Raw genomic sequence first — 72,089 nt, 5'->3', positions numbered from 1 at the left:
CCCCTCCCCCTTGTAAGGCTTTATTCCCCTTAAAACAAAAAAAAAAAAACCAATGAGTAAGATGATTTTAACCAGCCTTGAGCTGCAATATCCTCCAAGAAAACTAATGTTGGGAAAAATCATAAAAGCATATAGCCCATGCAAGAAATGACAAATTCCTGTCAGTACTCTGATAAGGATTATAAAACTTAAAATGATAATTTTCAATTCATCATTGGCTTCCTCTCATTGTTTTAAATTTTTCAATCAATATTGTTACCAAAGTGCAAGTAAATCTGTTAATTTAAAATATGACACAATCATACGATACCAAAAAAAAAATACGAAAGTGATAATTTAAAATTTTAGTAAAAATTATTCGTATCAACATGAATTATAACATCAAATTTTATAAAAATTGACACATACAAAAATTACTAATTTTTACATAATACAAATATACGAATTGTAAAATCTAGATGCAAGTTAAATTTACATTTGATTGATGAAATTGATGATGAAGAGGCAAAACATTAATCTGCATCCAGTCATGATTGAAGAAATTGGAATATTGTGAGATGGGCAGTCAAGAACACCATACCTTAAAAGAGAGTAGTGAGGAGGCTGCAGCAGAAGGTACGAGTCCAGTGAATCCAATATCATAGGCTATGCTTCCATCAGGCTTGAACAATCCATCGCCTAAAGGGTGTTCCCTTCTTTTAGCCAGCCGTTTACGCAGATTTTGATTGTAGGTCCTTGCATTCTTCACTGTTGCACCTGCTTCATCTGGATCCCCACGAGAAGCCCAACCAGTTTCAGAAACAACGACTTCCATCTTGGTATAACCAACTTTTTCCAGTGCTGCATAAGCTGCGTCAACCTGAGCTTCAAACATATTATCATAATGTAGCTTGGTCTTTGCATCATAAATTCCAGGGTTATCTTTGAATAGAGCATAGTTAATGTCAATATGCTCGGGATCATTCTTATAGGCTAGAAATGGATATGCATTTATATAAAATGGAGAACCTATCTGAGAGAAAAACTGCAAAAGTGGCCGCATGAATGGAAGAACATCAGGTTTGAAGATGCAGGCAGATGGAAGGAAGGAAGGCAAATACAGCCTCTGAATGTGGACTTGAAACCTGAACAGTCTCATTTAAACCCAATCTGTAAAGAGCACCATAAACATTCTTTGCTGCTGGCAGTAAAACCTCCCAGAGTTCCAAATCAGCAGCACCCAATATCTCATTCCCCACAGCAATTCCTCGGATACGAGCTCCAGGAAGAAATGGCTGTACGTTTTCTTTTATCCAATTCATGGCGCGATCCTCCCCAACACTTATGTCTTTCAAATACTCATTGGGAAGTCCAACTATAATTTCTATACCAGAACCTTTAAAGGCCTTGAGAACTGCATGATCGTCGTCATAGATTCGAATGTGATTTATCTTTGCGGCTCTTAGGAGTGTCACTACACTTTCGGGCGATGGTAGATTGTTTGCTATTCTGCCATAATTTACTCCATAGGTCCATGTGACAGAATGTGCTGCTGAAACTGCACGTATAATAATTTCATGAACTCAGCATGCCAATACTTGAAAGCCAGAGTAATTCATCAACTCAGCAGGCAACCTAACTTACAATGAAAAAGAGATTAGAATACATTTTCCAACCAGATAATGGAATAAATCAAGCCAACCATATTGCTGAACAAAGAGACTTTTAATGGTCTACTCAATTCAATAGTATTCAACATTAATTCATTTCTTCTGTGACTATACATGATACTTAGAGCAATTATCTTACATATTCAATAAGAATTAACAAAAAAAGAAAAAAAAAAGATTAAAAGGAAGGGTACGTACCCGGAGAGCATTTGACGGAGACGATGAGGAAGAGCAAGAGAAAATGAGAAGAACCCATATGAGATATAGGAAGATAATCAAAGAAAGTGCATTCCATTTGTAGAAAAGAGGTGGGGATGTTCCGGTCTTTTGTGACTTAAAAGCAGTAGCAAAAAGAATGCAATACTTGTTCCACAGGCATGTCATAGTGTCACATACCTAAGGAAAAATCCTAATCCCACATCAAATATAATAAGAAGATCATTGGGATATGTAAGGGTTCACACCATCTCTTTCTTGTGAGACGCCTTTTAGAGGACAAAACCGTTAGGTCAGAAGGAGTCAGAGCGAACAATATCTTACAAGGGTGTGAACCGTGACAGGATGAGTGCATACCCTATCCCAGAGCCATGCGAGTTCGAAACTTAAATCTCGACCCGTGACAATAGAACACCCAAGAATATATTCTTAACCTTGGTTTAAAGATGATGTGCCAAAAAGACCATAGAAATGAAAAAGATGATTCTTAACCTTAACCCAAAGATTAAAAAAAAAAAAAGCTGAAAGATTCTTACTTTACACTCAATGTATGCCATTTTTTGCAACTTTCTATTCTTGGGTGTTAGTCTGTTTACAAGAATGTTCCTTCCACTTTGGAGACACTGTTGCTCTTTTCAAAAAAATTTGAGCTCAATATCTTGCAGGTGGATGGTTGAATATTTATTTTTATATACCTTTCTTTCGAAAGGAGGAGAATTGAATCATGATTGATGATATGATAGAAATAAGTTTGGCTTTTGTTTGTATCTTTTGCATTACAGAGGAGTCGTCATGATTAAGAAGCTGTTTAAGCTTGGAGAGGAAATCGCTTTGAAGTGCAGAAGATTCTATTCCACACACGAGGACTGATGAAATGATTCCCACAAGTCATCACAGCTACAAAGACGATGTCACCTTCTTACCACTGCCCATCTTTCCATCCACCTTTGTCCATTCTTCACAGTGATCAAACTAACTACGCAAACCAAATATATGCATTGCCTAAACAACAATATTAAAGAATACACAATGCAGTTAATCTATGCCACATAACATGTTATGCCCAATTTGAAACTTGAGCCACCAACCGTAAGTCATGAGTTCCAAGTGCCTACAATCCAAGTTCTGCACAAAGTAACAAAAGCTGCAATGTTTGAAACCTACTTCTAACAGGGATACAGGTTGATTTCCCTACTTACAATCAAATCTAGCATCAACAGCATAAATGTTACAGTCATCCATAGAATCATAGAGGTTACAAGGGCAAATACAAAAAAGACAGTACCACAGGATAGCTAGGATATTAGATGGTATATTTAGCAGCTTACAGGAGCAGGTCCAGGAGGTTGTGGGGCATCAGTTTGCCCAATTGGTTTAACCTTACCATTTTCAATCACCTCCGCATCTACTGCCTTGCCTTTCTCCTCTAACTGAACATTACACTTGCCAGCAACCTCCTGTACACCTTTCTGTCTGGCCTCTCCCTCAGATATGGGGATTGCTCCCTTTGGCTTCTCTTTCTCCACTCCCCCATTAGCTTCCAATGTTGCAGTTTCTGGCTTTTCTGATTGTTTCTCACACGTACCATTCTCTTGCTCAGCCTGAGTTTCAGGAACCTTTTCAATAGGGGCTTCCTCTTCTTTTTCAGTTTGAATTGCATCAATGCAACTAGCTTCTGCAGGTTTCTCTTGAACTTCCATAGGATTTGGGGTTTCTTCAGCACCAGCAGCCTCTTCTTTTTTATCATCCTCTGCAGTTTCTGGTATCTTACCATCTTTGCCAGCTTCTTCTTGCCCAGCATCCTCCATCTTGGCATCCAAGTTTGCAGTGTGATCAGCTGCTAGCGTTTTACCTCCATTTTCAATGGAAGTATCTCTTTCTTTTTCACCTTCTGCAGTTTCCTTCTCAGTGGCTTGTGTATCTTCCTTTTCACTCTCTTTCTCACCCTCAGATTTTTCAGGAACAGCTGCTGTTTCTTTGTCTTCCTTCTTTCCACTCAATGATTTTCGGCCTCGCTTCTTTGGGGGTTCCTTCTCTGGTGTTGGAGTAGCCTTGGCCTTTTCACTGATCCTCGCTGATCTTCTAGGGGTCTCACCAGTACCCCAATCAAATTCTGTTATTGAAGGATTACCAGGATGCGATTTCAGATACTGCTCCAATTGTTTTCTGTTATTAATCTCCTCTCCGGTTGGTGCAATGAACATGATCTCAGTCTTCCTTGGTGAACCAACTTTCTTGGGAAAAAACTGTAACAATAAACAGTAAATACATGTTATACAAGTAGCAGTACAGCCATCAAATCAAGTAAGATAAGAAGCACAATAACTTGAACACTGAAATATTCAAATCAAAATGTGCCATAAGCCATCTGTGTTTCAAATCATGTGAAGCAAGTGGAAGGCACAAATTTAGTAGAATACAGTTATAGTCTATCTATGTGTCATCAAAGCCTGATTTGTTAAAGAAATATTTTGAAGGAGGCTGCATATACATGTCCTGCCAGATCTTCTATCTGAGTGCAGTACAAAACTATTTCCCCACCTTAAATCATAGAATAAGATCAAATCACCACAAACTTCTAATAGCTTTCATTATTTTTCTGAAATTTCATGGGTGCTTCAAGGTTCTTGTCTAAACTCATGCTCCTATAACATCTAAAACTAATTGTACTTATGCTGCATTTTACTTGGATTATCAAAACTGCCCAGTAAGTGATTATTCCTTCAATTAGTATTTCATAATCCTACTTGCAAATGGCAGAATCCATTCCAATAAAACTGCTCTACTGTCAGTTCAATCTTGCACAATCAGCCATGAGAACCCGTAAAGGAAATTTCAATGAAGTCATCCTAATTTGCAGCAATGACTAACATCGAACCAAATACAACGAAAAGAGAATAATGTGCATCTTACTAGCTTCCAACCTAGCATGATCACCAGCTGCAGCAGTGAGCAAGGTCTCCTTAGTTCTGTTTTCTTTCTTCATTATTCTAATTTTGCCTCTTCTTTTTTCTCCCCTTGTTTGGGTGAACATCCAAACTCCAATGGCAACAAGCACCAGACATATGATACGCATATGGATAAACTCTCCTAGAGTACATATCAAAAACATTTTGCATATGCAACCCTTGAATGAAAACAATTTTGCAGTCCAGCCAATTTAAGTAAATACTATGGTCTTAGCTGTCCAGGTATTGAAAATGCAAATCCACCCTAATCCAATCTGCTAGTGTTACTACAAGGACCTTCCAATTGGTATAGGGTCCTTTATAAATGACAACTGAAAAAAAACAAACACATCGGTTATAACATCAAATAATCACAAACCAGGCATAGACATTAAAACAGTAAATGTAAAACCCACATATATGTACATAAGCTTTTGCCAACAATAATAGAATATAACTATCAAGAAATGCAGCAAAAAGCCAAAACACCAAAAAAAATTTTACACTCAGAAGGATAATTTCTCTAAAACCAATTGTCAATCTGATCCAATACCTGTTTTAAAATCCATGTTGAAAATATATCTTAATTTTTAGAAGAGGGACATGCTAAATGGCTCAATGGATATTTGCAAAAGTAAATAAGTAAAAAACACAAGATACTAAAATTGCAATCACCATGAACCAATTCAAAGCAGGTGAAGCAGAGGACCATATACAAGTATAACAGACAAGGGTGAGTTATTTTGTGTCTACACAAAGACACACGCACAGAAGTCAAAATATTACATCAACTAACATCCTCAACCCTTGCCAAAAGTAGAAACCACTGAATTGCTAATAAGTAACAGTATTACATTACATTTATAACATTAATCAATTGCATTCAATCTAAATAAACACATGTAAAACATTGGAAATTCACATTTAACAGATAGGAAGTTAACAAACTATACATTATAGCTAATAGTTTGATTACGTACTCAGTGCACAGCTATGTGATCGAGCATTCTTGCCATCTGAATAGTAACAGAATCAAAATTGATTGGATATCAACAAAATTGCTACCACTACAACAATGGGCTCTAAAATAGCAGAAAAAATAGAGAATTGTAGATATAGAGTCCGCTTCTTGATTTTTATACCACAAATTTACATTAAAAATAAATTTTAAAGCTCAAAGAACAAGTAAAGGCCCCCCTGTTTATTATTCTGTAAATTTTTCTTAAAGCTCAAAACTTAAGTTGTGGAAAAACAAACTAAAACTCAGAATCAAAGACTGCTGACACGGGTCAAAATGATGAAGATAAAGAGGATCTCCATACTCCATTGTATGCCAAGTGCAACAGGTCAGAAAACAATTAACATAGATGCACCGGCACTACACATAATCATTCCCATTTAATACATTGATGAACGGTAAAAATGTTAAACTTAAAATCAGCCATTAGTGCAAGTAAAGAAGGTCATAGCAGGGGCCAATAGGTGGACTCTAATTTCAGTAAATTTGAATACACGATAACATAGATAACGTATGCTGTAAAGAAACCAACGAATTGGCTAACAGAATTCTCTTACTTCTTCACTAATCAACTAACATTCATTTTCATGGACCATTAATAGATGAAACACACATCCAGCAACTTGAAAGCCCATGATATAGCCACAATCCTCTTTGTAGAAAAATGATGAAAAGTTCAATTCATAAATAAAGCTGTTTCAAAACTTAAAATCAAGATCTCTAAACCATGAAACAGCAATTCGTCATATTCTCATAAGGACTCATGGTTATCTCTGGCATTCAACTACAATAGTACATCATGGCGTATGCTTCCCACTGAGATTGAACAGGAGAACACGTTTTGATAGATTGACTATTCAATCATCAAAACCTAACATTTAACCCTCAGTAACATGATGAGAAACCTTTTCTTGCTTATGACTACACCTAATGGCCACTTAACCATACCATATCTTGATTCAGCAAACAGATTTTGCATAAGAAGCACAGTGTAACCAAATAACCACTGTCAAGTCCAACTGAAACAAGATTCCTAACCACAAGCTGTAAAAGACTGGTGCTGAAGAATCAACATAGCAAAATTTACGTCATTTTTCCTTTAGGCATTAGGTACAACAACATCCTACTTTAACTGACAAGAAACAGCATAACCAGATTTGCATTGATAGTTCAACCACCCCTCACCCCCCTAAATATCTATAAATCAGAGTCCACACATCCAATTTTTTTTTGTCCTAAAAGTTTGCTCTCCTAATACTTGTAAAAGTCTATCTCACAACATCCACATCAATTTGGCAATTTCATAATAAAAGTTTAACATCAAATTTTTTTTCAAATTTTAGAGATTTTTCCCTTGAGTTTTCTCAACCACTACTCAGAAAAGACAGTGTTAGGGAATGCAGACAGTTAAGCTGGGAAAACTAGCACAATTGCCAGTAAAACTCTCATGAAGTTCATAATATAATGCAAAATAGAAGTCCCCCTTTCTTCTAAGAAAAAATTACTTCGGGAAAAACGTGTCAAGCAAAATTTTATTTTCCTGGTTCTGTTTTGGAAGACTTACTCACCATGTCAGAACTAAACTTAAACATGGTTGAAAAGATTAAAACTTCCATAAAGGGAGCACAAAACCCTAACTTCAACTATCACCACCAACAGAAATGTAAAACCTTCAAAAGTAACCCTAATGATAAAAATTAATACCATAACCAAACAAAATTACAACTCAATACCTATAAAAAAAAAATCAGTAAATTCCCAAATTTACACAAAAAATAGCCCAAATTTTCCAAGAAAAAAAAAAACAGATATGAACAACAAAAACAAGATACAAAATTCAAAGGAACAAACAAATTAATAAATAAACACACAACCAAATTAATAACAATTAAAACTTTAAAAAAAAGTACCATTTTCTTCCAAGAAGCAGGTGCTGGAAGCTCAACAGAAATAACTTCTTCTTTACTCTCCATTTTTTCACCTGCAAAAACAACAAATTTTTCTCTCAAAAAAAAAAACCAAAAAATACCAACAAACCTTCCCTCTCTAAATTCCCTCTTTCCTTAGACAGGGTTTGCTTTTTTTACTGTTCTGTTCTGTCTCTCTCTCTGTCTCTCTCTATCTCTCTGTTTGTGAAATTTTGTGTTGTGTGGTAAGACGAGAGGCTGGAAAACCGTTGAGACTTCAGGTGGTTTTTTTTTTTTTTTTTTCCTCTTTCTTGAAAAATTAATGAGAAAGTGATGCAGCTACAACTCGAGGAACAGAGAATTCAATGGAGAGTTGAAATAATATCCAATGAGAAGGTGCCACTTGGTCATTTAAAGCTAGTTTTGCCTCGTTTCGATTCTCTGTTTAGTCTGGCTTATAAATTTTACTTCTGATTTGAGGTTGACACGCGTCTTGCTTTTAGACTTGGCGTTTCAAAATATCCAGAGAGTACTGTTCGGTCCCTTCATCCCTACTTGTTAATTTGATCCACGCCGTAACATTGCGCGTGGATTGTACGTAAATGTTGAGAAATTTATTTTAATAATGATATTGATTTTAGTCCATAAAAATCTATTTTTTATTTGTTAATGAAAGTAGAACATTTCTAAAATTTGAATAAAATTCTTATTATCACTTTCCTATACACTTTTTCCATTGGACTTTGTAATTCTAAAATGTTGTTAATAGGAATAAACTTGTATAAATTTTACATTTTTTATCTTTGATTCAAAATTAAATAATATAAAATAATATTTTGTCTTAACTATTTGATTCAAAAATAAAAAATATAAAACTTAAACTAATATAATCGGATTTTTCAAAAATATATATAAGTTATTTTTTCTATATGTTAAGTGATAAATCCCGTCGCTTTAATCACTATTAATTGTTATATAAATAATATTTAATTTTTTTATAATTTTGTCAAATAATAAAGCATTATATTAATATATCTATTTATCTGATTTAAATGTTTGAACCCGTAATATTTAAATAAAATTATATTAAAATTTAATTTAATTTATTTATACAATCACACTCAATAAATAATTTAAGTTTCAAATTTCAATAATCATTTTTTCTATTTTTAGGTAAGATATTTTATATTAAAAAATAAAATAAAATTAGTATTTTGTTAAAAAAAATTTAATAATTTATTTTAAAAATCTATAAATTTTATTTATTTATGTCCTTATGCAAATTCAATCAATAATAATATTTTTCATGTTATTTTTTAAAGAAAAAATCTTATTAAAGAACACAAAAAAAAAGGTGGGTTGTCGTTGCACGCTTTAATATGAGAGTGAGTATGAGACGGCGAAACAAAGATAGGGTGCCCCCATCTCCGAAAACGTGGAAAGTTGAGGATAACGCTTTATATTAAACTGAATTGGAATGTAAATTTGGGGTCCGAACTCGAACGTGATGGCTTTTATTTCTTGCGCTGCGCTGGTTTAATTACAGTTATTACTACCAGAAAAATAACCCTGCTATGACCGGGTTTTAAAGTTTTTTTATTTTGATAAAATATATTTTTTATTTTTAATCTAATAATAAATTAAAAAATTAAATACTTTTTAGTATTTTGTTGGTTTTATTTTTATTTTTATTTTTATTTTTAGAAAACATAATTTCTTGAAAAAAATAAAAAAAAATCGATAATTCTAATTATATCACTCAAAAGCAATTAAGCAAGTGTTGACTTCTATTTTAAATAAAAAGATTACTTTAAAAAATTTTATAAATTAAATTCAAATCCAATAATACATACATAACAATCCAATTTATCAATACAATATTTATTTATTATCAATATTGATCAATTATCAAATTTAAATCTATTTACCTATGAAATTAAAGGCCACTAATACCATCACCCTTTCAGTTTAATTAAAAAAAAAAAAAAAAACCTATAATTTTACTATGATATGAGAGATATTATAATAATTTTAACTAATGATAGCATGAGAGTATTTTCATAATTAGGGCTAGATAAATATTATAGTAACTTTAACCAATTATAATAGAAGGATATTTTAGTAATTATAATAAGAAGGACATTATAATAATTTTAATTGATTATAGAAGGGGTATTACATTCAATTTGAGCATGTGTTGTTCAATTGTTAAGTAATTAGAAAGGCATTATGATCATTTCCAAGCAAATTACATTCATATTATTATATAGATGTTAAAATTTAATGTGTAATTATTAAATAATTAAAAAAGCATTTTTGTCATTATAGTAAGAAGATATTATAGTAAATTTGATCAATTATAATATTAAGGGCATTTTCATAATTATGGTAGGAGAGGTATTATAATAATTTTGAGAAATTATGATATTAGAGGTATTTTTGTAATTATGATAGTAAGAGTGTCATAGTAATTTTGCCAAATTATGCTAGGAGGGCATTATCATAATTTTAACTAATTTATTATAAGAGGAATATTTTTATAATTATGGTACAAGAATATTACAATCATTTAGAACACGAGTCAACACTTAATCAAAGAACCATAGGATATTTTGAGAATTTCAATAAAATTAGTAATTTAATATGTAGTTGATTTTATATTATGTTAAATTTTAATATATGTAATTTAATAAAAGTATTATAGTAATTTTCAAATAAAATTTCACACGTCAAATTTCTATAAAATGATGATAAAAGTATTTTAATAATTTTATATTTGATTAATTTTATATTATTATGTTAAAATTTAATACATAAATTAAAAAAGATATTATAGTAATTTTCAAATAAAATAGTATATGTCAATTTCTTATAAAGTAATCATAGAAATATTTTTGTAATTATGTTAGGAGTATTATAGTTATTTTAACCAATTTTGGTAGAAAAATATTTTCCTAATTATGATGGAGGATATTATAATAATTTTGGTTGATCATGATAATAGGAACATTTCCATAATTATAATAGGAGGGCTTTTACATTAATTTTAGTCAATTATAAGATGCACAGTATTTTCATAATTATGAGCTAAGTGATTATAACAAGTCATCATTTATAAGAGGGATATTTCTGTCATTTAAGATATAAGGGGCATTATAATAATTTGACATTTATAAAAGGAGAATTTTTGTCATTTAAGAAAAAGAAAAGTGCATTATAATAGTTTATCAAATAAAAAAAAGATATTTTTGTCATTTAATACAATAAGGGCATTGTGATACTTTTGGACAAGTGTCAAGTAATTGGTACAAATTTGAAAAGACAAAATGAGCATTTCATGGGAGATTACTATCTATATATACTCTAGATATGCTTCTTTTTAAATTACTTTTCTTTTTATGCTTTAAATTTTAAAAAAAATCACTTAATTAAGTTTAGATTTGACAAAACTATTACAATTTAGATTTTTTGTTAAGAATATTTCATCATAAGTCCATTAATGTTTGAATTAATTGACATAAAAGGTTTTATTGACATTTGAAAGTTACACGAACTCATGTGCATAATTTTTTTAATTAAATAAATATAAAAATCAGAGATAATTTTAAATTAAAAAAAATATAATTTAAATTTTTTATCTTAAAATTTATCTTTTTATCATTTTTGTAATTCACCATAAGATAAAATATAACTTTAGATTTCGTACTAGTTAATAATACTATATTAAAAAAATCTCTCGTGATTCGCTTTGGGATTTATATAATATTTTGTTAATAGATGTTTTTATATAACAATAACAAATTAGGTTTTATATCTTATAACTTTGAGATCAGCTATATGAAAAGGAAAAAAAAAAACATGTTAGATTATAATTTTGAATTTTCTTATATCACTCATTTCTATCAAAAACAACATTTTTATCTATTTTTTTAACCCTCATCTAATTTTTTTTTATTACTTGCATCAATATCTTTTATGGTCTACCTCTAATAAAAGTTTATATATGATACAACAGTTTAATTTAGTTAACAATCTTGAAAAATTAAAAGCACTTAACATTTGTCAAGAGTTTTTAATAATACAATCTTATTAATAACTTTGAAAAGTTACAAAAAAAAAAAGAAAAAAATATTTATTAGTATCAAATTATTCACTTCAATTTGATAATTATTTAATGTTAAAAATTTTAATAGAAGTTTATATATAGTGAAATAGTTCAATCTAACTAACAATTTTGAAAAATTAAAATCTTTTAGTAATATTAAAAGTTTTTAAATAATTCAATCCCATTAACAACTTAGAAAATTATAAAAAAAAATGTATTTACTCTTATCAAAATATCAAAATTGTTCAATTAAATTTAATAATTATTGAATATTAATTAAGACATTTTATAGAAGTTAGTATATAATGCAATAGTTCAATCATATTGACAATATTAAAAATTAAAAGCCCTTAATAATATTAAAAGATTTTAATAATGGGTAAATTACATATATATATATATATATACCTTGTGGTTAAACGCAATTTGAATTTGTTTCCTAAAATTTAAAATGTGACACTTAACTATTTTATGATTTGTTTTATTATATTTTTACCCAAAATTGTTACTTTTTTTTCGTTTATTTTTATTTTTTTTATTTTTTATTTTTCATTTTTAATTCATTCTCTCTTTCTCTAAAATCAAATGAATTCTCTCTCTACAAAAGTCATCTTCAATAAAACTTATTTCCTTTAGTTCTCCTCTTTCTAATGCTTTAATTTTTTTTTTTTTGTGCAACAGCTTTTTCTCTACAAGTTCTTTACATTCTTTTTTAAATTGAAGAAAACAAGATCCCAGATTTCATTGAAGCTCACTTTCATCGTCCACTATGCTACCATCACTGCCTGCTATTATTGTCCTTTTTTATCAGGGACCACCACCATAAACTAGAAAAGAAAACTCTAACAAAGTGCCAAAGTAAGAGAACCCACTATGCTACCACATTTTCTTTCTCTAATAGCAACTCTTTTCTTTTTAATCTGCAATAAAACCCTCAAAGCCAACCAAACCCAAAATCACTGAAATTACTCTTCTTTACAAACCCAAAAAAGCAATCTCAAGCCAAGACCCAAACTTTTAATTTTGCTGTTAGATGTTCCTACTAATGGTATTCTTTGCTTGTGTTGATTTTCTTAGTTAAAACATTTAATTCTTTTGCTTATTTGCTTGTATGCAAATTATGGATTTTATGTCTTTTTGGAAATGAAATTTTTTATGTGGGGAATTGTATCTTAAGGATGCTTATTCTTGAACTGGTCAAGTGTAAAGTTTAGGTTTGCTTCTAGGTTTAATAAGTTGAAGCTTTCAGTTTGGAGATTTTAGTTTGTTGGCTTTCAACTTCTGTGACTATGGTAGCTGGGTATGACTTTGTGATGCTGACTATGCTTCTATTGAATTTCTGCTTCTATAAACTATTTATTTGATTGATGATTGATTCCTTAATTGCAGGCTATTTAATTATTGATGTCTTTACTACCAATTCCTTTATTATGACTTTGTTTGTTTTGAGCTGAATGATCTTGCTGAAAATGACTAATTGCTTTTTCTAGTTTGCACAACTGGTTGTTGATCTTAATTACTTTTTCTTTCATTCTTTCTTTGATCAAGGTTGATTGTTGTGCAAACTTTTCTCTTTACCTCATGTTGAATGCTTATCTGGTTACCTACCAAAAACTTCTCAGAACAGTTGCCTTGTTGTTTAATGTTTTTTTTATTATTTTTTTACTTATGTATTACTGATTACTTGTTCTCCTTTGGTTCTCTTATTTCTTTAAAAGTCATTTTCAATAAAAATTTATTCCCAAACCTAGGTTTTTGAATTCCCACTAGCCTCAGTTAATGTTGCTACCGTGCGTCATCACCAATAACGTGGGTCACAATCACCACTACTTGCTGCTTATCATGCCGAAAAACCCACTAAAAGTCATCTCTCTCTTTAAAAAGTTTTAGAGAGAGAATCAACTAGTTTTAGAGATATAAAATGAAATGAAGATGAAAATGAAAGCAAAAAGATAAAAAAATGAAAAAAATAACGATTTGGGGTAAAAATACAATAAAACAAATCATGGGGTAGTTAAGTGTCGCATTTTAAATATCAGTGAACAAACTCAAATCGCTTTTAACTACAAAGTATATATATGTAATTTATCCTTTAATAATTTATTCTAATAACTTAAGAAATTACAAAAAAAAATTATTTACGCTTATCAAAATACTAAATTATTCACAAACTCATATATATCTCAAGACAATTTCAAAAAATGAAAGTTGTAATTAAGTTTCATTTATAAGATATATATATTTAGTATTTAATATTCCAAGATTTTCAAAATTTTCTCTAATTTTATTTTATATTGCATGTCTATCTTTATTAACATTTTTTTTAATTCAATTTCTAACAAACAAACTCTTTTAAAACTCTTCATAATCAAAAGATTTCTTTTATTGTCCAAGAGAAAATATATCGAGTAAAGAATCTTTGCAAATTCTTTTAATAGTAAGTTATAAATCCACATGAGTGATTTTTATAATAAGTTAAATTTTAGCAGCAAAGATCAATAATTTAAGCATATCTTAATCCTTTCTTATTGTATATATGCTAGAAGATTGCCCATACTATGCTGCGGGATTGCTTTCTTCTTCTTTGTATCAGGGTAATAGTAATATAAAAGTTAAAAATATTATAGCAACAAATGTTATAAGCTAGAAGATTATAGAAAATTAAAAGGCATTGTTCAACCAAAAGTTGATAAGAATGGGGTAGCATTTTTCAATTATAAAGGATGTCTACAATAACATAAAGAAAAAAGCATTCATAATTCCATGATTGGATGGAATCTTATGTTTGATAAACATATCATTTTTTAAAGTCACAAAAAAATCAATGTTTTTTTTTTATATTGGTATATTCACTGGATAGGTGAGAACATATATAAAAAAAATGAAAAGCTATGTCTATAAATTGTAAATAATAAAATAGCTAATAAAAAACACAATCAGTTGTGCATAGAAATAGTGTCAATCAACATAAAAATAATGGCATTAACATTGGATTTCAATAGGTTTAACATATAATAATGTTAGTAGTTGCAACCATTGTTAGAATTCACAGCTTTGCTATTTTTTTCATCATATATGTCAAAAAAAGACAAGAGAATAAAAAAATGACAAAAGCAAATTGTGATGGCAAGTTCAAACTTTTTTTGTGTAACTTTTAAAAAATGTTTAGTCTACTTCACAATAACGATGGAGACAAAATGTAAAAATTATTTTTCTTTTGGTACATTATGGCAAATGTAGTGGTTTTAAGCTTTCATGATACCTTTGCCTTTGTCCTTATTATGCAAAACCATTGCATTTTAAGAAAAAAGAGTTGATCGCAAAAATAAAAAAGTAATATGTGAAAATAAATTATGGGTGGAGTAGTTTTACTTGATCTTTGGCTTGTGAAAATAGATCTGTTGGGACTTAGCTGTTTGTAGGGGATGATGGTTCTTTAATTCTAGATTCTTGACCAATGTTGAGGATGATGTAGTTGGAAACCTCATTGTCAGTATCATAGTTATAAAGCTAAGAAAATTTTGGACCACAACCTTAAAAAGGAGTAATAATCCTATTCTATGATGGTTTTGACCGTTAATCTTAAATATATAATATTATTGTCCACTTTGGCTCCCATAAATAAAAACTGAAGCATGGAATTATATACCCTAATATTCTTTCTCAAGTGAGCAAACCTTTAACATCCTTTAAAGTATAGAAGTTGATCCAAAAAAAGAGGCGTAGACCTTAACATTGGTAGTATAATAATTTCTTATTGACAGCAAAGTGTAAAGGTAGAAAAACATGTATTTTAAATTATCTACCCTTCTTTGATGCATCAAAACATTACAAAAAATACATACTGTGGATGACCTATGCTAAATGACAAATAGTACCATTAAGTAAGAAAACAAAATTTATAGGTATGATCAAAGCTAAATGTAGCTACATGACATTAAAATTATGTTGAAAACATTATTTATTTACTGATATGACCATCACCACTTGATTCATAAATTGTGTCACTTATATGTTATTATTAATGAGACTCATCACATGCATCACCAATAACCCCTTTATGGTTAATGACATAGTAGAGTGACAATTAAAAAAATAATTAATGGCAAATTGGCAAATGTTATAAAAAAAGATAAAAAGAAAAGAAATTTATTATAGGTTACCAATCTTTACCATTACGTTTTTTATGATTTGTTTTTGCCAAATGAGTTGTCCTAGTATTTTTTTCAAAAGCAACATCTAGCAAGACAAACACATCATATAAGTTTTGGTATCTATTATGTAGGAAATTTTCACTAAGTTATCTTTGTAGAATACAATAAAACTCATTCAATGGGTGAGACAAATATCGATCTCTATTTGACATCCTAAAAGTAGCAATTGTGTGAAAAAGAATGCCAATTCTGATGTCTACAACTATAGGTACATCAAACAAATTATGCCAACCATTACAATAGCTTGTGAACCACCGAGGACAAAATGGAAGCTAATTCCTTTTTGTTGACCTCCTACACAATAGTTATGTGTTCTAAAAGTAACATATTCAATGGACTTGATATTTAATTCTCTACTTTTTCCTACAACAGAATGAGCTAGTATATTTATATTTAATGAATCCTTTACTAACCTAAGTGGCTTACAAAATTGCTTTCAAACATAATAATTGCCTCACTAATACTGATATCATTATGTACAATGTTAGTATCAATGACATGATAAAAAGACTCTTGCATGCAAAAAAATGTTTATGCTTGTGTGACTTATGTAAAACACAAGTTGAGCAAAGCTGTTTTGAGGCTCAGTTGAATGGTTTGTCTAATTCAACAATACATAAGGATTGGTATCTATCATTAGATTTAAACACCTTTTTAATCTATTTGCCATTAATCTCTTCATTCTCCTAAATCTATTTTGTCTTAAATGCTCATTAGCATCTATAGAAGATGAAGGCAAAATACAAAAAGCTTCAAACAATAAGTGTCGATAAATGCATGTAAACAATAACTAGACTTGTAGTGATTCAAACTAAGAGTGACAGAAATAAAATAAAAAAAATCCTTAGTCAAAGGAAAACCATGCAATAAAAACATATCTAAATTGACAACTCACAACTAAATTTGTCAAATAATAATAATAATAATAATAATAATACATAGATAAAATAAACAAATAAAACTTTAAAAAACCATGAATGATAACAACTATAATCATAAAGTAAAACTATCACCTATTTGAACATTGATGGTTAAATAGATAACAAAAAAGAGCTATAAAAAGAAAAAGAAAAACATGAAAAGTAAGGTGTCAAAAAACAAAGAGTTAACAACATAGGAACAAAATCTGCTCAATTTTTTTTTCTAAAGCCACATGTAATGTAATATGTGTGAAAGTAATCTTTTCCAAACAAATTGAAAGTTTTCAATAAAAAAGAAATAAAAAAAAGAAAATTTTACTCATCTATTATTGAATCTTGAAAAATTGGATTGTATTGCTTGAAGGGTTTATGCTTCCTAGAACATATTAAAGTGGGTTATCTCATATTTAATAAATATCCAATTTCTTATAGTCTTATATTCAAGTTGGGTTCCTCTACCTACTGTCAATTAATTTTAAGTTTGATGCTTAACATGATATCAGAGTTAAGATTTTCTTTCATTGCCCTTTTTCTAATATGTCACGTGATAGGCTTTTTTCATTTTTATCTATACGTGATAAAGGGCAGTTAAAGTGGGTTATCCCACACTACTAAATACATAATTTTTTATAGTCTTATATTTAGGTTGGGCTCCTTCACTCACTACCAATTGATTTTAAATTGGATGCTTAACATAACAGAGAAGAAAACACAACTTCTCACTTTTATACATACCAGTAATTCATTTAAAAATTTTTTAAAAAAGTGGCTATGGCTATCAAAAGAATATCTAAAAGAAGATCCAAGTAATCACAGTCAATTTAAATATCAAAAAGCACAAGAAAGATAAAAAAATAAAATAAAACATAATGAATATTTTCATCATTAAACCCCATAAACCTTTTTTATTTTCTCATGCTCTCCAATTCTTTTTAGAAACTAAACCAAATATCCAATACGTAAATCAAAAGCATCAGTCACTATTGTGACTTAAAAGATTTAGTCATTTTTTAAAACATTAACGTTCTTCTTTGTAAAAAAAAAAAAAAAAAACACCTTTTCTTGATATCCAAACAATGGAGCATTGTTATTAGAAAGAATGATGGCAAAAAATAAAATAAAGTGATCTTATAATAAAAAAAAAAGCAAAAGAAACAATCATCTTGATAACAAACTTTGCTAACATCCAAATAAACACTAATAGTAATAAATAAAAGATAAGAACATCATAGACATTCATCTACAAAAGCAAAATAAAAATGGTGCCATACAACTTTCTTTTGCCAAAGAAAAGAAAAAATGATAAGTAACAAATTATTACAAGAATATAATTGTTCAAATCATCAAAAACAATCTCCATAGATATAGTTAAAACCTAGTGTCTTGCATCTTCTTGTTTGATTATGACATATATTAAACTTAAAGAATGAAAGATCCACATCAAAATAGTTTAAAAGAAATATATTATGAAAAATACATGTAAATGCATGCCTATCTTCATTGTGTAGATTCTAAAAAAGATTGCTCAAAACAAAACAAATAGCTACAATAAAAATTGAAAGAGTAAGTTTAATGTCACTTGGTTTCAAGAAACACAAGTTAACAATAGAAGAAAAGTAATATGATTAAAGTACAGTTACCATGGAAAAAGTTTGTTTTGCCAAATTCATTAGCACCAACTACAGAAGCCATCATTTAAATAAATACCAAATATTAGATATAAAATCACCTAATTTCAATAGTGGACTATCAAAATTGATAACAGATTATAACTCACCTAAAATAATATCAACAACTAAAGTGAAAATCAATGACAAAAAATAATAAGAAATAACAAACTTACATAAGAACCAATACTAAAAAAGAGAAAAAAATTCAAGCAAATTGAGAAAATCAAACCAAAATCAAAATGGTCTCATTACAATAACTAATATTTTTGTCATCACCATTGTTGATGCAAATTCCACTTCTTTGTTTTTTTCTTGTAAAAAATGTTTTGAAAATGAAAAAAAAAAAGTCAAATACAATACAGTTGCACATTTTGGTCTTTACAAATGTAACCTCATTTCCAGGTTTCACATGAAAAAACTCGTTAAAGAGCCAAAATTTCACATCAAAAAGGTTAAATACAAACAAATAACCAAAATAATAAACCACATTTTATACATTGATAAATATTGGGCAATTTTCAGCTATCTCTAGAATTAATAATCCCTGAAATTTGTAATGACCTTTTTTTTTGGAAACTAAAGTCTTTATATAGGCCTATAAAATATAAACAAACAAATAAATAGGAAGTCATTAATGGAACTAATGGTAGATTCAAGCTTGGTAATATGAAGCATATTACACAAATTGATAGTATTTGAACTAAAGCTTTAGGTTATTTGAAGTAGAAGAAATGTAACATTATGAAGATTGAGTATCTTGAAAGGATTGCCCTATTAACTAGGTCAACAATTTAAAAGAAAGAACCAAATTTTAATTAAGTAGTAAAAAATTATAAAAAATGGCAAAGTATAATAATTTAATAAACAAAGTAGTTAAAACTAAAACAATTCTTAAATTGACATTTTATTTCCTTTAGTCGTCCTAGTGATCACTTATTAGATTAAGAGTGAAGACTATTAATATTGCAGTTGTAGTAATCTTGTGTTGAAGCTTTACAAGTTTCAGTATTTTACCATTTCAGCTTTGTTGGGAAATACTACTTTTTTTTCAATCAAAAAAATTAATTAATCAATTTTGAAGAATGATGAACTGATAGTCGATAAGGAAAAAAGGAAATTGAGGTTACCTTGGCAATAAAAGATTCATAATATGGCTTGACCTCTTCAACATCAACCAAAGTTTTATTCTTACTATAGAGATCATATTTGCTATCAAGATTTTATGAAAAACAAGTCCATAAGTTAATTTTTTACAAAACAATTGCAAAAATAATAAGCCATTTAAAATTGAGTAAGGAAGAAGACACTTACTTGAATACTTTAAGCCATATGCTCCACACTTGTGCACTGCTGCAAGTGAGATGGGAAAGAAATTGACATTATTAGCTAATTGATCAGAAAATACTTGTAAGTAGATAATTGCATAATCAAAAAATTAAATTTCACCAAAAATGCTTACAATAGAAGGAATTTTTAGAAAAAATAATCTCAATAGAATTTTTATTTTTGTCTTCATCAATAAAGTTTTAGCATGCAATGAATATTCAAAAAACATTTGCAATTGATATTTTGGCTTCAATGGAATTTAAATATCTCAATGGTCTTACATCAACCCAATTAAACTAGTAAAATATTTATGGCTACACATTTATCTAGGCAGATTTTAGAATTTTCATTGACAGCCTTTGTTTTTTTACCCTTCAAACAAATATTCCCATTCTTAAAAAAAAAAAAAGAATTGGAAATCACAAAATCTAATTACTCTTTTTAGCACTTAAAGAAGAAATTATTTTCACAATCCTTCCTTCCACTTCAATTATTGGGTTTTTCTATCAAAATCTTCCAAAAAAAAAATTTTTTTTTTAAAATTGTCACCATTGCTCTATGATTTCATCTTTTTTACTTCACAACCTTATCAAGATTTTGATTCGTTTTTAAATTTGTTCACTTTTCTTCAACAAAGCATATTTCTTTCTTATTATTAATCTTGTTCCAAACATTCTCCTTTGTTTCCACTTGTTCACAATTCACCTCAAAAACATCAAATCTTTGTAATAAAAACAGAAAACCCAAATTCCAAATCCCAAATACCCTAAAAAAATCATGAAAATCCACCTAATGCCCAGAAAAAGAAACATCACCATCCAATATGAGATGAATCCAAGAACCACAAAGTCCTAACTTGAAACCTTGTTGACTGGTGGGTCACATAAGAAGCTCCGTAGGCTACCCCATATCTTCAATTGTGTCATGGAAAGACTAATAGTTTTGATTGCATAAAAGAAAGTCTGACTTTCATTGTTTACTTGACCTTCCTAATAAAATAAGAAAAAAAACTATAAAAGTAAAAAAACTATAAAATTTCTTTCTACCGTCTCATAGTTTTCATTTCTTTCAATAAAACCCTTTTCTTCCCTTTAATAAACCCTTCTCCTTATCTCAAAAGAGCCTCACTTTCCATTTTTCCTCTTTTTTTTCTCAAAAAAATAAATGGCAGATCATTTAATGCAACTTTACCAATTTCTCGTTGAGAAGAAACTCTCATTATCATCTTCATTGCTGGATTTTCTCTAGAAACTTTATTCCAAATAGTCGATCAACCTAAGGCTCCAACTTTCTACTTGATTCTTCAATCTAGCCTCTACCTAATCGAGCTCGATTTCAATCCCCGATTTAAATCTTGGTTCGATTTTCAAATTTTTTCCCTCTCTTTTTTAAGTTCTTCTTTTACCTCTGTCATTCGATCCTTCTCAAGTTCATTTCTTTTTTTTTTTTTTGTTACTCTTTAAAGTATCTATTTTTATTTTTTAAAAAAATAAATATGTATACTTTTAGCTATTTTACTAAAGAAACAAAATTTAAACAAAATATCAATTAATTTCTTCAAAAATAAACATAATGCATTAGCCATTAAAAACAAAAGAATAAATGTTAATTGCATAAATAAATAAAAAATGTACTCAAAACTCACCAAAAAGCTCTGTCAACTTCAAGCTAGGTTTGTACCCACTTTGATATTGTTGCTAAACAAAGTGTAAATCTCTACAACCAAATAAGAAAATAAATTATTAAAGAAATGGGTATTTTAAAATAGACAGAAAATAAAGTAAAAAAGTGAAAAAGTATTTAGAATTATGGGACGAGTGGGTGTTTTGGGAGAAAAACGCATTGGAAAAAGCAACAACTTTGAAGAAAACTAAAGTGCCAATAAAAAACATTGAAGCTAATGAAGCTTATGGAGAAGTTTTAGTTTTTTTTCTTCCCAAATTTATCCTTTAATTTATTTTTATTACATTACATAGCTGTATAGCAAATCAAGATTTAGGGACTATCTTTATATATAATTATAGATTTATATATAAGAGTGTAAATTTTAAAAGTGTTAAAAATTATTGGTTTAAATACTTTTATGAATTTTTTTAAATTAATAAATTTATTCTTAAATATATAATTTTTATTAATTTATTTAAGTGTAACTTAAATTAACTAAAATTAAAAATAAAGTTTATATAAAATTAAACTACTTAAAATTTTAACATTTTAGGTCCAAAAGTTGTTAAAAGTGATTAACAAAAATATCTTTAGTAAATTTTTAATTTAAATGATTTTTTAGGGTTTATACGTTTTTATAATTAGACTTAAAAAGTGCTAAAAATAATTGACAAATATCTCTTTCATAAAAATTTAAATCCAAAAATATCAAAAGTAATCGATTAAAATATCATTAGTAATATTTTTATAAATTTAAATTTAAATAATTTTTTTTATTATTAGATTCTTTTTTTTATAATTAGACTCATATTGAGATATAAAATATTATTTTCAAACAAAATAAAAATATAAATAGATCAAAGCTTATTAGCGTGCATTAGTGCATAGGAATAAGATACTCAATTGATAAAACAATTCATTAAAAATAATCATAATTAAGCCGTTGGAGCATACTTATTTTTTTTTTATTTTTTGTCTTTTAATTTGTGTTTGAATTGATTTGCTAACCATGTAAGTTTGTTGATGATTTTATTATTTAAATGTTCTATGAGTTTATCATTGATAACAGAATTAAATTGTTTTAATCTCTTAAAATAATTTTTTAATATATGTCATTCTTATAATTTAGCTTAACTTCTTTAACTAAATTTATTTTGTATTTTTTTCTCTAGAAATTGTCTTTAATATATGCATCTACAAAGTAAAAATCTTCAAGTGTAAAAGATTCCAGCTTTGCCTCTAAATCATCGATTAGTAGCCTTAAAATGTTCTGGTTTTTATGATTTTATAATGTATATGTTCCCTTCAGTATGCTTGTAAGTCCAAAAGTTGCTATGCTTTGTAAAGGGTTGTCCTTCCTTCCTTGTAGAAGATTACTTGATGTCTTGGATTCTTCTTTTTTTTTTTTGTTTGGATTCTTTAAGATATAACCTGTGCATAATGGAACTAGAATTCATTGGGTTGAGCTTTACTTGAAAAACCAAATAGGGCATTTATCTTCATATATTTGCAATATAACCGAGTTAAAAATTTTCAAGTTTTCTGCATAAAATCTTATATTTCCTTTTCTCCCAACCCATCTGCGTTCAATTTTTTTTTTTATTTTGTACTGTCTCAGTCCAGAAGAACAATCACTTGAAAGGGGGGTGGAGGGGGAATGGCCAATAGAATCCCCACACTCAAAATCACATGCCTCAGGTCAAACTACTATTAGCTCAAGTCTAAACCATGTGGTTCCCAGAAGTCTGCACTTTAAATTAAAGATGCTAGAAATGACTAACTTGAGCTCTTATATGGGTTTAATCAAGCACTTCTCTAATCAGGGATAAGGTATTCCAATGTTTAGCTATTGCCCAAACTGATGGCATTATCCTCGTTAGGGGTGATAATAAGTTATTGATCTTGAATTTATGCTCTTTATCAAGATTCAAGAGTCCTAACTCAAAAATTTGATATGAAGTAATCGCTCCAAAAATTATAGTGATTTATATATGATAATTAGATTGCTATATTTGATAAGTATTTTGTGATTTTATATGACCGTAATTTTGAATCACCGAAAATGATCACATCACTATATTATAAGGTGATTTAATTTCCATACAAAAGAATTAAAAACTTTTATGATTAAAATGAATTGATATGTAAAATTAATAATAATCAATATTACTCATTTAATATATAAATTGAAAACTTGTTTTCTCTTAAAATTATAATTATTTTATATTTTTAAATTAATATTCATTATAACAAATTAAAAAATAATTTTATGTTTTTTGATTTTTTAATATTTTATATATAATTTATTTTTTTATTTTTCCTTTGTTATGAATTTAATATATTAAATTTATTTTCTAATTCAAATATTTTTACATAATTTACATTATAAAAATTAATTTACCAATCAATAAATATATTTATTAATTTAATAATTTAATTATATTTTATTATAAAATAAATAAAATATTACTAATATTTTACAAATTATTATCTTTAAACAATATTAAAATTAATAATTTATATAACTATTACAATATACATGTTTATTTTCGTACTTTTAAACAAAATAATATTTAATTTTTAGTAATATCAAATACAATAATTTTAATTTTTAAAAATAAATGATTGATAACCAAATATAATAATTTTAAACCATAAATGATAAAATAACATTGCTAATAAAATCATGTCGATAATTACGTTACTATAATAATCTTACAGATTTTCACCTCTCAGAACAAGACCCAGAGTTGCTCAAAATGATTTAAGCCCGGTTTGTTCATTCCTGGATGCTACTCAGCCCAGGTATCAATGGAAAATCTTAAGTCGGGCCCTGCAATTGTTTGAATAAGGATTCACTGTTAGAAATAATACCAGTTTTATGGAATTTTTGTCATTGCAACGTTTTCTTGCTCTTTTGATCGAGAGAGCACGATTGCAAGAGATATGTCTTTAGGATTAATGATGTCCTCTGACTCTGCAAACTTGTTAATGTCAAAATCTCTTCTTTTCTTGCTAATTTTAGCCAAGGAAAACAGCATTCCTTTTCTCGAGAAAGTTGCTTTCTGGTCTTTCTTTTGTAAACCCTGTGCAAACTTGGACTCACCCGGCCATTATATTCAACAGCATGTCAAATTCAGAACGAGAACAACAACAAATTGAACAATAAATGGTTGACAGTTTCCAACGGTGAAGACTATTTCCATGGTCTTTAGCACTGTTATGCCTTTTTTTTTATTATTCAAAGGAGGGCAAAGTCTATTACATGAAAAAGGAGAGGGGATAACTTGGTTCGAACCCAAACTCTAATATCTTCCTTAAAGCTTCTTTACCAAGCGGAAGACACACTGTTATGCCTTATTCATTATGTCATCAACAACTGTCTGACTGCTATATCAGTAGAACTTAAACGATAGTTTAACTAGTCATGTAATCATCTACCAGACATAAAAGGAATAATCAACCATTCCTAACTCTTTTCCTGCTTTCTCTCACTACTTCCTACTCTCCCTTGCCTCTTTCTCGTGTAGCTTGTTTATTTGAGCCCCAAATACTTTTTTTTTTTTTTTAGAAAAATTCTATAGTAAATAGGTTGTTCAATTCTCCATATTATAATGGAATATGTCGTCTTTGATAATATAAAACAAGTTATTATAGATCATATATTTAAAATAATCTTAATAAACGATTATTAGTATAATTCGACTCAAGATTTCTTTATCGAAAAAAATAAATCTTAACCAATTGAGCCATATGTAGGTAAGCGTTCAAATATGTTTCAAAGTATTACCTTCAACACCTCTAAATTATCATTTTTGTGAATAAGTCTGACATGCTCTTCTCCTCAATCTCCGGTCAGTTTCTCTCTCACCAAGACCCAAAGTTACATCAATAAGCACTTTGATATCCTAAGCCAATTTGACCACGGTGGAGAGACGTTTTTCCCCTTTGATGGCGATATTTTGCATTCAAGTGGGAGAGAAAAATGGCGTAACTAAATAGTTGACAAATAAATTATTTAGCCGTTTTTCCAACACTTGTTTTGTTTGGATTCTGGTAATACTTTTCTCCAAGCATGCAAGAGCAATAGTTTTTTTTTTTTTTGGTTTAATCTGAAGCCAAAAGCACACTAAAAATTCTCAAATTGCTGATAAACATATGTTTTGCATGATATCATGATCTCAATGTAACCGAATTAATCCAATCATTCACATCGATTCTTAATTTTTTATATTTAAAATTGCCAAGGATTAAATCATTATTATCATTGAAATTAATAATACAACAAGCCTAATTCCAATTTCACGTTTGTAGATAAGACGTGATCTTCAGTACCACTAATGGAGCCAATCTTGTAAACCAAAAGGCCAAGCGGGAAACAGAAAAAAAAAAAGGAGTGTGAAATGCTAAGATAAAATGGGTCCAAATTTTAGATGATTCCAAGCTTTGCAACAACCAAAATAAGGCATTGTTGAATCATGGCGTATTTCCTCTGTTGCTCCATACCGAATAATAACTACAGACAGTGTCAACGGAATCAAAGAATAGGGATACATTAATATATGTTATCAGCTCGTCACTACAATCTATGAAAGAAAAGGATAGCCGCTACACTTGGCAAATAGATATTAAATCTAAAAATTATTAAATTAGAATTTATGTTGAAATCTTAAATATAAAATATATTTTTTATTTTTATTAAATTTATTATTAATTTTTATTAAAATTTTAAATCATATTATTTTTTTATATTATTTTTCATTATGTAATCATATTTGTTAGGTAAAAACCTTCAATTCAATCATATCAACGAAAGTAAAATCAAATAATCAATAAATCACATAAGAGATAAAAATTTAACATGATTCGATCCAACTGACTTATGTCCAAGAAATAAGATCCATTAATTATAGAAAATTACAAACATATATCAAATCAAACACTTACAATTAATACTCATAAATTCTCTTAATTTTTTCTAAACTTATGAAGTATTCTTAACTCAAATATATATACACCTAAGTGCACCCATATATCATACTTATGTAGACCCTCTTAGTCTCTTATAGTCCACTCACATATACCATACCTATGTAGATCCTCTCAATCTCCTCTAATCTACTCACAAATATTTAAATATATACATCTATAAGACGTAAATCTCTAGTACTCTTATGAGGTGTCTATCCTATAAAATTTTATAATTCTCTTACATTTTTTTTTCATACTTAAAACCTTATAGAGACTCCATTTATTTATAATCATATAAACTTACTTACTAAAAATATATTTTCTCTTAGAATTATTCTTTTATAAGTTTTTTTATCCATCAAATAATATTTAATCAATTCATACAAATTTTTTATGAAATTTGAGTTATTATTCCTAATAATATCATTACTCATATTTTAAATTATTAAATTAAGAGTTGATGATCATGTGAAGGGCAAGAGATAGAAGACCCTAGCAGAAGATATTATATTAAATCCTCAATTGATCAAGTATATGTTACGTTCTAGTTTGGCTGCATGATTAGACATCTTATGTATCCTAAACAAGTGGTTTTGCCCAATCTATGGTTTTTGGTTCTCTTCCGCCGTTTTGAAAGTAATGAATCAAACTTTTCAGCATCTAGATTCAACCAGGAAATATGAGACGAGGGATCAAGGATTTGAGAAGAACAACCCCAAATTGTAAAAATCCATGTGTTAAGCCGAAAACTTCAGTATTAAACTTTTTTAAAAAAAGGGCAAATCCATGCAGAAACAAGTATATCATTCGAGTATATACTGTTTTTAGTGCTAAAAATGGGTTGAAAAAAATCTCTTAACCAAGAAGATATTTGTTATTAAAGAGAATTTTTATGAGGTAGCTACAATGAAAACAATTTCAGTGCCATTACTCTCTGATCTGTGCTGTAATTTAGCCATAAAAAAAAAAAAAAAGGATATGATCTATTCATAGCGAAATAATATTTACAAAAAGCTAGTAAAGATACCACTGCATAAAATATTTGTCATTCAGATCAACCATTACCCTTCCCCCTTTCTTGATTTGGAGGAGATCACTATCTCATTTACACATTCTTCTTGTTTTTCACTTTTGCTCCCTTCTCTTTTTCCTTTCTCAATTTTTCAAATAAGTTGAAGCAGATGACCTGTTTAAATGGAATTTGGGAAATTAAACAACCAAAACCAGCCAAGCCAATCTAAATCTCAAACTGGAGTTACTTTGGTTGATTATCTTTCTTTTCTCAATTAAACATAACCCTTTTCAACATTCAAGTCCAACGTATAGGAATTTAAATCAAAAGACATAAAAAAGATATTTAGCTGATATGTGCAGCCAACTTCTTTTTTTTACCACATGAAATCAATCTTAAGAGGTGACATGATCTGAGTTTAAATCTCGCCAACTATAACCCTTTCCATATTCTCGTCAAGCGGCATCCTTTGTAAAATAAATTGATAATTTTTTGTGCCCTGTGGGGAACACTGAACAAGGCCATAGCCTCATATTTCCAGACAACATCCTCTTTTTCACTAATAAAAAAGATTACTTTTATTTTATTTTTAGGCACAATTATTCTTGCAAGATACAGTCAGGAAAAGAAGAGAAGATATTTCATCTGCTGCATTCTCTTAGCTAACCTACTAAGTCAAAGCTTTTATACATAAGTTGTTAGGAAGCTGCAGTTATGGAAGGGTGTTGAGGAGGTCGAAGGAAGAAATCTGGAGGAGGTATATGGCTGTGCTCAGTTTCTTGTCCACTCTGATCATGCTCTTCTTCTTCCTCATCTACTTCTTCAGCATCCCAAAGAAATTTTGCATATGAAGCCAGGACAAAACTGCAGATAAAATTGAGATCACACAGTAAGTTTCAGCGGTATATAAGTGATTCTGAGCTCTAACAATGAAAGTAGAGCTGCTACATATGGATTAATTCTGAAAACGAATTTGATTTTACAAAAAGGGAAAATTTAAGGGATTATTGGAATGAATATGATAAAATTGACTAAATTTTATAGAAACAAATTCACTATAAGGAAACCATCAAGAGCTGTAAATGTAGTAAAATTTCAGGCAACATATCAGTTTGATTAAAATAGACGGTTGTTCGAACCTAAGGCTTAGCCTAGTTTAGCCTTGGTTCAAATGCGGTACCTACAATCTCTTCTTCTATCCCCAAATTACGGCCTCCTTTACAAGAAAAATGCAGAAGAAAACTAGTTAGAGCAAATATAGCAATAAAAGTTAAAACATTTATATAGATGCAAAGAGCATATCTTCACATATGAAATAACTAAGTTTGATAAGTTGGTGCTTGGTATTTTACCAGTCATTTGGGGCAGTCTTAACAGCTTGATCAAAGTAACTTGCCGCTCTATGAGCATCTTTTCGGTTTTGCCAAATTAAATCAGCATAGAGAGACAAAAGATTTCCATCATTCGGGTTTGCCAAAATTGCTCTTCCGCAGTATTCCTCTGCTCTGGCAAAATCTCCTCTAACCTGTGTGAACAAACCAAAGAAAATTTAGTCAATGTTTGAACTAAATCAACGTTGGATAACAAATTGATTGGACGATTCCTCTTCCTCCTATACTTTTACACCAACATGGAATTGCGAAAAAGAGCCTAACAATTCTATAAATAGCATGTTAATTATCTTGTCTTAAGAATTTCTGTTACCTCTTTCAGAAATTTGGCATAATTCCCAAGCAAAAGCGGGTTGCCAGGATTTGCTTCAATCATCTTCTGATAGTAAACATCAGTGCCATCGTTTCCGTGATTATTGCTCTCAAAGAATCCTGAGCCACCACCATCATCCCCACCGTCTGATCCTCCTCCTCCACCAGCACCACCACAGATTTTACCACCATCATTTCCTGCTCCACCTTCCGTCACCTGTGTCTGCATCACATTACTATCTTTACTATCTTCTCCCAAACCAGAATTTGAAAACAGTCTTTGGACTGTAGAAAAGTTGGGCTCTGACTCTTTTTCTTGATCACTTTCTTGCTTTGCTTGTTTGCCAAGAGAGTGGGGTGCTGGTATTATGTCTTTGTCCTTTTTCCTTGGTTTTGGTGTATCATTTTGGATACTGATATCAGCTAAGGTTTGTGTTAACTTCTGCTTATGATCATCTATGTAAGATGTGCAGAAAAAGGAGACTGATCTGGTTCTTTTGAGAACTGGAAAATCTGGCTCTGGTAATGAACAGGCTTTTGAGTGAGGTAACCACGAGTTTGAGATTGGTGATGATGAGCTTCTCAGCAGCATTTTCTTTGTTCTTTTGAATAAAAAATATCAAATAGAAGAACCTGTTTCAAAGAAAGAAATTTTGACAGGGAAGTCAGGAGAAGGGAACTCCCCTACTAAGAATAGCAAAGAGCTATGTGGGATTTAAAGAAAAAGAGTAAAGAAACAGCCAATGATTGAATCAGACCCGTCGGATAAGCATGAGCTTAATCCATAAACGACAAAGATCCCAACAGCATATTTGGCTCTGGATGTGTTGGATTCACCAGGTAAGCCCACGGATTCAATTGGTACTTCCTGGCCTCTAAGGCAGGGACACGTCGCTGACAGGGTCAGGCAAGGTGAGCGCCGCACCACAGCCGTATTCTGACTGCATTTTTGCAGCAAAAGTAACAGACGGTCTTGGATTCATTTTGCAATTGATAGGAGTGGCATCAGTATCATTGTCATCTTAAGCTTTGCCTTCATTTTCCTCCAAACCAAGGTTGACGCGTGCTTTGCATTTGAGAGAGAGTTAAACAGAAAAACTTATGTTCAAGGGAAAAATTATTGCTGTTGAACGACATATTTTATATAAAATTTATAACTTAAATTTAATTGATATGTAAATATTAATAATATATAAAAATTTATTAAAAATATAATTTATAATTCGAATTTAATCAATATTTATTAAAAAAATAAAAATTTTATCAATATTTTTATTAAAAATGTCAATCTAAAAAATAAATTATAAATTTTTATAAATTTCACCCACACTTGATCTATGTAACAAAATATTTTAATTTATTAATTTTAATTTTTTTTATTTAATCATTTTTAGTAAAAAATTTCATAAACTTTATCTAAAAAATTTTATTTAAATCTTTTCCTATTATTAAATACATATGATAATTCATGTCTTTATTTCATTTAAAATTATGTATTTTTATTGTATAAAATGTTAATAATTTATATAATTTATATCTTGTAATTATATCTTAATTCGTGTGAATAAAAAATATATAATATATTTCTTAACTTTTATTAAAATTTTAAATAATATTTTTTTTGTTATTTTTATAGTTTTTTAAATTATTAAATCTACTCTCACTAAGAAACCAAAAACAAGAAACAGATAAGCATTGCTTGATTCATGTCAAATCTGCTTTTATGTAATCTTTCAATTAATATATCCATGTTAAACAGCCACTGCTGCCCTTATAGACATGATAATTTTAATTGCGATAAAATTGAAATTACGAAAATAGTATAAAAATATAAAAATAATTTTATTTAAATTTGAATAAAAATTATATATTAATTGGATAAAAATAAAAATATATATTTTATGTTTAATATATCAAATATTTATAAAAAAAATTATATTTTTTATATATTTATATATATATATATTTTTTTTATACTTAACACTCCTTGCTATTCAAAGAGAAAAAAGAATAGGAAGTGAAATTAAATCTGCCCGCAAAACTTAATTTAGTTCATTTGATTCATACAACTTTTTTAATAGATAATATTCAACTAGTGTGAGATTCAAATCCCAACATCAGCAATTATGAACAATTTGGCTCTCTAGAAGAGAGAAGCTACTCGACAAGTTGGGCCACATTGATACTAAAAATTAAGAACAATTTATTAGCAACCATACTGCAATACCATGCAAGAATGACAACAAAATATTAAATATATAAATTAGAAAACTGAGTAGATATATACTGTATTTTTCTAACTATATCTGTCTATTGGGCATTCATTAGTAGTGCTAATAGATATCCGTCACTAAGACATTCAAACTCGTACACTATCATCTCCTAAGGGCTACCCAAGGTGAGCATAAAAAATCTCTCTCAAATTTATACTACCATACATAGTCCCACTGTGCTACACAAGATTTATACACCATAAAAGGCTCAAACATCGCAGTTCATGACCTTGGTTGCCAGTAATCTATAACGCCAACATATTCAGACAAAGTGCGAGCATTACAAAAAAACAGAAGATACAATTTTCTTGAGGATTACACATATTCAAAATACAAAATCAATGCAAAACATAGATTATTTGTCTTTGTCATCGAAAAGAGAACCTCCTTGTCATAAAATGCCCTTATATCATGCTCATGATCCCAGTGGTCAAATATCCAACAAATAGAAGAAGCAACATATGAATCATAATCTAATGTAATTGGTTAGCCTCTACACATGCACTCAAGGAAACAATAAGCATGATAAGCATGCAATGGGCAGTAACAAAAGAATATCATATTAATTGCATCTGAAAAAGGGCAGTGCACTATAAGTTCAAGCATTTAATATGAGGCTCTAGTGATGCATAATAGAGGTATAGATACATGAGTAACTATCACTGGGATCATTTTTTGTAAGCAACTGAGTAGAAAGTGCCCACCTCAACAACACTACATCCCTTTCTACTGCAAACCACAAAAAAAAAAGGAAAAAAAATACTTTTCTGTAGTTCTTTTTAATACATCAGTGACTATATGTTGATTTTACAAAAAATAAAAAAATAAAAAAATAAAAAAATAAAAACAGTTAACATATTTGTTATTCTTTGTTAGTCTACAACTAGAATAGACCCTTCAAAAAGCATTGAAGGATACTTACTCTCTCTCTCATATCTATTTTAATTCCATCTCACCATTATCTTCGAAGAAAGTGAAGCAAATCATTTTGAGATTGATTCAATAAAAAAGTTACAGGAAAAATGTTTTCATAACATAATTAAACCAATTGGAAATGAAAGAAAATAAAGTACATGTTCAATATTTATATTTGAATTTTCTTCATATATTTCTATTACTACTCTATCTAAGTCTCATATATATATACCAAATCAAACTCATACTAGGTTATCTTCTAAATCGAGATCCTTTGTTTGGTCTACCAGAATTCCTACCATCCCATGCAGAGGACCAGAAGAACAGAGACATCCAGAAAAGAACAGCAAAGAAGATCTGCACACGATCTTGAAATCTAGATAACTTTCCTGCAAAACCTGTTATATGAAAAAGAACATAAGACACCAGACCGAACAGGATGCCTTCAAAGCAGTTTCAAATGGAATTTTGACTTCAAATGCAATAAGCAAACAAGAAAGAGAGAAATCAAACTAATTATATGCGAAGAAAAAATATGGGTACTTTTAATACCATCTATTGCATTACTCTTCGCAATAGAAATGACTCACTGCATTTGCAGATGATGTCCAAAATTATGCACTAATGCTTATTTTTTCAACAATTACACTACTTTGTTATATTTGGTGTGCATGAAGGAAAATAATAAGAATAATAATAACAGCATCAACAACAAAAATAATAATAATAATCATAACACTCATCCACTCTTGAATAGCTAAAAATGTTACTGATAAACTAAATTTTTCTCTTCTTTTTTCTTAATCCAGGAAAAATTAAAAAAGAGTACTCAATAGTTACTATCTTAGATTCTTACTTTGCCTGTGTTTCTCCAAAATTTAGAAACTTCCACTCTCTTTGTCAAAAACTAAGCTTTGAATTCGGAGTTTAGCTCAGTTTGTCCATGCAGCCAACCTTAAACAGGTACCCAATCCAACACCTGATAACCGTTCCTTTTACCAAGATGCGGCTCTAAAAAACCTAAGCTCTAAATTTAAATGATATATTTGGAATTTAAAAAAAAAAATTTCTTTCCAAAAAGATAAACCCGGCAACTAAAACCAACGGAGAAAAAATGAGCAGAAAATATCCAAAGCTTAAAATCTACAGGATTATTCGTTAAAGAAATTAATCTAAGTCAAATAAGAAAGTAGATGAGAAGATGGTGGAAACCTCGGGGACGAGCAGGGTCGGAGTCAGGCGGGGATTGTGGACCTGGGCCGGCCGAGAGAGAACGTCGCGGACGCTTACTAGAATTGGAACGGAGGCGGATTGGGAGAGAGTGACGGTGGGGATGAAAGGGTGAAAAGATCAACGGTTGAAGTGAATATGAATTGAAACTTTTGGAATCGGAGTAAGCGAAAAAATTGCGGCGGTGTGAAAGAGACGAAGCAGAGAAAGTGGTGGCCATTTCCATTTCTGGTATCTATTCCAGCAAATTTCTTTCCGGAAAATACTGTATCATTTTTATCGTGATGGGCTTCGATTACAAGCCTCAATTTGCCTTTTGGGCCTCACCTTTTCATTGTTTTCATTTGAAATTGGGCTTACCCATTGATAGCCCTCCCAAAACGGGTTTGTTATAAAGTTTTTGTTGTTTGAAATAAAGTAAATATATAATTTTTTTTATGATCACTTACTTCTGTTTTTAATATGTACTTATTTATGTAATATAAATCGTTTTGTAATTTCATTTGATAGTAAAAAATGTATTCTTACATGAATTTTACTAATTAAAAAATATTAATTTATAAACATATTCTAAAATAAAGGATTTGAATCAATTAAAAAACTATTAATATCTTGATATAATCATCACTGATGTTTATTTATGCATTTACAATGAATATTGACTAAAACTACTTTTAGTATCGAATATTAATTTCTTTAAAAGCCACTAAATATGCATAACTTACTAAAATATGTTATAATAAGAGTTTAAATAACACACTTTACTTAAAGGTATATCTTATCATAATCAAATAGTTTTTTATGTTGTTCTTTAAATATTGAAATACTTTTCTCAATTAACTTTGGTTCAATATTATTATTGCTTGTTAAATAATGAAATATAAGAATTCTAAAATTAATAAGATATGACCTATTTTAGATAAATATCAAAAGATATTATTATATTTTGAAAGTAAACTATGTTTTAAATCTTAGACGTGAAAATTGATAATGAATATATTTTTAATATTTGAACTCTTTTTTAATTAAAATGGAGAAATTTTTTTATTTGACGAATACTTAATTATATATCTAGTATAAGTCATACAAAAAATTCATCATTTAACCGATATTGTTATAAAATTATAATTTATAGAATTCATACTACTATTAGTATTATTAAATCATATATTTTAATTTAAAATATTATATACTTAAGAGAATAACTTATAGGTAATTTTTCTATGGTGTTGTCTAATAAGTTTATACTTATTATTTCTTTCTTTCATTTTAAAAAATCTTTAAAGACAATAATTTTTGGTATAATTGTTGTCAGTGTTATTAAAGCTACCACATAACGCAACAATTTTATTTTTAGTAAAGATATAGCATTAATTGAGTTACTATTAATTTATTATCAAGTAGACAATCAATGATATACAAATTTAGATAAAGTCATTCCAAATTTTCACTTCAAAAATTATTTTTTTTTAATAAAATTATGTTGTTATAGTAATTCATACATGAATATTATTTTAATTATTTATATATGTGTACAATATTTACAAATATTTGCAGTTCAATATCTTAGTATTAAATGGCAATAAATATAATTTTTTAAATGAATCAAATATGTTACACATATTTAAAAAATATATATCTTTATATCAATATTCAAACAAAAAAAAAAAAATTTACTAAGTTGGTAATGATTTACTACTATATGTTATTGATGATTTACTATTAAGTTATATCACTAATTTACTATTAAAATATGAATAGTTTATTATTAAGTTATCCATATTTTACTATTAAGCTAAAATTAATTTATTATAAGTTATCATTAATTTATTGTTATCACTGATTTACAACTAAATTATAACTGATTTATCATTAAATTATCAATAAATTACAACTAAGTTAACATTGATTTAATATTATAACTAGTTTATTACTAAGTTTTGACTTCACTATTGCTAGTAACTAGAGTTTAATCCTTAAAAACTTCAAGTTTAAAAAACTTATTACCGATTGATAACTAAATTATCATTGATTTATTACTACGTTATCAATAATTTATTATTAAATTATTAATAATTTACTATTAAGTTATGAATGATTTACTACTAAGTTATTAATAATTTATTATAAAGTTATAACTAATTTTCTATGAAGTTATTAATGATCTACTATAAAATTATCAATGATTAACTAATTTACTACTAAATTGTCATTGATATACAACTAAATTATAAGTGATTTATTAGTATGTTATTAGTGATTTACTACTAAATTCAATAATTTACTACTATATTATTATAGATTTACTAATTACCATTGATCTATTACTAACATTTTAATAATTAGCTATTAAGTTATTAATTATTTACTACTAAGTTATCAATTGAAATACTACAAAGTTATTTTTTATTTACTATTAATTTATCAATAAATTACAATATATGAGATAATTTTCCTTTTATATAATAACATCATTGTTTCATTCAAATTTAAAATTTTTTTACTAAATTTTTTTAATGAATAAGTTCATGGTAGGTTTATTCTAGTTCCTAATGATGAAAGTTCTAACCTTGCTTTTTCTAGTAACCAAGGTTCAATCATCGATAACTTCAAGTATAAAAAAATGTTATCACTAATTAACAAATAAATTATCAATTACATATTTCTATCTTATCACTGATTTATTACTAAATTATCATCGATTTATCACTAAGTTATAAACGATTTACTACTAAGTTAAGTTATAGATAATTTATTATAATGTTATTACTAATTTACTATGAAGTTATTGATGATTTACTATAAAGTAATTAATAATTAACTAATTTACAATTAAATTATCATTAATTTATAACTAAATTATCATTGATTTACAATTAAGTTATCAATGATTTACGGTGACGTTATTGGTGATTTACTACTAAATTATCAATAATTTATTATTAAATTATTAATGATTTACTATATATTATTATGCATTTGCTTCTATATTATTATTGATTTACTATTGAGTTTTAGGAATTAACTACTAAATTATCATTAATTTATTGCTAAGTTATTTATGATTTACTACTAAGTTTATAATTTAATTATTATTAAACTAAAACAAATTTACTATTAAGTTATCAATAAATTACTACTAAGTTTTCATTTATTTACTACTAAATTATCAATAATTAACTATTAAGTTATCATTTATTTTTTTATTAAGTTATCATTGATTTACTACTATGTTATTATGCATCTAAAATTATGTTATGATTGATTTACTATCAAGTTGTTATATATTTACTATTAAGTTGTTATATATTTACTATTATATTATTATTGATTTATTACTAAGTTATCAATTATTTACTATTATTGATATACTATTAAGTTATCACTAATTTACTATACTAAATTATATCACTGATTAACTATTAATTTATCAATGATTACTATTAAGTTATATTGATTTACTTTTAATTTTCAATTATTAATTACTACTAAATTCTAAATTATTTACTACTAAATTATCATTAATTTATTTTAAGTTATTTATGATTTATTGCTAAATTTATCAATTAATTATTACTCCCTCTATCTATTCCAATTGACTTTTTTTTGTTAAAATTTTCTAATTTTGACATTTATTATTTTAAATATTTTAATAAATTAAATTTTATAAAACATATATTTAGAAACCACTTAATTTAAAGTTTTTTAAAAATATATTTTTCATATTTTTATCAATAATAAATATAAAATAATAAGTGATTAAAGTTAAAAAAATTAACCAACAAAAATAAAAAAGTAACAATTTTAATGAGATGGAGGAAATATTAAACTGAATCTTATTTACTATTAAATTATTATTAATTTATTACTAAATTATCATTGATATACTATTAAGTTATCAGTTATTTTTATTAAATTATCCTTAATTTACTACTATATTTTTGTGTATTTACAATTATGTATAAATGATTTACTATTAAGTTATTTGTTATTTACTACTATATTATTATGTATTTATTATAATGTTACCACTGACATACAATTATCTTATCAATTATTTACTATTAAATTATTATTTATTTACTATTATATTATTATTAATTTACTACTAAGTTATCCACAATTTAATATACAATTATCATTAATTTAATATAAAATTATTATTGATTTTATCTAAATTATCACTAATTTTCAATAAAATTATCAATAATTTACTACTATACTATTCTTTCCGTTTTTATTTGTTTATCTTGTAGTGATTTTCACAGAGTTTAAGAAAAAAATTTTAACTTTAATATATTTAATATTAAAATTAAATTTTTTTATAAAATTAAAGTTTTATGATTTTTAACATTAAAAAATAAATTAAATTTTTATGATTTTTAATGTTAAAAAGTAAAAAAAAAATCATAAAAAATAATTTAAAATATAAAAAAGTAAGAGTTTTAAATATTTGAAACAAAAAATAAAACATAATTTTGGGACATCCAAAAAAAAAAAAAAGATAGATAAAGAAAATAAGACAAAGGGAATATTATACATTTACTACTATATTATAATTTATTTATCACTAAATCCTTTATAATTAATTTAATTGTGTAAAACGTATTAATAGATGTAATATGTTACAAACACTAAAATATTCATATGTAGAAAAGCTATTTTAAATCTTTGTATTGCTTACGTTAAGTGGGGTATGAATGAGTTAACTAAGAAAAACTATTTTAATAAGAAAATAAATAAAAAGTAGATAATATTTTAATTTGCTAAAAAAAGATTAAATAAAAATAAGTAGAGATAATTTAGTAAATTATCATATTTTATATATAATATAGATATATATTAAACATTTTCTTAATTATAAAATCTTTCATTCAAAGTAGGCTATAAAATCTAAAGTATGCATATATTTGTCAATATTCTAAAATTTTTGCTAAAATTTAAATAACTATTTATAGTAAACTTGGCTAAATTTCAAATTGAACACTTTTTACACATTAATTGAAAAAAAAAAAATTTAAGCTTACGTTATCATCTTTAATCTAATACCTTTTTTTTCTATCATTTTCATATATATTATGATACATTGACCAATTGAGTAATAAAAAATCTAATTTAATAATCTTAGGATCTATATGAAATATTAATTGATTCATTTATCTTGTTTATATATATAATTTAATTTTATCAATTGAGTTAATTTTTTATCTTACTTGTAAGACTATATAAATAGATATATTTTATTTCACATTCTCATACTTCAAATTTTTTATCGTGTGACTAATAAGTTCAATTATAAATCTTTCTTTCTTTATGAATTGAAGAATTAGTTAGACATATATGATTGGCACATAGTGTATTATTAATAGGAGTCTAACAAATTAAAAAATTACTTTTAATTAGAGTTCACATTTTTTAATGTATATATCATAGATGATATATGTATTTAGGTATAACAAACACACTCATAAAAATAAAAATAATCATTAAATAGATACTTTTATGATAAGAATTCAAATCAATAATCATATATTTTAAAGTCATGTTTGATGCATAAAATTATTAATAGGATAGGATGATAATTGTCCTACATCATGTTTGATTTGTATTTAAAGAAATGAATATGGATTGTAAGGAGAATTAATATTCTCTTGGTATAGAATTATTTAATCCTGTCCAAGTGGAGAGGGTTATTTTTAATCTATGAGATTAAACTTACATGTTCAATTACACCTTTAAAAATTATATCAATAATTTAAATTGTATAAATTTTGAGGAAGAATAATTTTGACAGATAAATAAATTATCTTATCCTAATATTTGCATACATCAAATACAAAATAGGATGACATTATTTAATCTAATACTATTCATAATATTATCTTATCTTATCCTCATATAATTTTGTATACCAAACATGACCTAAGTATATAAACAAATAAAATGACATGAACTATAAGATTATTGTTTCAAAGAATATAATAATTAGTTAGAGAACTAACAAAGCTTTGATCATTCAATAAAACGAGCATAATTAATTAATATTTTTTACTATTAAAACACAAAAATATGTTACAGTATTCTTATTTGAAAAAAATAAATTTATTTTTTTTTAAGGAAAAATCATAAAATATATTGACAATATAATTTTTAAATTTCACAAATGAAATTAGCAGCATGATACATACCCTTTAGACTTTAGAGTATATTAAAAAAAACTATTTAAAAAAAGTAAGTGATGTGTTAATTTCTTAACCCGCTTGTAGAGATAAAAAAAAACTCTTAACTAACAATATAGTAAATAATTTCTTTTCTTCAAGATTACTGTTTCTTAACAATATTGTCTTTTGTTTTATAAAAATATCTTAAGTACTAAATATTTGAAATTAAATATAAAAAAATGGATAGACCAAAATTAATTTAGGTGTAGTATAAAATCAAGCTATAAAAAATAAAATAAAAACTAAGTTTAGTAACAATTCAATGGTACATGAGATTATGTTCATAAAGTAAAGATTCATATAGGTATTATAATGTTAAGGCATAATTGCACAGAGTGATTAAAAATATTATAATCAACCATTGCAATCATTAAACAAATAAATGTATATTTATCATAAAAAAAATCAAACATATAAACTTACCATAATATGTATATTACTGTTTTTTAATAAATTTTTTTGATAATTTAATTTATAATTTGCATGAACTTTAATTTTAATTAATCTAAAATAAATAAATAATATAAATATATTTAAGGACTCATGATATGTACCATTAAAAAAGATAAAGAGTAAATTAGATTGTTTCTTGAAAATGAAAAATTATATCTTTACTTAATATAAAGTTAAATGTTTTAAGAGCATACATATTATGATTTAATAATTTAGACTAAAGCAATTAGTAATTAAAAAACAGAGAAAAGATTTTGTTTATGTTTTAATGAATATCACAAACTCATAATATGTCACAACCTATAGGATGAGATAAATATTTTATATAAATTTGATTGAATTATTACTTATAAAATTTAACCAAAAAAATTCTAAAAATAAAGATGTGAGTAAATTTGAGTTAATTTTGGACAAAAGATCTTCCATATCCCATAAATAAATTTTTAATGTAGTTTAATTTGATATAAATTTTATTTGTAAATTTTTAATTAATTTAAATTTAAATAACTAATAAATAAAAAGTTATATGCTTAATGACAAATTATTATTATTAAATAAATAAATAATACTAAAAATTGAAATATAAATTTGTTATTTTTTAAAAATTTCTAAGGATGTTTATATTATTCATTTTTAACAATTTTAGATTTAAATTTAAATAACTAACTAATAAAAATTATATATTTAATGACAAATAATTTTTATTAAATAAATAAAAATTACTAAAAATTTAAAAATAAATTTATTATTTCTTAAAATTTATAAAAATATTTATATTGTTCACTTTTAATATTTTTAAATTTATATTTTTAAATATAAATAGATGATATTTTTTAAATTTTAAGTACGCAAGCCTAATAAAAACGTACTAAAAATGTGTTATCAGCACTTGTCCAAACCTTTTATTCCCATTTCAATTCACACAAAGCCACTGACCATGAAGCGAAAAAAAAAAAAAAGGACACCCTAAAAGTAGTAATCAAGTTCAAACATGACCCCTTCAATGGATTTGAACTTCCTTCACAACCTTCTTGGGCTGTTCAGTTCTTGGGATGATAAAAGAAAGAACACCATCCTTCAACTCAGCCTTAATTTCATCAACTTTTGCATCATCAGGCAACACAAGGCTTGTGTTATAGTAGCCATAGCTCCTGGCAGACCACTGCTCATCGTCCGCTCCTTCTTCTGCCTTATGATCTCCCTTTATGGTTAGAACCCCATCATCAATGGTGATCTTAATATCCTCTTTGGTTAGCCCTGGCACATCGTACCGCAATTTATAGCAGTCGTCTTGCTCTTTTACTCGCCCCATCATCTGTGAAGGTGTCAAGTTGAGGTTGTCGAATAGCCTGTTTATGTTTTCAGTTGCTTGCAGGAGTGCATTCCCAAGGCCTGATAGGAAGAATTCTAAGAAGAAAAAGAGTCAGTAGATTCATTCTTAATTTGTAAAAAGAACAACAAAATTAAACCCAAAATTTAGCTCAGTCAATTTAAGTAGTCATCCATCTTAAAGTAATATACAGAAAATATGATATTCCAATATCAACACATGCAATCTTTTTCCTATTCTCAGACAAGAGCTCCTTTATAAAAACAAAATAATAATAATAATAATGACTAAAGAGATCATATATACCATAAAGGCGAGGAGCATAGTCGTGTTGTTTATTTCTCCAATTCCAGAGACTTCTCTTGTTTTTCCTCCTTGGGTAAAGCCTGGACTTCTTTTCACCTTCAGAAACAGATACTTCTTGGCCTTCTTTTTTCTCATCAGAGACCTTACCAGTAGTTGTTGCCATGAACCTTATCAAAATCTCATCATTCCACTTTTGCCTTAGGTCATGACCCAAAAAAGACGAAGAAGGGGAAACCCTTTGTTGCAAATTTCTCAAAGCTAAACAAGCCAGTGCCATTTTTGTGCAGAGTAAAATGGTGTTTCAAAGTTCAAAAGGCAGGCAGACCGAGACAATGGTGGCACTTGTGCTTGTTTCTTTTATGCTTCTTGTTGTTGCTGTCGAAGTGTTGATGTTGAGGGTTGAAATTTAAGGCAGTGTTGGCCCTGTTAGGTTTTGGATTTTGGTCGATTGGAGGAGTGTTCTGCGAGGTTCTAGGACTCGAGGAGCTGCTGGAGAGACATCGAAAAAGGCACACCCACATCAGCATGTTGTTATCTTAAGCATTCTCAAACATTACAAGTGTTACCCTGGAGGAGTGTTCCAGAGGGAAAGGCATCCGATGCCACATCTTTTCTCATTTTATAAGGGATTTCTTTCCTTGTCCAAATGATATATGTTGATTTTAAATATCAGCATTTCTCTATTTTTAAACTATTGGTATCTTATTAAAAATAAAGTAATTTTTGGCATTGGGAATTTTCTACTATTTATTTTAAAATTCTGGGATTATTTTTAAAGAGGAAAGTTTCAAATTCCATGACATTCAAGCTTTCTATGTATAAAAGATTCATATGTTAAGACTCACTCTAAAGTAAAATTAGATAGAAATATAACTATCTCTACAATTTCTTCTTATGATAAAAGGTAATTAATAAGAAACCATCAAATATCAATGCCTTCTGCTCATGAGGGAGAGAAATCTCAAGCAACTTCAATCTTTCCATGCAATCCATCCCAGACTAAGGCAACAGTTCAGCCAACAACTTCCATGTACCAAAGGCAGAATTGGACTACAGGGGGGTAACCTCTTATTTCATCTTAATTGCATAACTAATGGAAGCCAGAGTCTTTAATCCTGGAAAGGAAGGGAGAGTCACATTTAGGCATAGACATGAATTCGCTAAGGTAGTAGAATCCCAGGCTGGAGTCTGGATAGTTAAAGAAAGTCAAAGAAGCCAACTCAAAGAACCCTCGGCTTGTGAAAGGGAAGACCATATGCTATTCAAAAAACTCAAACTACATGGAATATTTGTTGAAAGCATCCCCACCATATACCTTTTGCTTTATTTTTCTTGCCTCAAGAAGTACTATTCTACCCAAGCAACAGATCCCAAGGGTATCATCACTTTTATTCTGTCAGTACATGCTGAAATTAATGAAAACAAACTAATACTTTGCAATGGGATGTAGCGTTAACAGTGATATATGCAAGAAATTTTCCGAAAAAAAAAAAAAAAAAACCACCACCTTGAATACCGGAGGCAGCCAGTATTTTTTTTTGGATTAGTTTCAATGTAGTACAATGGCTTGTCCAAAATGCCTGGCGTTGGGAGAGAAAAAAAATAGAAAAAGGGAAGCCACAGGCAGGCAAGACTGAAATTGTTACAACTGATATACACTCCAGGCTATGCTCTAATGCTTTTCCATATTGAAGCAATTAAAATGTCACAAGTAAGATGGATATTAATATCTAACCATCTTTTAAATGTACTTGTTGCACTGTTGCTTAGTCATACAATCCTTCCTTCTCCCAGACATCGACAAGAAAATCTATCATTTCCTGTCAATTTTCATGAGAACACAAATCAGGTAACCAAGCAATTCATGATTATATGAGCTTGATGGAGTTGGTACTTACAGGAAGAGGAATAGGCTGAGGGAATGGCTTGTTGCTTCCAAGTAAACTTTCATAAGTCGCATTCCAACTGCAAAGCCAGAATTGTTTAACCATGCAGAGACAATGAGTGCTGACAAGATAAAGGAAAAAAAATATATTCATAAATATAATGGGTATATACCAGAAGAGGTTCTTCCTCAGTGCACACAAATTGCCATTTCAAAGTTTACTAACATAAGACACAGGTTCCATACCTCTGGATTTTGCTGAAATCAGTATGCTTGACACAACTAAGACACTGAAAAATGATGCAAGCACAATGCATTGTTGCAGGTATCACTCTTATGTTTGTTGAAATACAAACATTAACCTTTTTGTTTTTTCTTCCTTTTAATCTTCAAATCTTAAAGGCTGCAGCAATGATTGCCAGAAACCAAAGTCAACATCCGAAGAGAATAAAGATGTGCCTTAACGTAAAAAGCCCAAGTCAAGGGGTGGAGAGAAAAACCAAAGAAGTCATACATAGCAACCATAGAAAGGGACCTCACTTTACTGAGTTCATAGAGGATATGGTTGTAACAAAGCATGGTTATATGATTCATGTAGCCAACCCGCATATGTAAACTTCTTGTCATTATTGTATTTATTCTTTAAACAGATTTAAGGTTTGGTAGCGCAAATCAACATTTCAAGGTCAAAGCCTGCTAAAATGCGAAACAACTAAATCTGCTCCCTTCTTCACACAATTTGAAGCTGAAATTTCAATTTGTAGAAATAAAGATTTCTTCTATTTTTATTGTGCCTTTGCATAGCCTCAATAAAAGAAGTGAACCATGATTATAAAATGGTCAATGCTTAAACTTAATTAAGTAGAAATGATTCATATCTAGTAATTCCAAACAAAATGCTGACTTAGATGCCTTCAGGAATTTAAACGATACATACAACATAAATGGAACTAATTAATGTCCTCTATCTTATTTTCTTAACTGCAAATAAATTTGCAGGTTGATGAGAGTTCGTAGGAAGAATTGTAATTGAAGACCTTAAAACCTTGGGAATAAAAGAAAAAAAAAACACTAATTTAATATATTCTGACAAGAACTCACTTTAGTTTGGGTTCCTGAACCCGTCGTAGTCGATTTTCACACTTCCTGTTTCCCACCCAAAGCTGCCTAGTTTGATTCCAGAGAAGAAGGCCTGCAATCGAGAGCAGTCTTAAGATGGTGCATATACAGCCTCATCTTATGTAGTGCCAAAAGGGATTCAAACAGGACTATCCAGATAGGAAGGTAATCCTTATGAAATTTTACTGTTCATAGAGCTGTCAGATTATACATTAATCCAACCAAAGTAAAGAACTGAGAACTTGCCATGATTTACAAATTCAGAGGGGACATTAGCACTTGCAGCACTGCCATGCGGATCAAGTGTCTGGTTGCTTGCACTGATCGATGATATGCTTCCTTGTGACCGCACTGCACTGTTATCCATATCACAAGTGCTAGTGGTCCAGAAATCTTCCAATATACTCGCTTTCCTCACTGTCTGACCTTGAACTTTTAATCCTTTTGATGATTCATTCGCCGAGGGGTTGAAAGTGGGCCTCTCATAGCATCCTAGATAACCACTGCTCTGTTACAAATCACAACGTAAATGATTAGTACCAGCCACCAAAAACTCTTGAAGAGACTAATACTCATCAAATGATAATTACATGAATTCAAAAGGCCACATGAATGCATGCTTTACATGTTATGTAAAGTATAATAACCAGCATGAGAAGATGTGTCGAAATAACATAACTTGCTACAAGGACATGAAAGAAAGTCACCACCTTACATAGCCAACAAGTACATAATACAATAACAAGAACAAAGCCTTTTCCAACTACATGGGGTAAGCTAAATTTCGCCATTGTATTCTATTTAAGACCATATCCTAACTAAAACCATTGAAAGCAAGGTCCTTTATGATAATTTCCTACCGTATCTTCTTTGGTCTCTCTCTCCCCCTTCTGATAAGAGCATTCTCCATGAAATCATATAATCTAAGAAAAAGCATTGATAAGCCTTCTTCTCACATTTCCAAACCAGTTTACACATGTCTCTCTCATTTTATCCTCAATTGGCACCAGCCCCATCTTTCCTCTACTGCAGTCATCTTTTAGTACAAACTTTTTTGCACATCCATACATCCATTGGAGCATCCTCAACTCAGCCATGCTAATTTTATTTTTGTACGTGTGGCTACTTAAGAACCCAACATTAGCTATCATAGAGCAGTGCTGGTTTTCTAGCTGTCCCCTAATTTTTAGCTTAAAAGGTATTTTGCATGCACAACTTCTAAAGCACTTCTCTGTTTTAGCCAATGTCTTGTGGATTTGTGGGTAACATCTGCATCAATACTACCATCATTCTACATGATTAAACCTATGTACCAAATCTGTTCAATTTGCAGTAGATTTTTTTCTCCATTTTTTAGTTGCTCCATTAACAATCCTTTTTTTCTTTACTCACAATCCATGTACTCTTAGACCAGCCTAATCAGAAACCTTTTGTCCTAACGTTTCCCTCCAGAATTCAAGCCCATGTTAATCCTTATTTTAGTCCCATCCAGCAGAACCATATTACCAACAAAAACCATACATCAAAATACAGTACTTCGGATACACCTATTAGGTTCATCTATTAGCAGGACATAGAGCTTAGGAATCAAAGGGAGCATATCACCTACAACTATTGTAGTGCAATTAACCAATTGTAATTCAGTATTGTGTAGGGTCCATAAAAAATTATGTAGCGCCCACACTTTTAAGTGGTGGACACCTACATAATTCTTTGTTGTGTTGGCTAATTGCAATATTGTAGTAAAGAGAATTGTAGATGAAATGTTCAGGATCAAAGTGATCCATGACACAAACCTATTACTATGCAGAACAATTCATGAAAATTCAGCTTATACACTTGAATCCCAAGCTTCAACTTGTTGGAACAAAGCTATCAAGTAAAACCTACAAAAAGGGCCCCCTAAAGAAGTAAGCTTCCCTTAAAGGGAGTCTGCTGGGAGTTTTATCTGAAAACACAACTAATCAAATCCATGACTGAAATCATGCACTAACCTTGAACAATAATTCCCAGCATTGTGGCTGGGTTACTAAGAAAACATCCCTCCATAATGGGCTCAACACATTTAACAAATTAGAAACTGAAACCATGGTACGGCATTTCTAAGTCCTTGTGTTGCCATATCTAATCAATCTCAACCAAAAATCATCAATGATCACTTAATAAAAAAAGGTCATCCACTACACCAGAACCCTACACTAGACCAGAAAATTTCACAGTTTACCAACACTAATAAGCAGCGCATAAAACCCCATGACTAAATGCTATATATAAAAAATATGAAATCCATCAAAAACCAAATCAACTTTTTTTTTCTTTTACAAACACAACTGTAGTGATTGCAAAGAAACTAGCCACAACAAAAACTAATAATCAACATGGTAAATCCTACACTATCAAATTATTACAGACGTAAGCATGTCAATTCCTTAAGAATAAAAAGGGAGCAGGAGTAAAACAATATTCAAATTGGATATCATTTCCCTTCACCAAAATGTTTACAAAGGAATCGTAAACTCAGGACTTAAAATGTGAAAAAAAAAAAAAAAAAAAGAATCTTTCCTCTATTTTCCAGGCCACTGTAAAAAAAAAAATGCTCCATTTACTCAAACCCCACATTAAACCAACCAAAGAGGATTCCAATATACAAACATATTCAACCAAAAAAAAACCCAAACTTTTCACTAAAAGCTCCATAAAATAACAAAATCAAAACCATTAGAGAAAAAAGAGAGAAAACTTACCCCATATATACAAAACAAGAACTAGCAGAAGCAAATACAGATCTGCAAATCAATGGGAATCTGATTTCCTGAAATGAAAGATCAAGAGAACCCTTGAGCAACCAAAAAGTAATGAAATTTATAGACTGAAACAAAAATCAAACAGTGACATATCAACAAAAATTAAATAGTAACAAAATCTTTTCTTGGGAAAAGATAACAAATTTACCACTAAAACAGTGTAAAAAAATTGAGCTTTCTTTGTTCTATTTGGTGTCTATATCTTTTCTTTTCCTGAAATTAAATCTTGAAAGTTGCCTTTCCTTGATGTTGCCTTTCAGATGAAGTTATGGAGTCTTTTATTTTCTCTTTTCTAGTAATTTGGGAAAATTCAAGGGAAAAAAAAAAAGACAAAAGAATAAGAAAAAGGTGAAAAAATACTACAGCTAAAGGTTACACAGACAAGAGAGTTTAGTTCAAGCTTTTCTGAGGTGTTCCTGTTAACCCTCTTTTTGTTTATAACTCACCAAACTCATGCCCAGAAAGTAAGTTAGTATCTAAATAAATAAAATATATAAATTTGTATTTTGTTTTTTGGATTTTTTAAATTAAAAATATTAATTTATGATTATTTATATAATATTATATATATTCATTTTTAATATTTTATTTTATTTTTAAAAATATTTTCCACCTATATTTTGATATTACATTTTATTATAAAGTAAAATTAAAGAGCAAAAAGTATAAATAAATTAAATTAACTTAAAACAAAAGTGTATTATTCTCAATTAAATGTAAATTAATTGAAAATTTATCTTATTCACTGTCACAATGAAATTTTTAAACTTCATATATAAAATTAACAAAATAACACAAACCTATTAAGATATATTAAAAATAAAAAAATTAATTAATAATTAATTAATAAATATTAATAAAAATAAAAATCAAGAAAAATTACTTTTAAATATTTAAAAAAACACCCTTTTTTCTTCAAACAAAACACACATACTGAAAATTTAAGTTAACATTAAATAAAAGCAGATGAAATGCACATATTTGTTAGAACATCATTTCAAGAAAGAGGTCTTAAAGAAAGCAACATTGAGAATTTTCAACATTGGCATGCCTACCTATCTCCAAATTCCAAACTTCCAAGCATATAATATTCTTAGAACTATCACCTAAATTTTGAGGTAAAATTTAAAGACTAAAGTAGATGATAAATTCAACAAGAAAGCTAACACATGGTTCTAAGAAAGGTTAAATCATTGCAATTTTTTTTTTTTTTGGATTCAAGATAAGGTTCTTAAGCACATTTCTTTCACTCAAGTTATATAATTAGGGTTGCAACTTTGAAACTATAGCTTGGTGCATGCCAATGTATATTTGTATGCTACATATTTATGCAAACAAATTACATAAATTTTATAGCCATTTGACACTACTTTTGTTATTTTAGTTTATAACAATTCCATATTTCAAGAGATTTAAGAGTTTTTTTTTTTTTTTTATTCAAGGAAGGAAGTACACAAATCTATTTTTTAAAAATTTGTTATATATTTATTATTAAATCAAATACTTAGATGTGAATGGGTTAAATATTTAATAAAGTACATTTCATAATTAAGTAAAACATAATATAGACCCTAAATTTGTCATATTGTTGAGGAATTAAAGCATTGGACTAGACCGACTTACCAAGTCCATTTCAACTAGAGAGGCCTAGTTAATATGAGGCTCATGTTAAGAAATTAATTTTTTTTTTCTTTTTGCTTTTACAATTTTTTTCAAAGAAGGTAATGTATTGGTACTAAAAATTTTAAAAATAAAATTCATAATTTAATTTAATTTAATTTTTTAATTATTTTTAAGAGATGACATTGGATAAGTTTAAAATTCAATTCACACACCTACAACCATTTCATCTATCTTTAAATTACGATTTTTTTTTTTGTGAAAAACAAAAAAAAAATATTTAAATTAATTAAAACTATGAAAGAAAATGAGATTATTGTTCATATTAAATTTTAAAAAAATGAAAATGGAATGCATAATAGGCATTGACTTGCAATATAAAATTTGCATAACAAAAAAATGAAATATAGTAACACCAAAAAGTAATGTGCCTAATATACTAATAATTTATAGGTGGTTATCAATTTAATGTTGTTACTGTTATAAAGTATGTATTTATTTTTACCAATTAAATATGTAATTAATTGGAGAGAACTTAAAAAAAAAAAGAGGTGGAATGATTCACTTACAATAATATAAATTTTACATTTTTTATTTTTAATTAAAATAGCTAAAATTATAATTATTATTTTGATCCAAATTAATTATAAATTAAAATTTAATTGAATGATTAAAAAGTGAAAAGCTTATACTTAATAAAAATGCATCGTATTTATAATAGAGTGAAGATGTTAATACACATAGAAAAGGGAATCAGCTCCAATTATTTAGCAATTAAATAGAATAATTCATCTAAAACAATAAATTCATAACCATAATGGTTGACCGGAGCCAAACCAACCACTTCCACCATTTAATTAATCTTCTCATCCCAAATTAATTAATTTTTATAAAATTAATAATCAATAAAGCCTCACCAACAAATCATGAAAGTATCAAATTAATACATAGAAATGATTAACAAGTGATTGATTTAATCGATTAAGGTTCATCTTTTTTTACGAAGAGATCTTGAGTTTGAATCCTATCGATGATAACTTGTTAGAATCATCTCAAATGTACAATTTATAAGCACTTGTTTTAGATTGTCAGGTACAGTACATCTTATCTTGACCTGTAAAACTAAATAATTTATTTACTCTTGATTTTTTTTTACAAAAAAAAAAATTGTAGAAATGCGTTCTTAAAATTGTTTGAGAAAAAAATTTAAATTCATACAAAATTTAAAAATATCTATGATTGTTTTATTAAAAAGATTATAATAGAACCCTCCCTGGAAAGAAATGAAAAAGAAATTTCAAAGGTAAGTATCAAATTAATTGGTCTTACTTGATTTAATTTTCTTCTCTTATAAGACTCTGATTCTCAATAATTAAAAGACTGATTAAAGAAGAGTTTCATCCATGGCAAATTGGCAAGTGGATCTTTGCCAACTTACCAAAAATTACAGTACTACTGCTAATAGTAGCTACGTGTTTAATGTGGTCCATTTATTTTTGTTTGGTCCTCAATGTCCTAACTAAAATGCCCATCATCAGATAGTTGATAAAATCAAATAAAATCTGGTGGGTTCAAATGAATTGAAAATGAGTCGTGTAAGCAACATATGGTACAGGATAAGATTTGCTATCCCAATTTCCAATTGGATTGTAAATGTGTCATTTCATTTTCTTTTCTTTTTTACTTTTTTTTAATGTTTTAACTAATAAAAGTTACTAATTGATGACATTTGCCGTTCAAATACCATCCTATTGGTTGGAATTTATTATATATATATATTTTTGTATTTAAAATTTTCAAATTTTAAATACTAATTATTAAAATAAAAAATTCAACACTTAATCGACGATCATGCAAGCGGTTGACACGAAATTTACAGTCTTTGCCAAACATTCTCGTGGAGAAAACCCATAATTTGGACAAAGTTCCTTCATTTACATTCTAAACAAGCAGATAAAAGAAAAAAAACAAGTCTACAAAAAAGGAAAAGGAAAAATGAAAGAGTTGACAACCCCAGAAAAGTCTCGGAAAAACTTTACAGTAATCAGTATGAACACTCCATTTTATGGAGGCGGTCCCTCAGAATTCCATTGTACAAAGCAATCCTATTTGCCGGTATTTCATTTCTGCAAATTCTATCAACATTTCTTGACCTTCCTGCCGTTGTTGCTGTTGCTGCAATTAACTTCTTGTCTCCATTGCCGCTTGTTTCCTTCACACTCTCAGCAAACTGCACTTTCTTCTTCTTTTTATCCTTTTTCTTTCCCACTACAAAAAAGCCCCCCCAACAATCAACAAAAAAGTAGTCACAATTTAGGAAGGAAACAAATAAAAGAAATCCATCGCCCTGTACCTGAAGACAAGCAAGAACGAAGAGTTTGCTTAGGAGGAGACAAGTTTTTTTGCCTGGAAAAAGTGAAGAAAATAACAGTGCTGGACACAACCATGGCTGTAGCTAAGACCAAACCCTGTGAACATATTCCTGACGACATAGTGGCACGACCTGACAGGAAACTGTAAGACACCACCGACGAAAGATGTAGTTTAGACTAGCTTGTTGCCTTTGTTTATATATAGAATACAAGTAAAAAACTTTGTACACTGGGTAAGTTGGCGTGAGAATCTGGAATTCTCTGGTTTGGTTTGCTTTTTGTGGTGTTTGGTTTGGGGTTTTGTCAATCTATAATGGCTAAATGAAAGGAAAGGGGAAGAAGAGAGGAACCTTCGGAACAGGTCATGGGTCAACAGAGTCCTCATGGACTTCTGGAACATAGAAAAAGAACCAACGGTTCGTTTTTTTAAATAAAAATTGGGAATGTGGGTTAGGTGTGGAAAGAAGCGTAAATTTATGGGGTGTGGAGCCATTGGTTGGTTACTTGTTTAGCATTTTAAAGATTCTTATAGCGTCGAGTTGATCAACGTGTTATTAGAATTGATATATAAAAATGATAGATTTAAAAAAAATTATATATATAATTTTTTAATTATATAAATATTAAGATAGATATATAATTGAAACTGATATCTGAAAATTATAAATTTAAAAATTTTGTGTGTAATTTTTTATTAAGAGAAAAAATTTAAAAATAAATTAAAAACTTAAAAGTTACCTATAATTGTGTTTTAATGGTATATATGAGCACAAACAAAAATGAAAAAAAAAATAAAAAGAAACCCATACATTTTGATAGCTCAGCAAACTCGCCAAAAAAAATCAGTTGTAGTGGATAAAATCTTATGACCAACACAAACTTTGTTACACGTGGAGGCACAGAAGACTCGAGACACCCCACTCGGAAGAACAGCTAAGCACCAGGTGTCCAATCATTCATGTGAAACCACGCTCCCATTCGTACACGATTTTGACACTCTTACACGTGGCCGGCGTGGAGGAACTCCTTTCTATGCAATGATCAGTCTGGGCCATGTTTCTTAGCTTACGTGTACTAGTTTTTCTCTTTTTTTTTTTTTTTTTCTCATTTACAATCCAAATTTTAATAAAAAAAAATATTATTAATGTAATTTTTTAATTTCATGAATAGAATTAATAAAGTAATTTATATTTTTTAAAATATATTTAAAAAATAAAAAATGAGACATATATCTTTATATTAATTTCATTTATAAAATTAAAAATTTTGTGGTAATGTATTAATCAATTTATCGTATGTTAATCTTACTTTTTCCTGCGGAATTTTGGTTTTATAGACAAGTTGGCAATTTGCAGTAATTGCTATTACCAAAAACCTAAGCAAGGTACGAAGATATTATCACTTAAGATTGAGGTAAAGATCTAAATCTAAAATTTAATTTAATTAATTTATATAATTATTTTTTAAAATAAATATTCAACATATATAAAATTAAATTTTAATTTTTACCAACCCTTTTTTATCCATAGCTGTAGCCTCATTTATACCCCCCAAAAAAAAAACCTCTAATTAGTGAGGATAGGAGGGAGATAATCAGATTTGGCACCAAGAAAACGAACCTTTGTGTCGGAGAAGAACTCAATGCCTGGCAGTTCAGTGACAATTCCATCACTAGAAACGCCTAAGGTGTAGCGGAACAGGTATCCAAGCAAGTCTCGGTCAAGTGACTTACTTGAATACAAATCCCAATATTTGTCAGCAATGTGGTTTATCTTCCTCACACACTCGTCACTTTCAGGAATGAATTGAGGAAGGTATCATCAAGCATGCCAAGGTGCTCATACCACAGTGCCAAACGGAAACCATGGACCTGATCTCGCGCTGGTTGCCTATCTGACAAATGATATGGTTGATAGGCTCCATGGCTATCTCAAAGTCTCTAGCACCATCCATTGATCTTTGGTTGATTTTGGCTGATCCAATTATTATGTGTTCATCATCAACTACAGAAAGCAAAGCAAACCAAAGTTAAATGAAATGTAGGAAAGAAAGATAAAGCCATTTTTTCTTCGTCCCACTAGTGGTTTAAACAATTAAGTACCACCTATCTATTATCCATAAACATATATTTCAACCAAAATGAAAGCTAAAATTTAATAAGCAGTAATAGGTGAGGCGAGTGCATTGTGTTATTTTGAGGTTTTCATCACCTACCAATCATCATTTTGGCATGAACATAGGTCATGAAACGACGGGCCTCCTGTGCTCTGGCATAATCTGTATCAGGCTCTAGTTTTTTTTAGAAGGTTCATACTTCATATTCTCCACTCGTCTTCACCGCCCTATTCTCAAGGTAGAAGAATGTTAAATAGTTTCAGGGAATCTCCTCAATACCCTTAGCTCTGAGAGCCTGAATGACATATCTATACATCACGTCCATTGTCCTTTTCTGCCAATCTAATATTGCCTGAATTGATGCACTCTATGGATTTCCTTCTGGCCACATAGGGATGACAACATAAACTTTAAACCTCTCTCCTGCCTCAATCTTGGTTACAATCTTAAGTGAAAGCTCTTTTGGGATCAGATACAAAGCATTAATATCTTCATGTTTAATGTCATCAGGACTCCAGCCGAAGGAGCTTCCAAGGAAGTATTGATTTTCAATATAGATATAATTCTTTGTTCGTCGGATAGCATTAATATAGGCATCCTGAATACTTCGGTCAATGACATTCTCCTTTCCACAGACAAGCCCAGCCCTCGCAGCATCTTCAAGTGTCTCAGGAAACCAAAAGCAGCCCCACCATCAAGTGATCTAAATAACTACACATTTCAAGTCTCATGGTCATCAGAGAACATGATTGGTGATGGGGGAATGATGATATCTTCAAGTTCCCTCAGCTGAATAAGCACATCTTTACCACCTCGTTGTCTCCATCTTTGCTCAAAATTAAACTAGACATCCCAAGCAATTGGCCCTTCAGGTTGGGAGTGGAAATCGTGCCAAGTTTCCCTTGGACCACCTTTGGTGATCGAAGCATCAGTAAAGTTTGGCTGATGGAAATCATCGTGGTGAGCTGTGTCCAAGGTCCTGAAAAGGGTGCGGAAAGATGTGCCATATCTCCCAGCACAAAGGTCAATACCTCTACTGTAAACACCATTTTTATATTTTATTATTATTATTATTATATTTTTTTCTTTTTTCTTTTTTGATTAGTTTGACAAAATCTTAGTGCATTAAATGCACCTTTCGTAAAGTCCATCTCCAGCTACCAGCAATTGCCTGACATCACGCTTAACTTAGTAACGTGAATTTTGATCACAAAAAGTCTCATAGGTCAACTGAAAATCTAGGATTTGAATCTAAAAAAATCTGAGATTTGAATCCTAAAAAACTTTATAAATAGAGTTTGTTTCCTGCATAAAAAAAAAAAACCTTGCAAAAACGAAAAAAAAAAAACAGATCAAAAAAAAATTTCTACCAAATCAAAAAAAAAAAAACTAAGAATACCAAAACCCAAGATCAAACAAGCCAAACAAGCACAAACGAAAGAATCATAGCCTCTGGAAATGACGACCATAGCACCAAATTAAAAAAAAAATCATCTTTTGGCCAAAGGTTAAAGGGCAGATCTAGGGGATTTGGGCTTTCTTTTGATAAAAAAAAAAAAAGAGATCAGATTTAGATTCATGGAGTCATTGGGAGTATTTTGGATTTTTTTTTATTTTTTAATTATCGCCAACGGTGGCTGATGACCAGTGGCAAGGTGATCGACACGGTAGAGTAGTTGTCGGTTTCTGAAATTAACCGACCTAAGATTTTTTTAGGAGTGAGAGGATTTTGGGATTTTTTTCTTTTTATGGAAGAGAAGGGAAAAATGAAATGAAAAAAAAATTTGACTTTTTATAAAACTACCTAAAGCCAAAATGATGCCATTTGAAGAAGGGCCAAAACGACATCGTTTTCAGACTTGAGAATCTGTACATAACCTATTGACCTGACTCAGGATCCGCGCATCTGACTCAAAAACTCGCTCCTTCATCAACTTGGACCTATCCAATTGAACCATCAGAAATTCGATCCGAACCATTGAACTGTCGAACTAGCCTAGACTAGACTAGACTAGCGTCAGACTCGTTGATCGAACTGTTGACCAATTCGGTTCAAGTAAAAAAAATTTTAAAATTTTTTAAAATTTTTTAAAATTTTTTATATATTATTTTTATTATTTTAAATTTTAGTATTAGTATTTATGCATGTTAAAATGCTTAAATTTGTTAACATAAATTTTTATTGTAATAAATAATTAATCAATAAATAAAAATAAATAATGAAACATATTGTTAAAATTTTTTATAATTTTGTTAATTTAAAAAAAACCTTATAAAATATAAAAATAATAAAAAAATAAGAAAAGGAAATTTTTATCTGACGATAAGATTTAAAGGTACTCCAAGTAATGATACCTACAAAATCTTTAGGTGAAAAATTTTTTTTTAAATACTGTCAGTATATTGGAGTATTTATAAAAAAATTTCAATATAATACAAAATTTTTTATTATAAAATAGTAAATAAAATTAACTAATAAATTAAAAATAAGTGATAAAAAATAAAAAAAAAATTGTATCCAATGAGGAGATTCTAAAAGTATTTCGAGTAATGATACTTTACGAAATTCCTAAGTGAGGAAATTTTTTTAAAATATTACCAGTGTAGTAGAATATTTATAAAAATCTTCAATATGATAAAATTTTCTCTTTTCTCCAATAAAACAATAATAATAATAACTTAATAAAAATATCAATAAAATTTTGAAAGAATAAATAAAAATTGTGCATTAAGATATTATCATTCACATTGCATGCATGACATAATTTTTATAAAAAGTAAATTTGAGTCTCCGAGGATGAGATTCTAAAGTATTTTGATAAGTGATACCTAAAAAATCTTTAGGTGAAAAAGAGTTCTTCTAATGTTATCAACGTACTGAAATATTTTAAGAATTATTTTAATAAAAAGGATCTAATTTATTTTTTTCGAATAAAATTTGAACAATAAATATGGACTAATAATAAAAACTATTAAAAAAATGAAATTTCAATAAACAAGAAAAATTAAGAAAATTATTTTTCAAACATCGAAAATAAAGTTATTTTTATCAAAATCAATGGATAACACATAATTAATTGATACCATTTTAAATGGACTCTATGATGGTGCTAATATTTCCTTATGAGTAACCGACTCTCGAATCCAGATTGTTTCGCAGATCATAAAATTATCTTTTTAATTAATTTTAAGATTTTATTAAAATGATAAATTTTAATAGGTGGCCAATCGCACCTAACCTAAAAAAATTAGTGGCAACTCTGTTTTCATTTTCAAATTCATCGGATGGATACAAGACCGTTATGACACTGACAAAGCTCACAATTTGACTTTTCTTTGTATTTTCACTAGGTATCGCAGCATCCACCACAACAATCTTCTAGTGATGAGTAGTAGAGATTTGTAAATTTTGGACAAAACTTCCACCATCATTTGGATTACAAAGGCATAAAACACAGTTGACCTCAAAATCCTTTAGGAAGTTTTTAGGTTCCTTATCATGGGAGGCCATTAGCCCATTCTTATTTAGCAAGCCAATGGATGTTTTGTCATCCAAAACAAGCAAATTAACCCTGACACCTCAACTTGCTTTCTTTTTAAGCAAATCACCAAGAGTGATGTCTCCCTCTAGCTTTAGTCTTCTTGAGTCTCTCACCAAAGTGATATCGGTATAAATAGACCAACCAATAATGTAGATAAAGTGTTAAGCATTGGTGTTATAATGTATAGATCCATGGACCTACAGTTAGACATGGTTGAAATAAGTTGCCACTAATTTTTTTTTTTGGTTTAGGTGTGATTAGCCTCCTGATTAAATCTGATTTACGAAACAGATGTTAGATTCAAGAGTTGGTTACATATAGAGAAGGTTGTAGCATCCCCACAATGCTCATTCAAAGGATAGTACTAGTTTGATTTCAAATTATCCAAGCCTTGGTCATTTTTATGATTTTACGAAATAATTTAATATTGAAAATTAACCATAAAATTGTCCCAATAGTTTGGTAGCAATCTAGGATAATTCTCTCACCTCAAGAGTATTCATAAAGACTAGTGTCTTACTCTAAAGAGGCTCTGTCATCAGATTTATTAAACTTTATTCCAAAAAAATTAGTGACGTCTCCCAATAGTTTGGTAGGGCTCATTTCAAAGCAATCCTGCAATAGTTTAGAGGATAAAAATTATTTTTTTTAGTTGAAAATATATTTTTTTATTTTTTATTGAAATGATTTTTTTATTTTATTATTTTTTATTGTAGAATTATTTTTCTTTTCTTTTTCTCTTTCTTTTAGAACTTCGTTTTTTACTTTTTACTTTTTTTTTCTCTTTTAGAAATAAAAGTAGTAGAAAAAACTCTTTTTTTAAAAATAAAACTAGAAATAATAAAAGAAAATAGGTTAAAAATAAAATAAAAGGAAATAAAATGAAAAAATAAAAATAAAATGGAAAAGGGAAAACCTGGGATTGGGTCGGGTCGGTATTAGGGTTAGCGCGCAGATCTTGAGTTGTGTTCACGTGGATCCTAAGTAGCTAAAATGACGTCGTGTAGGGGTGGTATATAATCCAAGTCCAACTCATTTCTCATCAGAAGCCTCTCCCCTCTCTCTCTCTAGTCGATTTTTCTTTTACCTTCTCTCTAGAAAGCCCATCGGTAAATTCAATTGAAAACTGAGAATCTCACCAGTTTTTGGGGATGTCATCGAAAAAGTCAATCAGAAACTGGAAAACCTATCGATTTTTAGAAAACATGCCGAATTCTAAAAATCTTATCGAAAACTTCAACCTTCGTCAGAAAATTTCATCGAAAAATTTAAAGTCATTAAAAAAACATAAAAAAAACCCAAAAAATTTTAAAAAAATTAAAAAATCTAAAAAAATTCTCAGATAGCTCTAAACCTTCCCCGAACCTTCTGTAACCTTAATTCACCTTCAGAAACCTAGAATTACACCCAGAACTATGAATTAAACCCTGAATCTCAACTTTCAAATCCCAAAAACCCTTATTACCAAAAATTTTTTGGACCTTTTTTTCAAAAGTTTTCTATGTGTTTCTCAACGTTAGAATCAATTTAATTTATAGGAAGTCTTAAGATCAACTTAAAGAAATAGACAAAATCAATCTCAGGCTTAAATCTTGAGATTGTACTCTATCCAACATAATTTCTAGTCCTAAATTTTAGCAATTAAATTATGTGTTTGACTAAGGGATTCTGATCCCAATTCCATCCTTTGTGCACATGTGGATTGGAACAATAAAGGAAAGCAACAAAGAAGGAAACAAAAAAACAAAAAAAAGAAAAACAAAAAATAATAATAAAAATAAAAAAATAGCAATAATAATAATAATAATAATAATAATAATAATATGATAAGATAATAATAATGTAATATAATAATAATAATTAAAAAAAACTATTTAATTGGACCCAAGCACTGATGGGCTTGATCAGATCCAGGCACAAATGGACCTAATCGGGCTTGGATGTCAATGCGCCTAATCGGGCTCAGATGTCAATGAGCCTAATCAGGCTCAGATGTTAATGGACCTAATCGAGCTCGAACATCGATTGGGCTTAATTGGGCCCAAACACAAATGTGTGTCTATAGCTGCCTTTCTTTGCACATTTTTGTCAGATAGAGATGTTGCAAAGACTTAGACACCACTCTATTTGGGTTGAATCAAGAATGATCTATAAATGACCTAGACTGAACCAAGATCGAGTGATCGAGATGAAATCACGAGTTAAAATAAAGCGACCAAGGTCGAGTCGAGGTCAGAAATAAATGATCAAGACAAAATCACGAATAATGTGACCAGGACGAAACTACGAGTCAAAATAAAACGACCAGGACTGAGTCGAGGTCAAAAATAAATGATCAAAATGAAACTATGAATCATGTGATCGGGACAAAACCACGAGTCAAAATAAAGTGACCAAGACTAAGTTAAAATAAATGATTAAGATGAAGCTATGAATCATAAGAAATTATTTGGATTCAGTTAAGACCAAGTGATCGAGACAAAACCATGAGTCAAACTAAAGCGACCAAGACCCAGTCGAGGTTAAAAATAAATGATTGGGACGAAACCATGAATCATGTGATCGAGACGAAACTACGAGTCAAAATGAAGTGACTAGGATCGAGTTGAGGTCAACAATAAATGATCGGGATGAAACCACGAATCATGTGATTGGAACAAAATCACGAGTTAAAATAAAGCAACCAGGATAAAGTGGAGATAAAAAATAAATAATCGAGATGAAATCACGAATCATGTGACTGGGATGAAACCATGAGTTAAAATAAAATGACCAAGACTGAGTCGAGGTGAAAAATAAATGATCAGGATGAAACCACGAATCATAAAAAATGATCTGGATTGAGCCAAGACCAAGTGATCGAGACGAAACCACGAGTCAAACTAAAACGACTAGGATCAAGTTGAGATTAAAAATAAATGATTAGGATGAAACTATGAATCATATGACTAGGATAAAATCACAAGTAAAGATAAAGTGACCAAGATTGAGTCGAAGTAAAAAATAAATGATCGAGACAAAACCATGAATCATAAAAAATGATATGGACTGACCCAAGACCAAGTGACCGAAATAAAATCATGAGTCAAACTAAAGTGACCAAGACCGAGTTGAGGTTAAAAATAAATGATCGGGATGAAATCATGAATCATATAACCAGGATGAAATCATGAGTCAAAACAAAGTGATTAGGATCGAGTTGAAGTCGACAATAATGATCAGGACAAAACCAAGAATCATAAGAAATGATCTGAACTGAGCCAAGATCAAGTGAGTGAATAATGTAAGTACATATCCTATCTAGAATGCAAATGAAACATCAATTGTGGTACTGAGGCCTCCGCATTCTTATTTTTACACCTCCTTAGCAAAGAAACCATCTTTTTTTACCTTGAATATTTATCTTCACTACACATTTTAGCATAGAAACCATCTTGAATGCATGTCTTTGGCAAAGAAACCATCTTTCATCATCCTAAATAAGTATCTTTATCTTCAAGAGAGCTATGGAAACTATTTTGCTCATATTTAGGAGGAGCTCATCTTTGGTCTTTGTCTCATTTAATCCTTTAAAGTAATCATAATTTCTTATGACTTCATTTAATTATTAACCATTATCCCAATTTCAAAGTGGGGGATGCAAATTATGCACTTCTTCCATTCATGGTAAGGTATAAAGAAAAAGAACAAATATATTGGCAGTGTATAGAACTAAAAGAATAATAAAATGACTTTCACTTACTGGGATAAACAATAAATTACCAATGATGATGTAGAGATAAAAAGAGAGTATTTAGGAGTGTCTATTTAAGGTAACAATGCCCTAAGATAAATGATTAGATTATCATGACAACAAATCTTGGATTTCCTTCAAAAACTCAACCAAAACTTAATGCCTCGACACTTCAAAGCTTTTTGGAATTCACTATCCTTGGTATGCCTTCCAAGTGATGCCATATTCATTCAATTCAATTCAAGCTACTTTTCAGGGTTTCAACCCGAACCTCTTTCTTTGGATCCAAGTGGCCTTTTTGAGTTTTCAACTTAAACTCTTTTTTTTTTCTTTTTTGGACTTTAAGCCGCCCTTTCGAGTTTTCAACTTGAACTTTTTTTTTTAAATCAAGCAAAGTACTTCTTCACCGTATCAAAATTAATAAGGCTAGGAAATTCATTTTCATCCATTTTTGACAAGATTAAGGCTCATCCTAAAATGGCTCTTTTTACAACATATGGTTCTTCCCAATTCGGAGTCTATTTTCCCTATCATCATGCTGACTTGGGAGAATTTTTTCAATACCAACTTTTTTTCTCGAAACTGATGAGGTTTGACATTTTTGTCATGAGCTCTCATTATTATTCTTTAATACAATTGGTTATGGCATAGTGCCATCAATCTCTTTTCCTTAATAAAGTTTAATTACTCATAGTGCTCATGAATCCATTCAACTTCTTCTAATCTCACTTTTTTTAGAACTCTTAGTGATATGATTTTTACTTTTACTAACAATACAGCTTCCATCGCATAAATAAAATAAAAAAGTTACTCTAATAGAGGTGTACACAGAAGTTCGATATGCATGTAAAACAAAAGGTAATTTTTCATGCCAATTTTTGTATGTTTTAGTCATTTTTTCCAAAATCTTTTTGATGTTCTTATTTGTAGCTTCCACTGCACCATTCATTTTTTAATGATATGAAGCTGAATTATGGTGTTTGATCTTGAACTGAACATATATTTTTTACATCATTTTGTTATTTAAATTCTTTGCATTATCTGATATGATTTTTTCTGAAAGCCTATATCTATAAATTTTTTTTTGATGAATTTATAGACCATTGATCTAGTCACAGTTGTGAAAGAGGCAACTTCGACGCATTTAGTGAAGTAATCAATTATCACAAAAATGAATCTATTCTTGTTTGAGGCCTTTGGTGTGATAGGCCTAATGGCATCCATCCCTCACATAGAAAATGGCCAAGGTAGTGTTACAACATGTAAAGCATTGGGTGGAGTATGAATTTTGTCAGCATAAATTTGGCATTTGTGGTATTTTTAAGCATAATCGATGCAATCTTTTTTCATTGTCAACTGGTAATATCCAATCCACATATCCTGTCTTACCAATATATACCCATTTGCATGTGCTCCATATGTGCCATTGTGAACTTCCTTAATAATCTTTTTGGCCTCAGAAGGCCTAAATAGTGCAATAACACTTGGTTTTTACCTCGTTTGTATAGAATTTCTCCATCCAGAAAAAATTCCATAGCCAATTTTCTCAAGATTCTCTTATCATTTTCTATTGCTTGATTTGGGTATTACTGATTCTTTAGATATCACATAATATCATGATACCAGGGGTGGCCATTTTTTTCCTTTTCCAAGTTTGCACAATACACTAGCATGTCTTTGATATCTAATTTAATAGGTTAAATTTTAACAGTATCGTCGATCCGTACCATTGCAACTAAGCTAGCCAAGATATTTGCAATATGATTTTCTTCATGAGACAAGTGTTCAAATTGAATTGCTTTGAATTATTTACATAGCTTTAAGATGTATTTGTGATAGAGGATGAGTTTTGAATCCTTTATTTCCCATTCACCTTTTAGTTGATTAATGACTAGAGCTGAGTCCTCAATACCCTTAATGTTTCAACTTTTCTGTCCAAAGCAGCATGCAGCCCCATAACATAAGCCTTATATTCGACTACATTATTGGTGCAATTGAAGTTCAATCTTATTATAACAGGATAGTAATGCTCCATTGGAGATATTAAAGCTGCTCCAACCTCGTGTCTCATGGAATTGGTAGCCCCATCGAAATATATCCTTCATATATCTTTCTCCTCATCATCTTCTTCTAACTCTGATATGGCCATTAGTCCATATTTTTTTTTTAAGTTTTCTATGTGTTTCTTGGTGTTAGAATCAATCCAATTTATAGGCAGTCCTAAGATTGACTTAAAAAAATGGACAGAATTAATCTCAGGCTTGAATCTTGATATTACATTCCGTCCAGCGTAATTTTTTGTCTAAAATTTCATCAATTCGATTCTGTATTTGACCAAGAGATTCTAATCCTAATTCTATCCTTTGTGCATATGTGGATTGGAATAGAAAAGAAAAACAGCAATGAAGGAAAAAAAAAACAAAAAAATGAAAAATGAAAAATAAAAAAAATAACAATAATAATGTAATATAATAATAACAATTAAAAAAATTATTTAATTGGACCCAAGTACTGATGGGCTTGATCGGATCTAGGCACAAATAGACCTACTCGGGCCCGGACATTAATGGGCTTAATCAAGCTCAGGTGTTAATGGGCCTAATCGAGCTTGGATGTCAATGGACTTAATCGGGCCTGAATATCGATTGGGCTTGATCGGGCCCTTCGGGCCTGAACACAAATAGATGTCTACAATTGGTGATAGCATCAAAAACATCTTCCCAACATCAATGTGGCTCAAAATACTTACCTCCAACAAGAGGAATTTTAGGAACAAATCCATCAGGGATATGAGCATTCTGGTATAGAGAAACTTTACATCCTTGTCTTTATGGATAAAATGTTTATAGAACTCCAGGAAATTTTTGACTTATGATACCACGATCCCAATTGCGGTCCCTTGTCAAATCAAAATATTGAAGCTTTACATAGATTTTGGCAATATTTTCTAAGGGATTCTTGTCTTCATCCAGGAATTCAACCCACCTATCCACTTCTTCCCCTATTAAGAGATCTTCAACAGGCACATATGCTCTTCCAATCAGAGTGGCTCCAATAAGATTGTCATCCTTGACAATGAATACTACATTGGAAACTGTATGGGCACAGTAAATGTGAAAAGATTCATACCACCTAGGATTGGAAAATTTTTTTTTTATTGTTCAGGTTGTTCCAACTTTAGCCCTTTGAAGATCAATGGTTGCGTAAATCTTTGGAACTCCCTTGCCAATACCAATAGTATCCTCAACATTTGCCATAAGCTACAAGAAGAATTTCATCCATAAGATACTTAAAGAATAAAAAAGAGGTGATACATGTTAACAATTCAAAGAATGAGATGACAAGTTAAAACTAAAAAAAGTCATCAATAAGACGCCATCTTAAGGCAAGAATGAAAAATTTTAGGCTAGAATATGAAAAAAAAAACCATTAAAATATTCAAAATAATTTAACTAACTCTTTTATGTTATCTAAAATAAACCTCTCAACTTTTATTTTCTATTATTAAAGTCCTTTCACCTTTATATTAATGATTTATTGGTATATTTTAAGACATGTGGACAATGACATAAAAAAGATGTACACGTGTATAAAAATAAGAAATTTTCAAAAAAAATAGTCTAACAAAAAATTTTATTAATTGATACCATAATTAAAAATAATAATATATTAAATTAATAAAAAATAAAATATCTAAATTTATGTGAAAATTAATAAAAATGATTAATTATTTGACTATGATCGAAAATAAGTAATAAAAAATATATATATAAGTAAAATCATTATTTTATTAATAAAATAAAATTTTTATATGTAAAATTAATAAAAGAAGAAATGTCTATAATTATATGAAAATTAAGAAAAATGATTAATTATGTGATACCAAAATCGAAAACAATTAGTAAAAAAGAAATGTATATATGTAAAAATTAATAAAAAAATCTACATTCATATAAAAAGTGTAAAAATAATTTTAATCTCCTTTTTACTAATTTTCATATAAATATAAATATTTCTTTTTATTAATTTTATATATAGATATTTATTTTTATTAATAAATAATAGTGATTATTTATTAATAAATAATATTTATATTTTAATAAATATAATAAATAAAAAAAATATTGATATTTATATGGAAATTAGTAAAAAGGAAATTTAAATCATTTTTATAGTTTTTATATGAATGTAGATTTTTTTTATTAATTTTACTTATATATATTATTTTATTAATTATTTTTTGTTATGGTCAAATAATTAACAATTTTTATTAATTTTCACATAAGCTTAGACATTTCATTTTTTATTACTTTTATATATTATTATTTTTCTAATTATTTCTAATAGTATTAGTTAATAAAATTTTTTGTTAAACCATCTTTTTTTGAAAATTTCTTTTTTTACACGTGTATTTTTTTTTTGCTATGTCATTATCCATATGTTTTAAATATGTCAACATGTCATTAATATAATGGGTAAAAAAGCTTTGATATAATAAAATAAAAGTTAAGAGGCTTATTTAAGTGACATAATAATATAATGGCTTAATTAGATTGTTTTGAATACTTCAAGAATTTTTTTTTTCATATTTTAGCAAAAAATTTAGCTATAAACACTCCCTTGTGAAATAGGCTTATTTTAGAACAAGGAAAAGTAAACAAGACAATTGACAAAGCTAAAAGAAATGGAGAAAATCTGTTTTAAGAGCATGAATGAACAAAAGACAGAACTTTCGAATAAAAAGATTTAAGAAATATAGCCAACTATAAGCAATAGAAGGAGAGTAAAAACAATTGTATAGAAGTTTATATTTAAATGACACAAAAGAATAAAAAAAATATAGCCAGCACCAATATGGTTATAAGAGAACAATATTAAAGACAAAGGTAAAATGTCATAGGTCAAAAAACAAAAATTCAACCTGCTGATTCCTACTCCAAAAAAGAATAGAAAGTTAAGTAGGGTTTTAAAGTTCCAAGTTTTTAAAAGCAGGGATTTAAATTACGGTCACGAATGTGTTTTAGATCACGTTGCATTTATTATAATTGCAGACATAAAGGATATAATTGTGGTTATTATTGTCATCATGGTTTTAATCATGTCATGTTTATCGTGATTGCGAATATAAATGATACAATTGCGATCGTTATGATTATCACAATTGTGAATTTTTTTTTAATTATGCATAATTTACTATAAAATGTAATAATTATAAGTATGGTTATAAAACCTTATTTTATGAATTTTAAAGTAATTTGTGAACTCCCGTGTTATTTTTTTATACAATTTTCTTTATACAATTGCAGTCATTACAATTATCACAATTGTAATTTTTTTAAAATTTTGCATAATTTACCATAAAAGCATAGTAATTGTAATTATAATTATAAAAACTCTTATTTTATGAATTTTAAAGTAATTTATAAACTCCCATGTTATTTTTCTATACAAAAGAGGTTGATAGAGTAAAAAATTATAGGCATTGAGATTTGAATTACAAACCTGTTAAATGTTAACTATTAAATATGATTATATGAACTAATTAAGCTACTGAACTAAACTCTGAATTTAACTTTTGAGAAAATTGTTATTATTATTCTTATTTTGAAATGATAAAATATTAAGCTAAATAAGTTTGATTAAGATTTTGAAAAAGATTTATTTAGTATATGTTCTTAAGTTTTATTATTTTTGGTACTCAATAAATAATATATTCTTTAAAGTTTAAACAAACCTTTTTTTGTTTTCATATTCTAAAACTAAAGCTATCTTTAAAGATTATTTATTTAAATTTAAATGAAAGTCCAATTGTTGTTTTTAAAGTGAACTTGTTTATCTTGGACTCAATACAATTTTGATAATATTAGTTTTGAAAAATGAATTAACTAGAGAAAGATGCTTTATGAAAACAAGGAATAAAATTCTGATAATATTAGTTTTGAAAAATGAATTAACTAGAGACAAATGCTTTGTGAAAAAAACAAGTTATGAGTCGATAGACGTGACCAACCTTCGATTTACCAACAATCTTTCCCTTACAACACCATCGAAACTCAAACCTGTGATCTTGGCTCTGATATCACTTTTAATACTTTAGGTACTACCAACTCTCTTAAAAGTACTTACTGTCAAAAAGGTATATACCTTAGTCTTATAATGCATTTAGCACATATAAATGCCTATAGCGTTTGAGCACATGGAGTTGATGAAAATGGCTAACCTCCGATCTGCCAACAGTTATAAGTTAAATAATGGAGCTATTAAATAATACTACTCAAATAAGCTATTAAATAATGGATGGTATTCTCAATTGTTATAAGTTAATTAAAAATAATACAACTAAAAAAAAATTAATCTAATACAAAAAGTAAAAATAATAATAATACCCAACTTAAAAAAAAAGTAATTAATAAAATTTAAAAATGGAATACAAAAACATATATTAAGAAATAACAAAATAAATATATTAATCATTTAACATTAGTTATATTTTCCTCTAACTTACCATTCTCTCCCACGAGCAAAACATCTGTCTCTCAAACTTACTTACCCCATCACCCATACCAAACTCTCACTCTCAAAATCCACCAAGACTAAATCTCACACACCTATCACCCATGCCTCCTCTCTTTCCTCTCATTCTCCAAGTTCCACCAATATGATGCTACCTTTTTCCTCAACCCAAACGGCCATTGAACCCATGACCTCATTTTACTTTCTTTCACTTTCAACATCTGAATTGAAGTGTTTGTGGATGGATCTATTTTTCCATATCAAGTCATTGGCTTTTAAGATTTGTTGATTTTGCACTGAGTTATTATAGACTTAGGATTTCTTTTTGTTTTGGAAAATTTTTTTGTTTGGATTAATAATGGTAGTTTAACTGTGTGGGCTTTTATAGTAGCTATTGCCCAATACACCGTTATTTTGTGATCACAAACATGCCGGGATAATTGTGAATTTCAGTCACACTCAAATATAGATGCATTGCGGTGGTAGATGGTGCCAAAACCACAAAATAGTGGCCTCAACACTAGCCACTATTTGAATCCATGCTAGTTAAGAGTACAGATCAGTGTCTAATTATAACAAGTTATAGGGAAAGAGCTAACCAAGACATGTTTGTGCAAAGGTAAAAGTACCACAAATAGGGATCAAATGCATTTTCAAAGACAAATATTTATTTATTTCATAAGCCCTAACATACTTCATCTAAGAAATATATCAGATTTATTTCAAAACCAAGGAAATGAGCTGATATAATTTTGATTATAGTATTCAATTAGTATTAGCTTTGACTTATATACATATGTATACACATGTCGACAAACACACACATATACAATTGTATCGCACCTTATTCTACCACTTGCACTAACAATGGCCTTGTAAAGATAGATGTTATTTCCCCTCATATAACTATCCTCACTGTATGGATATCCTAGTACAACAACCCAAAATACTAGAATTTTCAAGCATTTTGTTTCCTTAAAATCATCCAAATTGTCTCCTATATTTTCAAAAGGTCTTATTGTCATATGACTGTCCAATCGGTGAAACATTCTCTAAACACACTCATTTACTAGGATTAGTATTCACAACGAGAATTACTAAATGGAATATCATCATAACATTCAATAGGCCTTACTGATGGATCCCACAATCTAAATCCATCTAATGCTACCACTTCTAAAAAGATTTATATTTCTATATAATCATTCAAAATTCAGATTATCTAAAAGGAAACAAAAAGAGAAAAAACTCTATTATGTTTTCAAGATTTTATCTTTTGTAACTCATAAGATCAAAATCATTAGATTACTGATTTTCTATGTTTAATTCCAAAAAACCACAAAATGGGTTGCTTTTAAAAAAAGACCATATGAATTGATTAATCGACCAAAACCATCCAAAAAAAGGTATCCAAAACAATAATATCAAACAGTCTTTTTTTATGGTATTCTTATAAATACCATAAAATATATTAGATGAATTTATGAAATGAAAGAAGATTGCCTCCTTAAATATGAAAAAAAAAAATGTCAAAAATGTCCAATTTACAAAATTATAAGGCAAAAAATGATACTTCTAAATTTAAAAAGAGCAAAAGAGAAAAATACAAAGATAATGGTTTTTTTTTAATTGACCATTTATTAAAGATAGAGAAATTATCAAATACACTAACAGTGAAATTTTTAAACTCTATAAGTGGGATTAAGATATTATACATGTCTTTTAATATATATTTAAAAAATAAAAAACTAATTTAAAAAATAAGTGAATATGTGTTACTATTTTAACCTCACTTGTAAAGTTAAAAAACTCTATTGTGAGTTTATTAAATAATTTATCTAAAAGATATCATTATTAATTTAAGGCACAATTTTCAAGGTGAAATGGAGATCCCATTACATTTGGCCATTCTTTACAAGGCAATATTGGAAATAGATCCACTAATCCTAAATCTGGCTTCTATTTATACCACAAAATTTTCTTTATATACCTTATAATTTTTTTTCACAAATACCCATATAGCAAATACCAATTTTAACCTTTATTAAAATACAAAAATATCTTCAATAATTTACACTCTAAACCACCTTCTTCTTTTTTTCCCCGTTTTTATCCGTCTTTCACATACACCAAACCTTAAATCTCATAAATGAATTTTCGATAAGTGTATTGCATTTTTAGAAATGGGTTTTCAAGAATATAATATAACTCTTAAAAAAACATATTCAAGAACGTAATACAATTCTCGAAAATTCATTCTCGAGAATTATATTGCATTATTGGAAATGTGTTTTCAATATTTATGTTGTATTCACGAAAATCTATCTTCAAAAATACATAAAATTTTGTTTAAATATATATTAGTTATAAACTCTTAATAATGTTTAATTTTAATTTAAATAAAATAAATATATTTAATTTAAAAATAAATAATAAAAATTTTAATCATAGATTAAGTATTTAAACTGTACAAATGTTCTCCTATTATTTCAAACAAAACCAATAATTTTAAAGCAAAAACCAAAGGAAAGAGAGTACTTCAATTTCAATGTCTTAGCATCACAAGAAACAATGGCCCTAATAATTCCCTTGCTAGGATCTCCAAATGGGTTTCTAATGATTTCTATAAGGTATGGTTGTTTAAATTCATATTTACCGGTCTCGACATTATCAAGGTCAATGTTCCTTATGGTGTCAAATATTGTGATAGAACTATGATGTCTCTTTCATTCGCACATATAATCAAGTAAATGGGTTTATAAGTGGATATATTTTCAATTAGGTCATTCTTAATTGAGCTTCTAAAAAATGGATATCCGAAAATTTTTTAAACTTCTCAGAAATAAATATCCAAAAAGTTTTAAGACTTCTTGAAAATGTATATTCGAGAATTCTTTAAATTTTTTGAAAATCCATTTATGAGAATTTTTAAAATTTTTCGGATATCTATTTTCGAAAAGCTTGATTTTACCTAAATCTACCACAAATCCTAAGTAAAAAATACAATTAAACCAAAATCAATTGAAAACATGTTAGGAATCTTAATTTTAATTACTGAAAAACTAAACAACACAGGTGATTTAGAGTTAATTGGATGGATTTAGGATTTTTTTAGAGTTTAGGATTTAGAGAAAAAGAGAATTAAAAGGTGAAATGGTACTAATGAAAAATTGGAAGTTAGGGGTGTGGGTATATTTAGTAGAAATAAAAAATTGAGTTTTGAATTTGAGGTGTATTTAGGAGTGAGATGTATAAAATAATAAATAAGGTGTAAATAGAATTTCCTAATCCTAAATCATTTTCCATATTTTCCCACCGTTAAACTCATAATCAACGGTGGTCAAAGCTCAAGTCCATGTAGATATCCTATTCTGAATTTCGCTGAAAATTAGTTGTAAAGTACTGCTTTTGTTTTTTCCGCATACGTAGCAACGGATTTTGACAAGAATAAGGAGAATTTTACACCTTTGCAATAGTAAACATATAGCATTTTTCTATAGTAAACAAATCAGGAAAGGTAAAGCATTAAAGGCTTGATGTTTGGTGAACAAGGGGCCGACATTGGCGCACATGCCCAAACCATGCCATTTAGCTTGTGGGTTAGATGATTGGTGCGGGGCCTAGCAAAGTCAATTAGTTAAGGAAAAATATTATTAATTATTTAATTATTTTCGTATTTTTAAAATAATTATTTAATTATTAATATTTTAATTTAATTATAAAAATTTAAGTAAATATTTTTTTGTCATCTAAGATGCAACGTTACTCGTTATATTACATGACATTGTTGATGTGATATAATAAATTTTAAAAAATAAAATTTTTTGATATAACAATGTGGAGTGATACTTGATAAACACCATGATATTATTACGTTAGCACATAATTAAAGACTAATGGTTAATGACAAAAATAATGCTTACTCAAATTTTAGTATTAAATAAAAAAATTAATAGTTAAATGATCATTTTAAAATTACAATTATAATTAAATAACTAATGATATATTTTATCCTAAACTTTTTTATCCATCTTGCAATGTAAAAATAAATAAAAATTACAATGTAGAAACTACAACTAAGGTGAAAAGTGAAAAGTGAAAAAGTGAATTTTAATGTCCAAAATCTAAATCAATTCCTTCTAAACTCACAAAAAATTTATGGAAAAAAAACTTATAAAAAATTTATGAAAATCGAATAAATATTGTACTTCTCTAGATGGGATTTGAATTGGGTTGATTTTGTAAGTGGTAAAAATTTGAAAATGCATGATTTGTTGTGGCTATTCAAAAGGTGTAATGCCTGCTTTAAAGGTAGAAAGATACAAAAATTGAGA

At 28.6% G+C, this 72,089-nt stretch overlaps 6 protein-coding genes and 2 pseudogenes across 16 annotated transcripts; all 8 read right to left on the bottom strand.

Moving 5' to 3' along the window:
• Nucleotides 1-34: 34 nt before the first annotated feature.
• On the bottom strand, nucleotides 35-3,103 carry LOC111278594 (glucan endo-1,3-beta-glucosidase 14-like; annotated as a pseudogene).
• On the bottom strand, nucleotides 2,896-8,163 carry LOC111278822 (uncharacterized). 3 transcript variants are annotated; one of them, XM_022865481.2, is made up of 2 exons: nucleotides 7,742-8,163; nucleotides 2,896-4,111 (listed from the first exon to the last, which is right to left on the bottom strand). In XM_022865481.2, exons 1-2 carry the CDS (start codon nucleotides 7,802-7,804, stop codon nucleotides 3,182-3,184), a joined length of 993 nt encoding a protein of 330 aa, XP_022721216.2. In that variant the 5' UTR covers nucleotides 7,805-8,163; the 3' UTR covers nucleotides 2,896-3,181. The 3 variants fall into 3 exon arrangements, with proteins under 3 accessions (XP_022721216.2, XP_022721217.2, XP_089620691.1); XM_022865482.2 differs by lacking the exon at nucleotides 7,742-8,163 and adding an exon at nucleotides 4,779-5,140; XM_089764565.1 differs by lacking the exon at nucleotides 7,742-8,163 and adding an exon at nucleotides 4,790-4,811.
• Nucleotides 8,164-28,175: 20,012 nt separating this feature from the next.
• LOC111278525 (uncharacterized) lies at nucleotides 28,176-30,025 on the bottom strand. Of its 5 annotated transcripts, none has more exons than XR_002688769.2 (4): nucleotides 29,326-30,025; nucleotides 28,974-29,146; nucleotides 28,761-28,837; nucleotides 28,176-28,485 (listed from the first exon to the last, which is right to left on the bottom strand). XR_002688769.2 is itself a non-coding variant. In XM_022865117.2 (4 exons), the coding sequence occupies exons 1-3, from the start codon at nucleotides 29,914-29,916 to the stop codon at nucleotides 28,828-28,830; spliced, it is 774 nt and encodes a 257-aa protein (XP_022720852.2). In that variant the 5' UTR covers nucleotides 29,917-30,025; the 3' UTR covers nucleotides 28,176-28,485; nucleotides 28,802-28,827. The 5 variants fall into 5 exon arrangements, 3 of the variants coding, with proteins under 3 accessions (XP_022720852.2, XP_022720851.2, XP_022720855.2); XM_022865117.2 differs by having other exon boundaries at nucleotides 28,802-28,837; XM_022865120.2 differs by having other exon boundaries at nucleotides 28,245-28,485; nucleotides 28,802-28,834.
• Nucleotides 30,026-32,571: 2,546 nt separating this feature from the next.
• On the bottom strand, nucleotides 32,572-34,007 carry LOC111278569 (uncharacterized). The gene is made up of 2 exons (XM_022865169.2): nucleotides 33,725-34,007; nucleotides 32,572-32,910 (listed from the first exon to the last, which is right to left on the bottom strand). Exons 1-2 carry the CDS (start codon nucleotides 33,966-33,968, stop codon nucleotides 32,765-32,767), a joined length of 390 nt encoding a protein of 129 aa, XP_022720904.1. The 5' UTR covers nucleotides 33,969-34,007; the 3' UTR covers nucleotides 32,572-32,764.
• Nucleotides 34,008-41,305: 7,298 nt separating this feature from the next.
• On the bottom strand, nucleotides 41,306-42,329 carry LOC111278823 (26.5 kDa heat shock protein, mitochondrial-like). Its single transcript, XM_022865484.2, has 2 exons — nucleotides 42,053-42,329; nucleotides 41,306-41,823 (listed from the first exon to the last, which is right to left on the bottom strand). The coding sequence occupies exons 1-2, from the start codon at nucleotides 42,327-42,329 to the stop codon at nucleotides 41,417-41,419; spliced, it is 684 nt and encodes a 227-aa protein (XP_022721219.2). The 3' UTR covers nucleotides 41,306-41,416.
• Nucleotides 42,330-42,414: 85 nt separating this feature from the next.
• Nucleotides 42,415-48,315, bottom strand: LOC111278824 (uncharacterized). 5 transcript variants are annotated; one of them, XM_022865486.2, is made up of 7 exons: nucleotides 48,009-48,315; nucleotides 47,801-47,868; nucleotides 45,303-45,559; nucleotides 45,039-45,129; nucleotides 43,951-44,059; nucleotides 43,788-43,872; nucleotides 42,415-42,541 (listed from the first exon to the last, which is right to left on the bottom strand). In XM_022865486.2, the coding sequence occupies exons 2-6, from the start codon at nucleotides 47,803-47,805 to the stop codon at nucleotides 43,819-43,821; spliced, it is 516 nt and encodes a 171-aa protein (XP_022721221.1). In that variant the 5' UTR covers nucleotides 47,806-47,868; nucleotides 48,009-48,315; the 3' UTR covers nucleotides 42,415-42,541; nucleotides 43,788-43,818. The 5 variants fall into 5 exon arrangements, with proteins under 5 accessions (XP_022721221.1, XP_089620690.1, XP_089620689.1 ...); XM_089764564.1 differs by having other exon boundaries at nucleotides 42,430-42,538; XM_089764563.1 differs by lacking the exon at nucleotides 42,415-42,541 and adding an exon at nucleotides 42,887-43,167.
• A 3,037-nt stretch (nucleotides 48,316-51,352) lies between these two features.
• LOC111278526 (uncharacterized) lies at nucleotides 51,353-52,252 on the bottom strand. The gene is made up of 2 exons (XM_022865122.2): nucleotides 51,834-52,252; nucleotides 51,353-51,748 (listed from the first exon to the last, which is right to left on the bottom strand). Exons 1-2 carry the CDS (start codon nucleotides 51,970-51,972, stop codon nucleotides 51,525-51,527), a joined length of 363 nt encoding a protein of 120 aa, XP_022720857.1. The 5' UTR covers nucleotides 51,973-52,252; the 3' UTR covers nucleotides 51,353-51,524.
• Nucleotides 52,253-53,417: 1,165 nt separating this feature from the next.
• On the bottom strand, nucleotides 53,418-64,582 carry LOC111278383 (phospholipase D alpha 1-like; annotated as a pseudogene).
• Between the last annotated feature and the right edge of the window lie 7,507 nt (nucleotides 64,583-72,089).

The sequence above is a fragment of the Durio zibethinus genome, chromosome 8 (assembly GCF_047325235.1).
Source record: "Durio zibethinus cultivar Kanyao isolate XHJ-2024 chromosome 8, ASM4732523v1, whole genome shotgun sequence".
Taxonomy (NCBI): Eukaryota; Viridiplantae; Streptophyta; class Magnoliopsida; order Malvales; family Malvaceae; genus Durio; species Durio zibethinus.
Note: the sequence above shows the minus strand (reverse complement) of the source record. Positions and strands in the feature narration are given on the sequence as shown.

Bases quoted from the DNA above. Each gene is read 5' to 3' on its own strand.
- LOC111278525 (XM_022865116.2), bottom strand. From the start codon at position 29,916: ATGCTGCTGAGAAGCTCATCATCACCAATCTCAAACTCGTGGTTACCT. The intron at 29,147-29,325 runs GTAACAGAAATT...TTGTTCACACAG, and splicing joins ATGCCAAATTTCTGAAAGAG to GTTAGAGGAGATTTTGCCAG. The intron at 28,486-28,973 runs GTAAAATACCAA...TTTTATCTGCAG, and splicing joins AAGACTGCCCCAAATGACTG to TTTTGTCCTGGCTTCATATG.
- LOC111278823 (XM_022865484.2), bottom strand. From the start codon at position 42,329: ATGGCACTGGCTTGTTTAGCTTTGAGAAATTTGCAACAAAGGGTTTCC. The intron at 41,824-42,052 runs GTATATATGATC...TTTTCTTCTTAG, and splicing joins CTATGCTCCTCGCCTTTATG to AATTCTTCCTATCAGGCCTT.
- LOC111278824 (XM_022865486.2), bottom strand. The intron at 45,130-45,302 runs GCAAGTTCTCAG...TCTCGATTGCAG, and splicing joins CTCTGAATTTGTAAATCATG to GCCTTCTTCTCTGGAATCAA. The intron at 43,873-43,950 runs GTAAGTACCAAC...GAAAATTGACAG, and splicing joins CTCAGCCTATTCCTCTTCCT to GAAATGATAGATTTTCTTGT.
- LOC111278822 (XM_022865481.2), bottom strand. From the start codon at position 7,804: ATGGAGAGTAAAGAAGAAGTTATTTCTGTTGAGCTTCCAGCACCTGCT. The intron at 4,112-7,741 runs GTACTTTTTTTT...TTATTGTTACAG, and splicing joins CTGCTTCTTGGAAGAAAATG to TTTTTTCCCAAGAAAGTTGG.
- LOC111278526 (XM_022865122.2), bottom strand. From the start codon at position 51,972: ATGTCGTCAGGAATATGTTCACAGGGTTTGGTCTTAGCTACAGCCATG. The intron at 51,749-51,833 runs GTACAGGGCGAT...GCTTTTTTGTAG, and splicing joins TCGTTCTTGCTTGTCTTCAG to TGGGAAAGAAAAAGGATAAA.
- LOC111278569 (XM_022865169.2), bottom strand. From the start codon at position 33,968: ATGGAAATGGCCACCACTTTCTCTGCTTCGTCTCTTTCACACCGCCGC. The intron at 32,911-33,724 runs GTTTCCACCATC...TTCATATAACAG, and splicing joins CGACCCTGCTCGTCCCCGAG to GTTTTGCAGGAAAGTTATCT.